At 45.5% G+C, this 63,558-nt stretch overlaps 1 protein-coding gene across 1 annotated transcript; it reads left to right on the plus strand.

Annotated features, from left to right (window-relative positions):
* The first annotated feature begins 29,392 nt into the window (after positions 1–29,392).
* Positions 29,393–58,439, plus strand: LONRF1 (LON peptidase N-terminal domain and ring finger 1). Its single transcript, XM_025179944.2, has 12 exons — positions 29,393–30,373; positions 36,670–36,788; positions 40,245–40,367; positions 41,429–41,575; positions 42,122–42,362; positions 42,450–42,546; positions 49,115–49,229; positions 49,824–49,945; positions 54,816–54,974; positions 55,101–55,263; positions 55,837–55,989; positions 57,271–58,439. Exons 1-12 carry the CDS (start codon positions 29,764–29,766, stop codon positions 57,427–57,429), a joined length of 2,208 nt encoding a protein of 735 aa, XP_025035729.2. The 5' UTR covers positions 29,393–29,763; the 3' UTR covers positions 57,430–58,439.
* The last annotated feature ends 5,119 nt before the right edge of the window (positions 58,440–63,558 follow it).

The raw sequence follows: 63,558 nt of genomic DNA on the forward strand, positions 1-63,558 counted from the left end.
GCACTACTGGAGAAACATCAAGAGGTCTTTTCCAGGGATGACCGAGACTTTGGTTACACCACCACAGTGACACACCGAATACCCACTGGAGATGCTGTCCCAATAAAACAGAGACACCGGCGGATTTCACCACAAGTGTTCCAGGAGGTAAAAAGGCACATCCTGGACCTAGTGGCTCAAGGTGTCCTTAAAGAAAGCCACAGCCCCTGGGCATCGCCTGCAGTGATTGTAATAAAAAAGGATGGTGGGGTGCGATTCTGCTGTGATTACAGGAAATTGAATGAAGTAACACACAAGGATGCTTACCCGCTACCCCGGGTGGAAGAGTCCCTGGATGCATTAGGAAGTGCCAGAGTGTTTTCAACTCTTGATTTGACTTCTGGCTATTTCCAGGTTGCAATGGAAGAACAGGACCAGGAAAAGACAGCAGTGACAACTCCGTTTGGGCTGTTTGAATGGACGCGTATGCCATTCGGCTTGTGCAATGCACCTGCTACGTTCCAGAGACTAATGGAAGGGGTTTTGGGAGATTACATCCTAGACACTTTGCTAATATACCTGGATGATGTTATTGTGTTTTCCAAAGATTTCGAGAGTCATATAGAAAAACTGGATGTAGTCTTCACACGACTGAAGGAACATGGGTTGAAGTTGAAGCCAAGCAAGTGCTGCCTCTTACGTGAGAGAGTCAAATTTTTGGGCCATGTGATTTCGAAGGATGGAATCCAGGTAGACGAGGAGAAGACCAGGGCTCTGGAAAACTGGCCAGTCCCGAAGAATGCCAAACAAGTGCGACAAGCTCTGGGTTTCATGAGCTATTATAGACGATTTGTTCCAAAGTTTGCACACATTGCTGCGCCACTATATGGATTGGTGGGCCAACCAACTGAAAGGAAGAAAAGGGATCAATGCTTTGTATGGGATGATGCCTGTCAGGCAGCTTTTGATGAACTAAGACACCGGCTGATGACACCACCTGTGCTTGCATATCCTGACTTTAGCCTGCCATTTATGGTGACAACAGATGGAAGCCTACATGGCCTGGGTGCAGTGCTCAGCCAGAAACAGGAGGGGGTTGAGCGTGTGATCACATATGCAAGCCGAGGGCTGAGGAGGTCAGAAAGAAATGACAAAAACTACAGTGCTTTTAAGCTAGAATTGCTGGCCTTGAAGTGGGCTATTACTGAAAAATGTAAGGATTATCTAATGTACTCTAAATTCACTGTAATCTCAGACCACAATCCTCTCTGATACCTGTCCACTGCTAATTTAGGTGCGATTGAACACCGGTGGGTGGCCCAACTTGCTGAGTTCACTTTTGAAGTACAGTATAAACCTGGAAGACAGAATATCAGTGCTGACACCCTATCTAGATTGCCTTTGGAAGAGGAATTAGAAGAGGGTGAAGACCTTGAAAAGGACTTTCTGGTCATTCCTGCAGACGTTGTGCGGGCCTGTTTGTGGCTAGAGGTTCCGAAGCAAGAGGGTGAAGTGATGGTAAAAGAGGTATCACAAAACCTGGTAGAAGGTGAGGATGCAATAATCTCAGGGTATTCATGGGAAGAAATTCGCACCCTGCAAAAAGAAGGGGACCTTGGGCCAGTCTTAGAGGCAGTCATGAACCGGATGAGGCCAGACCGGAGCTTTGGGGCCAAATACCCTCAGTCTAAGAAGCTGACCAGACAGTGGGAGCGACTTAGGTTGCACCGTGGAGTGCTGTTCCGTGTAATCTGTCATCCTCATGATGGCGAAGAAGTGTGGCAGTTAGTGGTGCCAGTGTCACTTCGCCGACAAGTTTATGAAGCCAGGCATGACCATGGAGGGCATTTTGGAGACAGAAGCACTCTTGAGGCGATGAGGAAGAACTATTACTGGCCTACAATGGCTAGTGATGTAACAGCATGGATCCGTCAGTGCAAGCGGTGTGCCCTAGCCAAGGATGTGTTTCCACCCACTCGGGCCCCTTTGACCTGCACTAACGTGACTGCCCCAATGGAGGTCTTAGCAATGGACTACACTCGGCTAGAGAAATCTTCCGAGGGGTTTGAGAACGTACTGGTTCTCACAGATATGTTTACCCGATTCACTGTTGCAGTTCCAACTAGAAACCAGACAGCTCAGACAACGGCTGAAGCCCTCCTAAAACACTGGTTTATGTATTATGGTTGTCCAGCACGGTTACACTCAGACCAGGGGAGGAATTTCGAGTCAGGGGTGATATCAGCATTGTGTAAACTGTATGGCATAGCCAAAAGCCGAACAACACCCTATCACCCACAAGGAAATGCTCAGTGCGAGAGGTTTAACCGGACAATGCATGACATGCTCAGAACACTCCCGCCTGAAAAGAAACGAGCCTGGCAGGAGCATCTCCCTGAGCTGGTGATGGCCTATAATAGTCACATCCATTCATCGACAGGTTATTCTCCTTTTTACCTCATGTTTGCTAGAGATCCCAGGTTGCCATTGGATATTCTAAACAGAGAGGGCCCTGAGGAAGATGATGTGACCAATCTGGATGATTGGGTCAAAAGTCACCATGACAGGCTGAAGAGAGCCTGTGAAGTTGCTCTCAGTACGTCTAAACAGGCAGCCCTAAGCAGGAAGAGGACTTATGATCGCAAGTCCAGGGGGGCTCTCATCAGGCCTGGTGATCGTGTACTAGTTCGTAATCATAGACACCGGGGGCGTAATAAAATACAGGACAAATGAGAGTCGAGTCCTCACATTGTAGTTGCTCACAACAATCCTGACCTGCCAGTTTACACCATTCGACCTGAACGGGGAGGGCATGAGAGAACAGTTCATAGAGATCAGCTAAAACATTGCACCTTTAGTTCAGTCAGGAATCCTAGGAGGTGTAGATCAGGACGGCCTGAAGAGACTGAAAGGAGTTGGGGAATGGTTTTAGTCCCACAAACTGAATACCAAAGGGTGTGTCTAGACTACATGCCTCCTTCGACGGAGGCATGTAGATTAGCCAGATCGGAAGAGGGAAATGAAGCCGCGATTAAAATAATCGCGGCTTCATTTAAATTTAAATGGCTGCCCCGATCTGCCGATCAGCTGTTTGTCGGCAGATCGGGAGAGTCTGGACGCGATGCCCCGACAAAGAAGCCTTTCTTCATCGACACAGGTAAGCCTCGTGAAACCAGGTTTACCTGTGTCGATGAAGAAAGGCTTCTTTGTCGGGGCATCGCGTCCAGACTCTCCCGATCTGCCGACAAACAGCTGATCGGCAGATCGGGGCAGCCATTTAAATTTAAATGAAGCCGCGATTATTTTAATCGCGGCTTCATTTCCCTCTTCCGATCTGGCTAATCTACATGCCTCCGTCGAAGGAGGCATGTAGTCTAGACACACCCAAAGGGAGCAGAGGGTAGCAACCCCTGACCACAACGAGGATGACCAGATCCCTCAGGCTGACCCAGTATTACCTGAAGACAGGGAAATAGAAAATATGGGTAATGAACCACCTGTTGTAAGAAGGTCCCAGAGAACTAATAAGGGTGTATTGCCTGTTAAACTTAGAGATGATTATGTTATTGGTCCTATGTAATGGCTTAATGAGTGTCTGCATGTCCAGTAGAAATAAGATGTTAAATATGTGAAATGTTTTTGTTAATTGTTAATGTTCTTTATATGGTGTGAATTTTGTGGCTGTGGTAGAATTCTAGCAAGGGGGAATGTAAGGGGACTGTTACCCCTTACTAAAACTCTGTGGGAGTTTTTTGGTTTACCAGCTTCAGAAGGGGAAGGGTTCATGAGACTGACAGACCCCAGAGACAATGGAAAGCAGTCAACACTCCAGCTCAGCCTGACTGACAGGTTGTAAGTGGGGATTGTTCTGGCTCTGTCTCTGAACAAACAAGCTGTGTGCAGAAGAGGTCCTGCAAAGACAGAGAGCTGAGAGAGGAGTACAAGAAGAAGTCCTGCAGCGACAGAACCAGACACAGACAGGCCAAGCAGTGCAGACCCTGTGTTGAGCAGCAGACTGGCAGTGCTCAGAAAGCCAAAAGGAACAGAGAAGCAACACAAGGAGCTGGAACTGGCCAAGCAGCACAGCCTGCAGCTGGATGTGGTGAGCTACTGGGACCTGCAAAGTGTGGGGAAAGGCTCTGGACTGGGAGAGGGGTCTGGCCACTTAGAGACTGAGGCTGTGTGGTCACTGCCAGTGCAAGCGTGTCCAGCCTGCAGCCTCTTGCAGCACATCCAGGGCTTCTAAGGAAGAGACTGTGAACTGTCCTTACACTCTGCAGACTGCTGTGTTGATGTCCCTGTGCTACAGAGCAGGGCTGTGTGTTCTCATTTAACCATTCTCATTGTTTCTTATTCTATTCTCTTTAATCAGTTGATGTTTAATAAATTGTATTTGCTTTGAACCTTATGAAGTGATCACTGGGCCAAGAAGGCCTGCAGTGTAAAGAGAGCACCTCGGAGTGGGGACACCCTAACTCCTGCCCCTAGTGACTACAAGGTCAGGGATTAAGCCCCAGGAAACCTGGGCCCAGCCTTGTTGGGGTTTCAAGGGCTCTGCTACTCAGGAGAGTGGAGGGGGAGCCCTCAGGATCAGGGAGCCGTGGGGTAAAGGAAGTGGGAGCGGGGACTCAGATCCTTTCGCTGGTTCATTTCACCGGGGTGTATAGAAGCCAGGAAAGTTCCCCACAAGAGCGGGACCATTCCCCCGCTTACATAAATGTCTATCAGGGATGGTCTAGACAGTATTTGGTCCTGCCATGAGGGCAGGGGACTAGACTCAATGACCCCTCGAGGTCCCTTCCAGTCCTAGTATTCTATGATTCTATTATTTTAAAAAAGTTAAAATAATAGGAACAAGTTCTGCTCTCTGATTTCACTTAAGTTGCTCCAGATTTATGCTGGCCTAGTTGAGAGAAGAATTTGTCCCACAAATTCTAGAAATACTTGGCTATACCCCAAACACAATACTTATGTAAAACTGCATAATCACCTGACACTTTGTAGCTGATTTTCCAAGAATGCTAATCCACTTTTCCTGAAACTATCCCTTTACTGAGCAAATAACTGCAGGCTATTTTTTATGTGTCTGTTTCAGAGCTAGCCAAATATGCTGTCATGGAGTAGACAAGAGAATATTAGTTATACCCTCAAACATGAGAGATAAGGACAGAACTCATACAGCAAAACAGGCTGACTTGTCAAATAAGAGACACATAACATCACCATTTCTCACTGGGGAGTGCAGTCATACTGAAATAAAGGTGTGCCTACCCGTTAAAAAAAAGCCTTTCTATAGGAACAGTGAAGCTTCGTCTCTTTTTTTTTTCCCTACCAAACTGAGGATTCGTCATTCTAGCAAGGAATGTTTGTGGATGGTGCAAAACAATTATTAGGCAGACCCGAGGAAGAGCAGAGCACAGCTTGATACCAGGTTAGAGCTAGAAATAACTTAAACTTGATATCCCCTGTAGCTGTATATTTTCCAGTTCTTTTGCTGTAGACTATTGATATTAAGTTTTGTAAGATGTCTAAATATATTAGACTATTCGTTGTTTTTATTTTAAAGGTTTTTTAAATATATTAAGTAGCAGTTCCAAGTTGTAGTGTATATTAGTGAATCAGATCCTCATCCCATTGGAGTCAGTGCCATAGACTTCAAGGGGACCAGAATTTGACCCAGCATTATGGTAAGTATTTATGACTTAGAGCTGCAATATGAGGGTTGTTTTTTTCTCTTAACAGTTTTTGTGCTTGTGATCCTTAAGGGTCTTATTCACATAGTACTGTCCCTATAACAACAACACAATTAAAAGGCACTGCTGGGCACAGGAGGAGGCAAAGGACACAAGGAGCCTTCCTCTGTGCCATTGTCTATTTGCTTGGGACAGTGGCAGTCCCAGTGCTTTCATCTTGAATAGACTGATCCAAGCCTCTCCACAGGACCATTGCCAGCTCCTCTCCCCATGCTAGCCAGCTGTGCTGGATCTACACCAAGGTTATCAGGGAAGACTCCCACTGTTGCTCTGTCATCCATGCAATTCCACTAGTGTTAGCAACAACAAGTGCCCTAGTCTTCCAGAGTAGATTTAGACAAGAAGGTGGTAAAAACACAGTGACCATATATAATATAGCACTCACTGCTGCTTGCACTTGTGGCATTGCTATGCTTGGAGCCAGAACTGTCATTAGGTATATGCAGAATACACATCTGTATAGGGCACAACTAAATTTAGGGCACTGCTGTTCTCCAAATTTAGTAGTGCCCTATGCTGCATCTACCTAGCGCTGGCCACGGGCAGTAATGGATCCAACAGCCCCAATCCCCACACCTTGCCTCCTGGCCCTGGTAGCCCCAATCCCCCTGACCAATTACCCCCAAGTTCTGCCTTCTGGTCCAGTCCACCTCCTAACCTGCATCTCTGGCATGTTGCATCGATGGCCCTTATACCGACTCCGCTGCCGGCCTCCCTGCTCAGTTTCTTGCCCTCCACAGCTCCTGCCCCCACAGGTCTTAGCACAGCCCCACTCCTGCAAAGCTGCCACCCCTCCGCCCAGCAGAGGATGGGAGATGCTGGTGCTTGGGCTATGTGGGGCACCAGAATTCATAAGGACAGCCCTGCTTGGGGCTTTCCCTAAACACTGTAGTGTAAACCAGGTAGGAGGATGGCTTTACAGAGGAAATTGTCAGCACTTATCCTACCTTTGTTTCAGCAGCAGTGCAGTTAATGGAATCAGAGATGTAGGCAGGACAGGACAAGACACAGGCATTTCTATCATCATCTTATCTAACTGTTCTGCAGTTGAGGCTGAACCAGCAGTAGTACTGCAGGGATGGGAGATTTAGGGTAAGTGTCACTGAAGGCCACTTCAGATAACACCTAAGTATTGCCAAGTACTGAGTTATCACAAGCACTTTCATTTGCCTACAAGTATGCATCAAACATGCCCAGTGCTTGCAAATGACTCAGTCCCCTACTGAAAAAAAGACATTGGAGGCATTGTACTTGCTTCCCTTTTTTATTGTTGTTCATTATTTAACTGTATGAATTGACCTGCAACACTTTTGAATGTTAAATCTTCTGGGGTATTGCTTTTGATTATAATTGCACTTACTTCTTAAAACTCATGTTCAGTCAAAATGGACACACAGTTATAGAATAATTCCATGCCACCTCCACTTACTCGAATAATCATACAAATCCTAACTTTATGGCCGAAAACTAAATCAAAGTCTAATCAGTAAAACATGCAGTCATTAAAGCTGCATGGCTGATCTGGTAATTTGACCTAATTTGAAAGGCTGACAGCATATTAATTTTTGATCCATCCTGGATCAGGAAGTACAGATTCTTAGACTGCATATTCTCCTCTTCTGTGAGGATAGATCCTGAAGGGAAGCAATTAGCAAATTGCTTAAAAGCTTAGGCTACCACCTGATAAAGGCCAGTATTAGGCCATCAACTGTCTTCATCCATGTGTGCAGTAGATTAGAAAATCCTTCTGATAGAAGCTTCCCAACAGAGAATGCATTTTCAGCAAAATCAGAATTTTCCATAGGGAAAATCTTGGCTTTTGTCACAAAAATTCAGTCAGGAAACTAAGTGAAATATTTTGTTTTGGGCATGTACAACCCAAATCAGAGTATTTTTGTTGAATTAACCCAATGCATTTTGTTTCTAAGAAGTTTAATAAAATATTAAACTGTATTTCCCTATCCTTACATTGGCTTATGGGAGCTATGTGTTCAAGCCTCCATTCCCTTCTAAGGCCAACAACCCCCATAATACACAACAGATGTCCCTGTGACCAAGCTGTGAGGTGGCTTATGGGAATTACATGATTCTAGGTCAGTGGTATGCTACCTGAAACCTGTGGGCTGATATGGCTCATCAAGGTAATCTGATTGAGGGCCATGGGACATTTTGCTGATTGTGACTGCCTGCAGGCACTGCCCCTCACAGTTCCCAATAGTCATAGTTCTCTGTTCCCAGCCAATGGGAGCTGTGGGAATCATCACCTGCAGACAAAGAGGCCACAGAGATATGTGGTAATATTACTATGTAGGTAATATTAGTATTAAAATTCCACTTAGAATGGAGAACTAACACATGCATTACATATAATTTATTGGGCTGTATGTAGCCATCTTAACTGAATGATAAATCATAAACCATGAAAGAGGATTATGCAATCCATAATCCAATTTGAGCATTTTCCATGCATCTTCACCAGATCTTTCTAGGAGCTTGAATTATTAAGTTAAACATTTAACAGCTTTTATAGTTAATTCTTTTTGTTTCCCTTTTTATATTGTACTTGGTATTAAAAGCCTAATTAGTTTAAGAAAACCAAATGTAATTATCAGTTGATTAATTTGGGAACAAGGTAGCTGATGCTTTTTAAGAAGATGTTTTCTTTGCTCTGACATGAAGCCGACGAATGTTGTGTGTTATATAACCTGATTGCTGGTCATGTGAGAAGAGATGGTGACTTCTGTTCATAAGAAATGTCAGAGAAGATTGTTTAAAGATAATACGATGTATTTTAAAACCAAACCTCAATAGTTTAAGCATAAACGTGTTGTATGGCTCATTCCAAGTCAAAGTCACATGTACACCAATATAGTTATACTTTAGTTACTGTGAATTAATGTATATAACCCGCACTCGAATATAACCTGCACTTGTGTATAACCTGCACTCGTGTATAACCCGCGGCTTTTCCTGATTGTGTAGAAAAAGTCTTAGTTAGCCTGCGGACAAGTATAACCTGTGGGTTCTATATGCTAATTCATGGTGATTGCACATACCAGCTGCCAGCGGGGGAATGGAGAGCATAGCGCAGGCACGCTGGCCGGCCTGAAGGAGGGGAGCCGCACTTGCCCCCAGACCCCATGCAGCCACTTGTGAGTAAAAATAGACGTGTATACCCCACGGGGTGGGGAGGGGGGCAGGGTTTGTAAAAACTTGTATAACTAATGAGTTATATACGCTAATTTATGGTACTTCAACAGTATATTTAACAAAGATTGAACTGAATAAATAATGTTCAAATATTTGTGAGAGGCAAGCAATTTGAGTACTCTTTTTTTCCACACACTGTTTTGAAATTGTGTAGAAAAGAGGATTTGGAGCTGATATAAAGTGTGCTAGCATGGACCCAAGAAAAATACTTACAAAAAAAAGTAACATGTCAAATTAGATTTTCAAATATTCAGTAACTATAGACAAGGAAAAATGCATACTCCCAAGGACCGGATAAAAGTTACGGGATCCTCTTTGAAATATGTATAAATGAATAAGAAAAACTTACAGCTGGATCCTGCCAATCCTTAATCAGCCACCCAAGTAATCTTTACCTGTGCAGATGAATTGACTTAGTGGGTTAATAAAGGCTAATTCAGTGAAGTGAAGTTTTCTGGACTGGACTCTAACACTTTAGAAACAGAAAGAAGAGTACAAGAGTTTTCTCCCCATTTGTTCCCTTATGAAACAAAGTTTGGATATTCGATTGTTTTTCCTGTGTTTCAGTACAAAAATCAAACTGTCTAAAATGAACCTTGTAATACTGAAAAAAAAAGCTAATGTTGCACCAGAGGTGGGGAAGACAGGAGGAGGAGGAAGGGCAAGTCACATCCAAGACAGTCATAGAATCATAGAATCCTAGGGCTAGAAGAGACCTCAGGAAGTCATTGACGCCAGTCCAGTCCTGTAACAGGTAGCTCACCCCTCAAAGGCTGGCAGATCTGGAGCTATTCCACCCTGTTAGATATTTTCCATATACAGGGCAGCAGCAAGCTATAGGGAAGGGGATGGAATCAGTGCATTTTTTGTTAAAAAAAAAAAAAAAAAAAAAGTGCCGGTACTCCAGGGGAAAAGTTGTTGAGCTCTGACTGAAGGTGCCGATATTGCATCTGGAGGTGCTGGTACTGCATACCGGGCAGTACCGTAAAAAAAAAAAAACACTGGATGAAACTGAAAGAAATAAAATTTTCTCAAATGAAAACCCTGATAGTTGCAAAAATTGGGCCCAAAGCCCAGTAAATTCCTAGTGGAGACCCTGATTAAGTTTGGGCCTGGAAGCCAAAGTCAGAAGGCTGCATTCCAGCTAGGAAAAGTTGTGAGGACTGGCTAAAAGAATAGTCTAGGACACAACATGAGTTCTGGAGGCAAGAGAAAACACCAGAGCTACGTAAGAACTTTCTGTGGTATGGATTTTATATTGGGATCCTGGGCATTAAAACCAGTTTCTGTCATTAAACCAGTCCTGGGAACAGATGGTGTTAACTGAAAAGCCTTTGTGTAGCTATCAAATGGCACTGAAGTAGGAGAGAAACAGAGGCAGAGTGTGACAGAGTGTCCTGAGGATTCAAGGAATTGCTCTGTAAATGGGCATTTGGGCTTTGCCAAGCTTTTTATAGTGTTGTTGCTCTTGTGGTGGAATAAATCGTGCATTCTTTACATTTTGCATTGCAAAAGTAAGACAAAAAGTTTATCCACCTTATCTGGCAATTGTTGTTTTAAACTGGCTCAATACATATGAAGTTACATAAGCAATAACATGCAATGGAAAGTAATTGTGTTCCAGTAAAAGAATGTATTTTCCCATAAACAATGTTATTTTGAAAACTACATTATATAGCAGTGTCACTGTAGCAAGTGTTGTAGCAATGCTGCAATTAAAACTTCCATCTTTGATGCAATTAAAACATTCACCTGTTTATCTAGTCCATAAAACAACTGTTCCATGTTTAGATCTAGATCTTTCCCTACTCAGAAAGAGCAAGTCTATTAGACTGAAGACTCTGAGGTTCACTTTGCAAGAGCTATTTATAGATGAACTTGCTGTGATCAGGATTTGACTCTCTCTGCTATTCAGGACAAGACCCAAGTTTGCACAGTGGTAAATACAATAGGACTCAATCCTCACATAAATTCTAGGTACTACCACACCATAAATATTCATATTATTAATTAATCAGATGTAGTGATTCTCTTTTGCAATAATATCAGTATATTAAGTAACCTGGGGTTCAGTTTCCTTGTGAAGGACATTGATTGCATGGAGTTAATAAATCTGCAGGTTTTGGATTACAGTTATAAAACTCAACCTTAGTGATGATGTTTGTACTACAGTAAAATTGCACTGTGCTATGACAGGGCCTAGAGCAACCTCTGCTCTATAAATCCATCCCATGAACACAAAATGATAAAGAGCAGACAGAAGAGATGACTTATTTAATGCCTGTAGAGAAGCTGCCAGCCCATTTTTTCCTCCTCCACCCTCTAAATCTCTAACTGTAGACCTCCAGAGCATCACAAAACAAGATATGGTGACAATATCATGATTCAAATATCTACATTAGATTTTACTTTAGCATGGCAAATACAAACCCACCAACTTGGAGCAACAAATTCTGTTTTAGGGCTAAGAGAGCCATTCTGCCCCATGCTACCCAAAATGTGACTGAAATCCTTGAGAGTGTCCCAGTCTTCTTAATGGAAATTACAGTATCTTACTATATATTTTAGAAATGTGCATTTGTCTGTCTGATGTACATCCCTCTGTGAGTCATCTGTTCAAGAATTCCTACTAAACTATCAGACCTAGGACCATCAAATTAGGTATGCAACTTCTTCTCATAATTTAAAGCAAGGTCAGGGTTTGGTTGTGTTGGATAAAGGGATGTGTGTGGAATTCAATTGTTTCTCATACAATGGAAAGAGAGGTGTTTGGCAAGAGGGAGTTATACTGCAGAATGAACACAGGGGGCACCAAGTGGCCAGAGATGGGGTCCAGGACAGCCATAACCCCATTGGGCCAATAGGAGGCAGAGGCAGAGGCACAGAAAGGCTCAGCTATCTACTATATATTTTAGAGAGTTTGTCTGCATGTCTGATGCACCCTTCTCCCAGCTATGCCTGCTGGAGCTGCAACAGCCATAGTCAGGCACTTCTCACCTGGCCCCACGCTGCTGCAGAGAAAGAGGGCTGGGGCTGTCCTCTGCCCCTGGGGCAGCCTGCATACTGAACCCCTCATACCCAGCTCCACCCCAGAGCAATGATTGAAATGAAGGAAAACAACTGTTCTTGCGCAAGAGGCCAGTGTAGACAGGCAACATGAATTTCTTGTGCAAGAAAGCCCTATGGTGAAAATGGCTTTTTAAAAACGCACATGCCAGTGTAGACGCTCTCTTCTGGAAGAGTTTTTGCATAAGATCATGCCAGTGTAGACATAGCCATCGAGAAAAGTGACAGAATCACCAGGCAGATGAAAGAGGCTGGCTGGGGGTGCGCCCCATACCCCTGTTCAGGAATGCTCCAATCCCCTACCTCTCCTCCCCCTTCCCCCAGCACCTTTTTCCATAGGCACAGGAACACTGCTGGCTGTTCCCCTTTGTCACGTAGGGAGGGGACAGTGCACAGTTTGCTTCATTCTTCACTCTGGCTGGGAAGCACAGAGGGCAGACAAACCTGGACCTGCCCCAGCCAGGGTACATGCTGTACTCACCCCTGGCTGTGCCTGCTGGAGCTGCAGTAGCCATAAAGAGGCATTTTTCCCCTGGCCAGAAGCCGCTGTGGGGAGAAAGGACTGGGGTAGTTAGCTCTCCCCGAGGCAACCTGCATACGGAACCCCTCATTCCCAGCCCCACCCCAGAGTAATGATTTAAATGAACAAAAATTAATTGAGTTAAGGACTACACCAGGTAAATCTTCTAATATGCTCTGCTTCACCTGAATGAGTTATTAAAAACTATTGTCCCAAATGGAAGCAAAAATTCAAGGTATGACATAAAACAACAAAAGCAAAACAGCATGATGTTAAGACTGAGTCTGTGTCTACACTGCAGAGAAAAGTTGGAAAAAGATATGGAAATTGCAAACTGCAATTTGCATATCTTTTTCTGCTCCCCCCCCCCCCCCCCAAAAGAGATTTTTCTGAAATTTGGCCCATCTACACAGGCCCAAATTTTGGAAAAAAACTCCTCTTTCAGAACATCCCTTATTCCTCTCACAAGGAGTGAGAGGAATACAGGGATGCCAAAAGAACACATCCGCTTTTTCAGAAACTGTTCCGAAAAAGCAGATGTGTTCCTTGGACTTGGCAGAACTTTTCTGGGATACCTCTTTTATCCCGGAAAAGCTCTGCAGTCTAGACAAAGCCTGACAGTTACTTCTGAATTCATTCCTTGAGCTTAGCTCTCATCAGAATGTTATAGTAACATACCTGTACATAGTGCAGTACTTCCTTGCTTTCATCTCTTTGCATAATGATCTTCACCTTAATTCTCTATAGATTTGTATGAGTTATATTTAGGATGTAAATATATTTATATAAGGAAATTAGAATAAAAACCAGTCACTCCATGTCTGTACTAATTGATTATAAATGCCTTTGATTGCATTATGCAACACACTGCCTCACAGAAAAACAATTTACTTTTACATAAGTCACTGAAAACTTTCAGTAAAACAAGTTTCTATTTAATATTTCTATATTCTGTGTCCCATAAATCTAGTGTTTTGTTACCATCGGCTGTCATTTAATACAGAGTGAATACCTTATAGAACAGTGGTCCCCAACCTTTATGGGCTCCCGGGCGCCTGGGGGCGGGGCCAACCACACGCCGGGCGCCTGGGGGCACGCCAGGGCCGGGGCCACCCTAGCCCCTTGTGCTGTGGGCCCGGGGCTGGCGCCGCCGCCTGAGCTGCGCGCCTGGGGCCGGCACCGGCGCTGCGCGCCCGCATGTGCTCCGGGGCTCGGGCCACCCGAGCGCCACGCACCAGGCGCCAGTGAGTGTCGCGCGCCTGGGGCCGGCGCCTCCCGTGCGCCGCGCGCCGGGGCCAGCCCGGGTTGTCGGCGGGCGCATACAAATGCCCCGGCGGGCGCCATGGCACCCGCAGGCACCGCGTTGGGGACCACTGTTATAGAAGTTGTGAATATTATGCAGATAGAGTAATTGAGTAGAGTAAGAATGCTTGAAATTTCTACTGATATGTACAGCATGTTTAAACTGTACTCTGTTTAAACTGTAAATACTCTTGCTAGTATTTCCTATTTCCCCCCAAAAATTAGGATTTATTAATTATTCTTGCTATCATAGCACCTATCAGTGACCGTCATAGAGCAAGAACTCATTGCTAGCTGCTGCACAAGTACAGAACAAACATAGTCTCTATTCCAAAGAGTTCACAATCCAAGGCTATGTCTACACTGGCGTGATCTTGCACCAGAGCTATGCAAATGAGGCTAAGCGTGGAATATTGCTGAGCCTCATTTGCATATCTAATGAGCCGCCATTTTGTGGAAGAGGCTCTTGCGCAAGAAGGAGCTGTCTACACTGCCCCTTCTTGCACAAGAAAAACGCTCTTGCGCAATGCTGTTACACTGATTATTTTCAGGAATAACGGCATTTCACAAGAGCCTCTTCCGCAAAAATGGCGGCTCATTAGATATGCAAATAAGGCTCAGCGATATTCCACGCTTAGCCTCATTTGCATAGCTCTGGCACAAGATCGCGCCACTGTAGACATAGCTCAAGTGTAAGACATGAGACAACAATTGGAGACAGACTGACAAGGAAATACAAGAAAATAATATTGGTCAACATCATAGCCTGTGATTTCAGCATGTTAGCAGCCTAACTTGTCAAGTATTTTTGTAGTCATCACAACAAAGGAGAGTTTTGAAAGAAGATAATGAGTTTGCTTTGCTAATGTTTATGAGGAGCTTCTCCCAGGCCTGAAAGATGACGTGGGGGATACTATGAAGACTGTTAGAAATTGTACCTAGTGGGCTATGGAAGCTGGCATGATGGCCGATCTGAAGGTGGGAATTGACCTTTTGATACTAATGAGAGATGAAAGAAAAGACTGAGGAGGATCCAGAATACTTTAAGTACATAGGAAAAACATTCACAATTTAAACAAATTATCTTCAAATACCATTCATTATTCACACTTGTATCTGATCTTTTAAAAAGTGACATTGATAACTATTCATTTATATTGGAATATAAAAATAAAAAAGGAGGGTGTCCCTGCTACCTCTGGGTATGTCTACACTACAAAGTTAATTCGAACTAACGGACGTTAGTTCGAATTAACTTTGATAGGCACTACACTAGCGCTCCGCTAGTTCGAACTTAATTCGAACTAGCAGAGCGCTTAGTTCGAACTAGGTAAACCTCATTCTACGAGGACTAAGCCTAGTTCAAACTTACTAGTTCGAATTAAGGGGAGTGTAGCCCCTTAATTCGAACTAGTGGGAGGCTAGCCCTCCCCAGCTTTCCCTGGTGGCCACTCTGGTCAACACCAGGGAAACTCTATTGCCCCCCTCCCGGCCCCGGATGCCTTAAAGGGGCATGGGCTGGCTACGATGCCCGTGCCAGATGCAAGCCTGCCAGCACCCAGCTAGCAGACCCTGCACCTGGCACGGCTCGAGCCAGCCACCTGATGCCCCCCAGCCCTCCCCCTCTTCCCGGGACCAGGCTGGCGGCTCCCGGGAGCTTGCCCGGGACCGCAAGAGGCAGGCACCCGCCTGGTCTAGTGCGGACATCGTGGACCTCGTCCACAACCTCCACACTAGGCACAGGAAAGTGGCCGTCTAGGGCAGGAGAGCTGCCAGCCTGGCCACCCAGGAGCAGGTGTGCATGAAAATCAAGGTGGTCCACTGAGACCCCCGACCCTGAGCCCTGAGCTTACAATGGCCGTACTGGATCAGACCAAAGGTCCATCTAGCCCAGTAGCCTGTCTGCCAACAGCGGCCAACCCTAGGGACCCTGGAGGGGATGGACCGAAGACAGTGACCAAGCCATTTGTCTCGTGCCATCCCTCTCCAGCCTTCCACAAACTTTGGGCAGGGACACCACTCCTACCCCCTGGCTAATACCACTCCGTGGACCCAACCTCCATGACTTTATCTCACTTCTCTTTAAACTCTGTTCTAGTTCTAGCCTTCACAGCCTCCTGCAGCAAGGAGTTCCACAGGTTGACTCTTTGCTTTGTGAAGAACAACTTTCTGTTACTAGTTTGAAGCCTGCTAACCATTCATTTCATTTGGTGTCCTCTAGTCCTTCTATTATGGGAACTAATGAAGAACTTTTCTTGATGCACCCTCTCCACCCCAGTCATGCTTTTATAGACCTCTATCATATCCCCCCTCCGTCTCCTCTTTTCTAAACTGAAAAGTCTCAGTCTCTTTAGCCTCTCTTCATATGGGACCTCTTCCAAACCTCTGATCATTTTAGTTGCCCTCCCCTCTCCCACCCTCTCTCTTCCCCTCTCCTACCTCCTTTTCCCAGTCTCCCCGAGTTTTGTTCAATAAAGAGAGATTCTATATTGACCACAGGTTTTCTTTATTTTGTACATCAAGAAGGGGGGCTAGGGAAGGGTAAGTGGAAGGAGGTGAGGAAGGAATGGGGTACGCGCCCCCGATGGGGAGGACTGGGCTGGCTCTGCGGGCTTCTGGGGGTGGAAGCTCTCCTGCAGCCCCCCAATTACCCCCTCTCCCCAGATGGCAGCCTGCGGCAAGTGCAGCCGGTCTGATGGCCGAGTGCTGTGATGTGCCCAGTGTGGGCACTCAGGGCACTCCAAGCCAGGACTGCTTTGCAAGCGGGGCACCCCTGAGAACTGTCTGTCCGGGGTGGGGGTTGGGTCCCTTTAAGCACAGCCCTCGGCTAGTCCTCATCTGATGCCCTGCCGGCACTGCTTCCAGCCATCCTTAAGCCCAGTTCAGGGTCCACTTAATGTGGACATGCTAGTTCGAATTAGCAAAACGCTAATTCGAACTAGTTTTTAGTTCTAGATGCGTTAGTTCGAATTAGCTTAGTTCAAATTAACTAATTTGAACTAAGTTAGTTTGAATTAGCGCTGTAGTGTAGACATACCCTAAAAGTATGTCTACACAGCAAAGTTATTTTGAAATAACTTTCCTAGCGACTACAAAGCCAAACCACTATTTTGAAATTAATTCGAAATAGCGGAGCGCTTATTTCGAATTTGGTAAACCTCATTCCACGAGGAATAACACCAAATTCGAAATAGCTAAATTGAAATAAGCACTGTGTAGATGCTTATTTCGAAGTAGGGGACCTCCAGCCCTTCCAAGGTGCCCTGGTGGCCACTCTTAGCACAACCAGGAAAATTCTTCTGCTCCCCCCCCAACCCCGAGCCCTTAAAGGGGTAGACTCTGGCCACAGTGCCTGTGCCAGCTACAATCCTGGCAGCACAGAGCCAGCAGTCCGTGTACCTGGCCCAGCATGAGCCAGCAACCCAGTGGCACCCAGCCCTCCACTGCTCCCCAGGAGCAGGCTGGCAGCAAAAGGCAGGCACCTTCCTGGTCTCGTGCGGAGATTGTGGACCTCATTGAGGTTTGGGGGAGGCCTCCAATGTCCACGATCTCTGCACTAGACGCAGGAATGTGGCAGTCTACAGGAGGATGGGTGACAACCTGGCCACCAAAGGCCACATGCGCACCCAGGAGCAGGTGTGCATGAAAATAAAAGAGCTGCAGCAGGCCTATGCCAGGGCCTCAGGGGGCAGCTCCCAACTAGGGGCTCATCCGGACCCCTGCCCCTATTATGATGCCCTGGACCACATCCTGGGGGTCAGACCCTGGGGCAGAGAGCCCTGCCCATGACACGGAGGAGGAGGAGGAGGAGGACAGCCGGGAGCCACAGGAGCCTGGAGGAAGCATACCCTGCACCCAGGACCCCCGAGCCATCCCAGCAAGCCTGTCGCCGGTGTCACCCGAGGCCGGGGAGGCCTCGAAATATGAGTGACATCACTGTCCCCTTATGCAGGGGGAGGGAGGAGAGGGAGACCAGGGACCATGCATGTGGGCCTTGCTGACCACGGAGTACGCAGCAACCTGTGCATGTGCCCTGCCACCCTGGGCATGTGGCCCTGGCTGGCTGCCACACAGAGACCCTGGCCTGTTACCCACACGCATGTATGTATGAAGGCATGCTCCTGACCCCGGGGAGGAACACTGCACGATGCCCTCCCTCCATGAGCCCCCTCTATGCAGAGGCAGGGCACATCTCCTTTCCCCCCAACCCCCACACTAGATACAGCACAGAGGCATAGGTGCAGACCTGGGCCAGCTCACACTCCTGGGGATAGCTGGACATGCCGAACATTGCCTGTGTGCAAGCACATCGGCTCTGATGGTGCGGAGACCTGCCCTCCTCACCGTGCAGAGGCAGGCTGGGCTTCACCCACTGCGTCCCCAGTGAAAACTGACCACTTCTCTTGTTTCTCTACAGCCGCAGCAGCTGCGAGTGCAGGGCGCACCACCCTGCCCAGGACAGCCTCCTGCACCCGGGCCAGCAGGCTGACCCGTATCCAGGAGGAGTACCCGCGGCAGCACTGGGGATCCTGCGAGGCCAACACTGCACCCTCGACCACTGGGTGCATGAAGACCTGCAGCTGTGGTGGGAGAGCTGGCAGGAGCTGCTTGCCCAGGGCAGTGCCATCTCTGACCACCTGCAGACCCTGGTGCAGAGATTGCTGCCTCCTGCCACTCCAGCCCCAGCTGCCGCCCCAGCTCCATTCCTCCTCCCACTCCTGCTTCCCCTCCCGCTTCTTCCTCCACCCGCTCTCTACCCGCCCCACCCTCCATAGCCGCTTTCCCCCGGGGATGCCAAGGCCCCCGCACCCGCAGTGCTGGAGACAGGTGGACCAGCAAGACCCTCAACCCTGAATTTCTCCTCCCCCTTCCTCCCTTCCAGCTCCCTCCTCCCAGGTTTACCCCTCCCCTCTCTCACCCTCTCGCCTCCCCTCTCCCGCCCTCATTCCCTCCCTACCCCACCCCAGTTTTCTTCAATAAACATAGTTTGTTTTCGTCAACACATGTGTCTCTATTTAATGGGAAGGGGGGTTAGGGAGGGGTCAGTGAAAGGACGTGAGGGTGAAATGAGGCACAAGGTCCCAGTGAGGCACATCCGGGAAACTTTAGTCCTCCTCAGGTGGAAGCTTTCCTGCAGGGCCTCCCAGATACCAACATCCCGCCGATGGGCCCCCGGCTAGCAGCCATGTGGGGCTGCGCATACAGGCCAGCCAAGTGGTCGGCCTCTGCCATTCAGCCCGGCAGGAAAGCCTCCCCCTTCCTCTCGCACAAATTATGCAGCACACAACATGCTGCCACCATATGTGGAATATTCCACTCGGATGGGTCCAGGCGGGTGAGGAGGCATCTAAAAATGGGCTTTCAACCAGCTGAACGCCCCCTTCACCATGATGTGGGCCCTGCCGAGCTTGGCATTAAAGGCCTGTTGGGAGGGGTTGAGGTGTCCCATGTAGGGCTTCATCAGCTAGAGTTGTAGGGGATAGGCCACATCCCCCACCAGGCACACAGGCACGTCCACATTCCTGAACATGATGGGGTGGTCGGGGAAGAAAGTCCCGATGTGCAGCCTTTGGCACACGAAGGAGTTGCGGTAAACCTGTGTGTCGTGTGCTTTGCTGGACCAGCCCACATTGATGTCCACAAACTGGCCCCTGTGGTCAGACACAGCCTGCAGCATGACCGAGAAGTACCCCTTCCGGTTGATGTAGAGGGAGGCCTGGTGGTCTGGGGCACGGATGGGGATGTGCGTCCCGTCAATTTCCCCCACACACACACAGTTGGGGAAACCCAGGGCGCCAAACCACTCGATTACTGCATCCACATCAGTGAGGTGGATGATTCTGTGGAGCAGCACTCTGTTGATGGCCTTGACCACCTGCAGAGGAACACACAAAACCACCGAGAGTCACTGGGGTGCCAGGGTGGCTGAGAGTGCTCCTTCCCTGCCACTGCCCTGCACCCCCACTCCCAGGAGCAACCTCCCCTGCAATCCTGGCCACCGTGGGCAGCCCATAGTGCGGGTAGGACAGACCAGACCCTTCCGTTGAGGGGACTTGCACCACTTCTCCCCCTTTTCCTTGGGGCAGTCCATCCCCTCCTCACACCCCCAATCCTGACACAGTGGCTGGAGATTGCCATACCTGCATGAGCACTGCTCTGACAGTGGATCTCCCCACACCAAACTGGTTTGCTACAGATTGGTAGCTTCCAGAGAGCGATGGCCACACAGTTGTGGACAGGAATGGCAGGTCTCATGTGCATGTCCCGTCACTGCAGAGCAGGGGCGAGCCACTCACAGAACTTGAGGAAGGTTCCTTCTTCATCCTGAAGTTCTGGGTCCACTGTTGGTCTCCTCAGTGCTCCAGGATGATGTGGTCCCACCAGTCGCTGCTGGTGTCCAGACGCCAGATGCAGCGGGGCATGCAAGCATCCGGGAGCTGCAGCTGCTCTCCTTGTCCCTCAGGAGGGTCCAGAGGATGGCGTGGGGGTTGGGCAGCCTGCAGAAAGCGCAGCCAGGCTTGCAGCAACACATCCAAAATGAGTACCAGAGTGCCCAAGTCAGAGCAACCAAAGCAGACAGAGATAAAAATGCTTTGCTGTCCCTCAGCGAGGTAGGCAAGCAAGCAGGGAAAGCTGAGAACTGGCTGTCCAGGGGGGTCCCTTTAAGCACAAGCCTCAGATAGCCTCAGGCAGCAGCCACACAAAGACCTGATGCCCTGCTGGAACTGGTTTCAGCTGACCTTAAATGTGATTCAGCATCCAATCAGTTTTGGATACACTATTTCAAAATATCAAAACGCTATTTTGAAATGCATTTTGTATGTAGATGCGTTATTTCGAAATAACTTATTTAAAATTAACTATTTTGAAATAAGATATTTTGAAATAAAGCTGTAGTGTAGACATACACTAATGCACTGCTTTGTGGAGAACTACCAATATGCACAATAAGAGCACGTCTATACTTACCGCAATAGCAACGCTCCAGAGGTCAAGCTTCTAGTGTTCGATTTAGTGGGTCTGGTATAGACCCATAAATCTAATGCTGAGGGCAGACCTCACCAGCATCTGGTACTCTTCCTTTTGCGAGGAGTAAGGGAAGCCACCTGGAATGTTTGCTTCCATTGGCCTCCCACTGTGTGGATGCTGCCAAGACATTTTGCATAGCTGAAGTTGCGTACCTTAAGCCGACCTCCTGGACTAGTATTGCAGGCCTATGATTGCAGCTGGGCTAGATCTCTTGAGCAGACATTATGGAGCAACCTGGGAGAAGAGAAATTCAGGCTTGCCTTTTCCTGCACATTCCAACTAGTTGAATGGTGTGCTGGCTCAAACAGACCGATAGTAGATTCCTGAGAGAAGGCATGAAAAGTGTGATAATGGCAAATTGGGCTAGGACATGCTGCATATTCTGTGATAATGAGAAGTATAAATTAAACTCATCGGAATTTTAGGGTGCCTTCAAACAGAAACTCCCAATTCATCTGAATTTCCCAGAAGTGAGAGAGGAATTTCTCACTTTAATGTTCTCTCTGAATGGCAATGATCTTATTGTTGTTCTCAAATGGAGAGAAAAGGTGGCTGAAGTAATATCCTGTATTGGACCCACTTCTGTTGGTGAGAAAGATAAGCTTTCAAGTTTACAAAGAGATCTTCAGATGGTGTAAACTAAGTTCAGATTGTGGTTCCTACTAAAAGACTCTTAATTTAAAGGAAGATAGGTGTTGGGTTGAGAAGAAAAACGTTGAGTGTGGTGGAACACATAAATCTAGCCTGAGCGATGTCCAGACCAATGGATGGTCATGTATAAGTTATTTTAGTTAATGTGTTTCAATTGTGCTCCTCTGCTGAATCTTTGTGATTGAACTCATGTTAATTAAGACATTTGACTTTACAGGTGAAAGGATACAAAGAATTAATTAAAAAGAAAGCCTTCTCTAAATCTTCCCTAAAATAGTTCATAACATATGACATATGCAGAATAATGATGAGATATAAAGCTTAACAGCATTCATTCAGAATGCTGTGTAATTCATGGTGCCAGGTGTGAGTAATGTGACTGTCTAAATCAGTGCTAATAAAATCCCTGTACATGTGTATATACATGTGCACCTGAACAGTTGGTAGACTTCCCTTTTATTGCTCCTGTCTTACAGGAGTGGTATCTAGCCTAGGAAACAGGTATGTCCCAGTCCTTTGCCTGTTACCTAATCACATCCTGAAAGTGACAAAGACCAGAAATTAATTCACTGTTTAAATATATTGCAGGAGAAGAAAGATAAGAACAATGCAAACTGGAAAGCCAAGTGACTCTTATCCAATCGTGTCCAAAGCATAAACTCCTATTTAGGTCAACATGTTGTTGATTGAATTTGGAGACTATGGACTTTATTATGCCATCTGCTGTATTGCGTACAAATGACAGAACAGTCAAGTTGCTCTTTGCAAGAAGTGGGGGAGGGGAGACTATGCAACTTTTATTGTATAGATTGGCCTGGGCTGTGCCTCAAGCCCAGTCTAAAAAGCAGCTTATGCCGCATAATGCAAGTAATTTAAACAATGAAGAGGAGGTGGCAAAAGAGAGGAAGCATGACTAGACACTAAGCCCTAATTCCTTGTTAATCAGCACATCAGAAGGAACAAGCTAAAGCTGCTCCAACATGCCCAAATATGTCTCTTCCTCTGCTCTGGGCAGTTGGAAAATGGAGAAAACAGCATTGGGTTGAATCATATTTCTGTCTAACAGTTTCTGATGTGATTGTTGCCATAGTAGATAGGTGCTATATATAAACTGGAATAGAAATCTTGTGACTAAGAGGGCCCAATTAAAGCACATTTATTCAGTTCAGAAAACTTCTCTCTTACCTAGACTAAGTTTTGAAGAAGCTACTTTTCACTCCACTACCCTTCACACAATACCACATTTGGGAAATTGGACTGTCAATACCCTCTGAAAGAGATGTAGAATTGGGCATGCTCATTGATGGCAGAGCAACTCGCCACATGTCCCAGTCTCCTGTAGAGTTTGAAAAATTAATAAATGTCATACAGGCAGTCCCCGACTTACGAACGGGGCTTTTCTCGCCCCGGAGCTCACGGGCGGCGGGTCGCCACCCGTGTCCTCCAGGGCGAGAAAAGCTTCTCCCGGTCTCCCTGGTCTGCTGGGGGGGTCCAGCAAAGTCGCTGGACCCCCCCAGCAGACCAGGGACACCCGAGCAAAGCCGCCTCCTGGGCGGCTTTGCTCGTTTGCCCGGGAGCAAAGCCGCCCAGGGGCGTTTGCTTGGGGGCAAAGGAGCAAAGCCACACAGGCGGCGGGTCCCTCCGCCTGTGCGGCTTTGCTCGGGTCTCCCTGGTCTGCTGGGGGGGGAGGAGGCGCAGCTAGTGCCCCCCCCTCTCCCCCCGCAGCAGACCAGACTTTTGTTGCGGGACGCCTCGGGTAGAGCAGCTGGGGTGCTGCCGGGTTGGTTCTTTGGGAACCTACCGGGCAGCGCCCCAGCTGTTCTATCCCAGGCTCCAGATTCAGCAGCTGTTGAAACTGATCAGGCTGATTCCAGGAAGCTGGGGGCAGAGCAACTCTGCCTCCGGCTTCCTGTAGTCAGCCCCTGGTCAGGTTCAGTGGCAGCAGCTGAATCTGGAGCCAGTTCCGACTTACATACAAATTCAACTTAAGAACAAACCTATAGTCCCTATCTTGTACGTAACCCAGGGACTGCCTGTACTTTCAAGTAGGAATAAGGGATCTTCCGGAAAAGGGCTTATTTTCCGCAAGATCCTGTCTAGACTGGCGCTTTTCTCCGCAAAACTCCGAGCCGGAAAAAAGCGACAGCCATGTTCATGCAAATGCCACGGGGGATATTTAAATCCCCCACGGCATTTGCAATTCCGACTGGTCTCATTAGCATCCCTTTTCCGGAAAGGGGTGCCAATGTAGAAACAGCCCACCAGTACAGTGCAACCTACAAGCTTTATTAGATCAGAAGAACAATTTCTGATTCTTAACCAGAAAGTCTCTCAAACTGTTCTGCTGTTCTCTGTTGTACATTGCCTTAGAACAGGTTCAATAGGAGCTCTGCACATTCACCTTCCTCCTTGTAGTTTTCTTTTATATCGTATTTATCACATCACTGGCCTATGTTTTGCAACTGTAGTTCCCTTTTTTACTGTTTGTCAGAAACATTCAGCAAATAAACAGGGATCAGTTCTTGTTTTAGATCCAAGAACTTTGGTCGATAAGATTCCCTCAAACCCTGAGTCTGAAATAGATTTCAGATACTCCCCATTTTTCCCATTGCTGGAAATCTACCACAGTAAATAGCTGTAATAATGGTTTCTGCCCCTGAGAGCAGCACAACTCGCTCATTGAAAACCAATTCCCTACAAACAATTTATCTGTTCAATACTATTATGGTTACCACTTTTACAAGATTATAATACATTTTGTACAAAATGTGTCTTGTGAGTTATTATTTGAAAACTCAATTTGCTGAACACTACTTTCCTGTTAAAAATGTATGCATCAACACTGTATAAGAAATTATTAGATTCTATGTATCATTGTTTTAATACGCTCCAAGGTTCAGACAAGCAGCTCCTAACCAATTTTTCAGAGACGAAGGCTCACTGGCACTCCAACCAGATGTTAAAGAGCAAACATCTACTTAGGAAGCCATTTTTCAGCAGAAAATTACATCTAATTTCAGATGTATCAGCGGCAACAGCGCAGGTGGCAGGTGGGAGCCCGTCTGCAAGGGAAACAGCTGATACAGAGACAGCAAAGAGGTGGGGGGGATGCGTGTAGTTGAAAAGATTAATCGATAAGCCTAGGCGTATCGGTTAATTGTGTATTTGACTACACATTGACATCCCTAGTAAGCAATTGTGAACAACAAAAGTTGTCAATCAAGTGCAAGTTTAGACATAGCTAAGTTATTTATAAATAGCTAACTAGTAACTCTCAATCTTGTGTGGCTGAGACTAGGAGCAAGCTATATGCCAGTGTGTAAGCAGAACATGGAGTGGTGGTTGTTCACTAGCAAAGTGGTGTATCAGGTATCCCAGAGTAGAGAATTAAGGGGACACAGCTGTTCAATACTCCTCATTGTACCCCGGGGAAAGTCACAGCCATGTTTTTAAAAGGGAATTTTCACAGACTAAATTTGTATAACACCTTACCTAGAATCAACTACCATGGCTAACAGCCATATTGGAATCCAAGACAATTATTAGATCATTCACTGTTTCAGAAATAGTGAATGAACAGTGAATTTGTTGCTCAAATTTTAGAGCTCCAATCTTCAGACCCAATTTTCCCGGGTACATTTGGCTCAGTCAATCTCCACTTAAGACTAATTAGACATTTCAGTTTGGGATTGTCTATTCTATAGCCCTTTTAGCATGTCTGATCTAATAACTTATATACTGTATTTAAGATTGTGTCAGCTATCCTTATATACATCATATATCCTATTATATAATCTATAGCCAAACTCCAATTACTGTTATTTAACTTCCCAGTTCTAAACTTAGCATCTGATCCTTGTATCTCCACAACCTTTGCCCCATCAGTGTGGTGATCCCCATTTTCCTATATTGTGGCAGAAACTTTTGCTAGATACCTTCAACTGTCTTTGTCTGCCTTAAATGTATAACAATCTGTTTTTGTGGCTGCTCTTACCATAGTACCAATAATGCAAAACCACCAATTGCTCTTTTTTTTACAAACCAAATGTATGTGTTTGAATTGTTCAGTGAGATCATGAACTAGATCAGAATCCACTCTATCATACATATTAGACACAGAACTGTACTTTCAGATATAATGCTGATCAGATTACATCTTCCACAGTACTGGTTGCTCCCTCTTTTGGTGAACTTCTGCAAAGTTCTATGGAAAATTCCAGTCTCTGGTCTCCTTTTGCTGATCTTGATCTGCAAGTCCAACTCCCAGCATGTATTAGGATGTAAACAAGTCAACTATACAATTAACCGATAAACCTAAGCTTATCAGTTAATCTAGTTGACTACTTACATTTCTCCCCTTGTGGCCTCTATTTGAGAGGCCACAAAGGGCGGGGGGAAGGGAGCTGGGGGGAGCTGGTGCTAGGGGGAGCCAGCTTAAAAGCAGTTTCTCTCCACCTGGCTGCAGGGGAGGCTTCCGCAACGCAATCTGTGCCCACAGGGGCCCCCAGTTCCCTCCACTGGGACCCCCAGCAGAGGGAGGCAGCAGTGAGAGGTAGCCCTGCCCCCAGGGACTATAGATACAAAACTGGTCAAGATAGTTATGTCCACAGCAGACTGCAAAGAACTTAAAAATGACCTCACAAAACTGGGTGACGGGGAAACAAAATGGCAGATGAAATTCAATGTTAATAAATGCAGAGTAATGCACATTGGAAAAAATAATCCCAACTACACACATTGTGGCAGAGCTCCAGTCATACCACTGAGTCCCACACTTCCTTGTGGATTTTTATTATGCCTCAGAGGCTCACAGTGACACCCCCCCCCCACTACTTCGTCTATTCCAGAGGCAAAGGTCCCCACTTAACAAGCCATCTTCATCACAGGCAAGTCACTAGCTTGGGAGTAAACCCTTCCATGATCCTAGAGTCTCCTTCCCCCCCGTGGCAGCCTACCAGGCATGGGAAGGATTGGGGGCACCCAGTCCAGCCGTTACTCCAGGTTCCAGCCCAGGGTCCTCAGTGGCAGCCACTACTGTGGCTTTTGCATTTATTCTACAAAATAGTAGCCTCCCCCTGGGCCATTTCCCTCGCCACTCCCACAAAACCTTCTCCTTGGCACTTTGGTAAAAACCTCTCTCAGTGCTTCTTCATGCTGCACTTCCTCCCCTCTGGTCTATTACTCTTCTCCTCCCTCCCCACCCCCCCATACCTGAGGGGCAAACCTTTTATAGTCGACCAGCAGGCCTTAACTGGCTGCAAGTCTCCGATTGGCCTGCTTCTGCAGGACAACTCTGAAGGATTCTCAGGTGCCTGACTGTCTTGGTTACTGAGCAAAAGTCTTTGGCAGCCTATCCAGGAAACAGGAACCCACTCATCCAACTCCTGGGCTGTTGGAATAAGGAATAAGGGACCTTTCGGAAAAGGCTTTATTTTCCGAAAGATCCCCGTCTAGACTGGCACTTTTTTCCGGCAAAGCCCCGCGCCGGAAAAAAGTGGCAGCCATGTTTATACAAATGAAGCGGGGATATTTAAATCCCCCGCTTCATTTGCAATTCCGACTTGTCTCATCTGCATCCCTTTTCCAGAAAAGGGGTGCAGTGGTAGACACAGCCCTGGTGTACCTACTGTCCACCAAACTCCTGCAGCCCACTGCCTTTGATCTGCCACGATATAAAATGATAGGGTCTAAATTATGTTACTACTGAAATGAAAGATTCTGGAGTCATCATGGATAGTTCTCTGAAAACATCCACTCAATGTGCAGTTGCAGTCAAAAAACATATAGACTGTTGGGAATCATTAAGAAAGGGACAGAAAATATCTTATTGCCTCTTTATAAATCCACAGTGCACACACATTTTGATTAGTGTGTGCAGATGTGGTCACCTTATCTCAAAAAAGGTATATTGGATTTGGAAAATATTCAGAAATGGTAACAAAAATGTTTAGGGGTATGGAATGATTTCTGATAAGAGAATAATTAGACTGGGACTTTCCAGTTTGAAAAAGAGACAACTAAGGGGGATATGGTAGAGGTCTATAAAAGCATGACTGATGTGGAGAAAACAAATAAGAAACAGTTATTCGTTCCCTCCTATAACAAGAATTAGGGGGTCACCCAATGAAATAAGTAGCAGGTTTAAAACAAACAAAAGGAAGTATTTCTTCACAGGGTGCACAGTCAGCAAGAGGATGTTATGAAGGCGAAGACGATAAAAGAATTTAAAAAAGAACTAGATACATTCATGAAGGATAGGTCCATCAATGGCTATCAGCCAGGATAAGCAGGGATGGTGGCCCTAGCCTCTGTTTGTCAGGGATTCAGAGATAGGGCATGGATTACTTAGTGACTACCTGGTCTGTTCTTTCCTTGTGGGGCACCTGATATTGGCCACTGGCAAAAGACAAGATACAGGGGTTTGTTCTGATCCAGTATCGTCTTTCTTATGCTGTCATAGGCTTCTGATTGGGTTTCTTGTTTTTCTCTGGGTTCTTCTCTGTCCTCCCTTCCCCACTGTTCTCCCCACCATCTACGTAAACACTGCTCCAAATCTCCTGGACACACCTTTCATCTGAGATGGGGCTGATGCTTACAGGTATGTTCACTTTAATGTGTGACCCTTTAATATTATTGGCTATGACTAGACTGCCCCCTCTTGTGCAAGAGAATATGCAAATGAGGCAAAGTGGTGAAAATTGCCATGCCTCATTTGCATACTTAAGCTGCCATTTTTGCGTAAGGGACGTTTGCGTAAAAAGGAGCCATCTACACAGCTCGTTTTTGCGCAAAATCTCCCTCTTGCGCAAGAGCAGTTCTTTCTGAAAAAAAGCAGCAGAACAGCTCTTGCGCAAAAGCCCCTAGTGCAAAAAATGGTGGCTCATTAAGTAAGCAAATGAGGCATGGCAATGCTCAACTCTTTGCCTCATTTGAATATTCTCTTGTGTAAGAGGGGGGTAGTCTAGACATAGCCATTAGGGTTTTAACTCACCCCTTTAAATTCCACCCAACTCCTAATAGGTCAGGGCCTAGTGTACAATCCTGGTTCAAGAGGGATGCTCTTTGGCTTTACAACATCATAAGCAGTCTCTACCTCTAAGAACAGGCACTGAGTTATATGGGCCTGTGATGCACCAGGTCCAGAAATACTCTTTGCTCAGTCCAGGCTTCACCAAAGTTCACTACCTGCTGTTTCCTGCCACCCCATGTGTGTGCCCTGGCCCAGACTGCCGTTCCCAGCTGACTTAAAAATCCTTGGAGGGCCCCACCATCCCTACAGCCGAGCTTGAGCCCCACAGCTGCCGGCATATGGCTTCCCGTGCGCGCTGCAGCACAGGGAGAGGGTGTCTGCAGGGCGGGTGCTTCTCCAAGGCATTCTTGACGCCACCAAAATTTCTGCCCCGCTGTCCCCACCATGCTGTAAGTTGCAATGCCCCCTGCACCACCCAGGGGCAGTCCGGCACTTCCAAACACCTGCGCAGGCTCAAAGAAGCATCTGGAGCCAGAGGCCCGCCGGCGTGGGCACCGCTGTGAAAAAAGAAGTGCACGTGTTTGGCGGCGGGGGTGTGAGCGAAGGGGGAAGGTACTGTCCTATAGGTCCCCCTATAGGGGACGCTGTAGCGCAGAGGATCAGGCATTCGCAGCACAACAGGGCCGAGTCTTCGCTGCCTGTGACAGCCTCTTGTACACGGGGTCCCGCCCAGCCCCGCAGAGAGGCTGCCTCGCAGCTCCCACTACAGCGGGGCTCTAACCTCCCCAGGGCGGGAGCTTCACATGCGCAGTCTCCTCCTACTGCCTCAGGCCCCGCCCACTTCCCGGGCGGGCTCCGCCCTGGGCGCCTGCACGCCTCCAGGCCCCGCCCTCTCCTCGCGGAGCTCTGGCACGCGGGGAGCGTCGAACTGTGTTTTGTAATCTCCTCCGCCCCTTCCCCCACGCCGTGCCTCTCAGCCAATGGAGAGTGCCCGTTGTGGTCAGCTGACGCAGCTTTTTATGTAAGCCAGCGGCGGGGATTCACCCGCCGGTCTGCGCCGAGGTTTGAAAGGGGGTAACGGTCTAACGACCCCTCCGTCAGGCTGTCGCGCTAGGGCGCGCTCGTTCCCCGGTCCCGTGCCCCTCCCCCTGCCGCCAGTGCCAGCACAGGGCCGTGCGCAGAGCCGAGCCCAGCCTGGCGAGGAGCCGGAGCGGCGCGGCGAGCGCCACACCCCCTTGTGGGATCCGGGCGGCTCGCGGGGCAGGGTGGGGGCTCGCAGCAGGATGGCGTCGTCGGTGGCTGTGAGCTCGGAGGGGTCCCCGGAGTCGGGGGGCAGCGGGCGGCCCCGCGGGGAGCCCGAAGGGGAGCAGGAGCGGCTGCTGCGGCGCGGGGAGCTGCTGGCCCTGGGCAATCATCTGAAGGAAGCGCTGGAGACTTATTCGGCGGCGCTGCGGCTCGGGCCGCCTGCGGGACCCCACCGCCTCGAGACCCTCGTGGACTGCCTGGTGCTGAACTACCGCTTCCGACAGGGGCTGGGCGGGAGCCGCGGTCAGGGGACTCCGGGGGAGGGCGGCGGCGGCTCGGCCGCGGGGCCGCTGACTTGCTGCGGCTGCCGGGGCTTCCTGGGCGAGCCGGTGACCGCCCGGTGTGGGCACAGCTACTGCCGCCTCTGCCTCCGGAGGGAGCTACGCTCCCGCTGCCGCCTGTGCCGGGACCTGTTGCTGCCCGCCGGGCCGCCCCAGCTCCGGACCAGCGTCGTGCTCAGTCAGTTGGCGGAGAAGTGGTTCCCGGCCGAGTGTGAGAGGGCAAGGACCGGCAGCCGGCTGGGGGAGCTGTTGAGCCAGGGGCGCTTTCGAGAGAGCCTAAGCGCCGTCAGCCAGGCCCTGCAAGCAGGTAACGGACTGGGGTTAGGGGAGCTCAGCTCTGTAGCCCAGGGGGCGCTTCGGTTGGGTGACACGACAGGCAGAGTCTTGGCTCCTCGGCTGTGTCGCAAGGAGCTGGCTTTTCTTGTCAGTCCTCTGACGCTTCGTCTTCTCCCTGCCCCCCTTCTCCCAGTCCCCTGTCTAGCCCGCCAGGAATCAGTCGGGTACGAGTCGAAGCTGGGAATGAAGTAAGCTGCTGAAATCACGAGGGGAAACTGGCGCAGGGTTCGGCCCTTTGAAACAAGCCTGACGCATGCTAGAGCTCCAGAGATGACTTTTGCTAATGTTGCTAACTCCCCAGAGGAATGAGTAGGGAGAGAACCAGAAACGTGGGGCTTTCTGAGGAGTGGGTGGTGAACATGTGAGGGTTATGTGTGGAGTGGGGCACACTTGCTACAGCTCTACTCCACACTATTTTCCCAGCATAGCTGTGCCCTCCCTCTAACATAGACGTTGTTGGAAGGAGATGGTCTCTCAGAACCATGCCAGCTGTATTTGCTTTCGTTACAAAGAAAGGCCTTTTTTCTTAGCCTCTCAAGTGTGTCACTAAGACAGTTCCCAGCAGGCAAGGCCTAGTTGCATAAGCAGATGGGATATGGAGGGGGACAGGTTGTGTAATGCTAGTGACATCACAGATGGGTGTGGTAGAAGTTTTATAATACTGTACACTGTTGGGAGAGAAGGCAGGGGGAAATGAATGGGTGTGCTTGGATTATTATTGATCATTGACAACATGCTTGGGATTGCACAGATTCCTGTCTAATCAGTGAGGTTGGTGTAGGTCATCTAGGTATTTAGACGTTATAAAGGTGGGCAAGATAAAACATTTATTCAGAATAATGCTACATTTCCTCTAATGGTGCCTTAACCAAATTCATTCTTCCATTCTGAAATTAAGTGCTGGTCTCTTTATTTTCGCTATGGTTGATCAGAAATTTAGTCTTGTGTGTTTAGCAATGATACCTTTATTAACACTAAATTTTTAATATTTTGGCAGTGTATATGTGGAATTGCCAGCTGCAGGAGGGTGGGAGTTTAGATATCAAGCTAAACAGATTCATTTGATATCGTTGTCTCTCTGCATCTAACATTTCTCCCCAGTATAGATCAGAAATTTTAGAATAAGCTGTTGTCAGAATCAGATCTTAAACGGGAGTGTTGCAGACTATTTCAAACATCTTTTGGAAGCATAATATATGTGGTTGTAAACTGTTTCACTTATAACAGTGTCCTAAATTAGTTTTTAGTACTGTTGTAGCATCCTGTGTAAGTGGAGCCAAAGAAGCATGGAGTGTCCAGAGGGATTTATTTTCTAAATAGAGACTTCTTAAGAATTAAAATAGTTCATTTTAATGATCTAGTAATGACCTAGAATTTAGCATTGCTAGGGAATCCAACAAATAAAGCATAATCTAAATGGGTTTCGGATTATAAATGGGTCACTATACTTATAAATGTTTTATATGGAAGACTGCACCACTGTGGTTTAGGGTTTTTGAAATAGAAGAAAGAAATTTATTTTTCTGGTTAAACATTAAGAACATAAGGGTACCCCCCCCCCCCCCCCCGTCCTTCATGGCTCTGCTTATGGCTTTGATTGTCATAGTACAAGTTGAACCTTTCTAGTTTGGCACCCTTGGGAATTTGCTGGTCAGTAGTTACTAGCGGGATTACCAACACTTCCACTGCTTACTGGACTCTTCGAAGAAATTTGGGGTAAATTAGAGCTAAATAACAGCACAGAACAGTGAGAACCCGGACTGGTGACAAAGAAATTTTATGGGATTATGGGAAACTTGGCCACACCCATAAGTGGACATTGAGACAATGGATTTTGATAGACCAGAGAGTGCTGGACTAGTGAACTTCAACCTGTACTTAGTTTACATTTAGGTTGGGGTCTAACCAATGGCTGATAAAATCTGAAAATACAGCTTTCAATCTTAAACTTTCTTTTTTTTTAACACAGATTATTCAAGCAACTATTACACTGTACACTTGCATACTCAGACTGAGTCTTCATACATTGTCTGCAGGGCCGGCCTTAAGCCGATTTGGCCGAATCAGGCCCCACGCCTAAGGAGGCCCCGCACCTGGAAGTCTGCTCATCTCCCCCTTGCCTGCGCATGCTGCCGGCGTTTGCAGGTGGGCGGGGAGATGCCTGGGTGTGACATGACGTCACGGCCTGGGATTTTAAAACTGTTAGTAGCAGGCGGTGCGTGGCGCCGTGAGGCCTAGCTTCCGATTCCTCTCCCTTGGGGCCCCCTTCCCCGCCTGGAACCCAGTGCCCTTCCGATCCGGCTGCAACCCCTTGAAGGGCTCGTGCCGCACATGTGAGCTGTCGGCGGCAGGAAGAGCGGCTCCGACCACAGCTTCCCCTGCTCCACCTTTGTGGCAGCTGCAGGGAGACGGCGCCTCTGAAGTCAGTGCAGGGAGCTTCCAGAACTACCCCTCACCGCACTCCTGAGTCCTTCTCAGCCCTGCCAACCCTGGGATAGTCGCCACCAGCAGATGTGGGTTTTGGAGGATCTCTGGGCTCCCAGGCCCCTCCTGGAGCTGGGACAGAACCAGGAGTCCTGCCTCTTGAGTTCTCCCTCCCTCCCCCAAGCTTGGCCCTCACCTAAAAGGCCCCTTTTCTCCCCCCCCCCCCAACCTTGTTAAATGCGTCACAAGGCATCTGTTGTGCCAAGCCTAACATTGTCACATTGAAGTGGTGAATAGGATGGTTCCCAGGTGTTGTTTGGAGGTACTAAGCATCCCCCTACCCCCACCTCATGTGTCCCCAACTCCAAATCATGTGGCCCTGGCAGGAGAGGCTGAGGGACTGGGGCTTGTTCAATCTGCAGAAGAGAAAGGGGGGGGGGGGGGAGGAAGTTGAGAGCAGCTTTCAGCTCCCTGCAAGGGGGGGGAGGGTACAAAGAGGTTGGTGAGAGGCTGTTCTCAGTGGGAGCAGGTGGCAGAATGAGGAGCAACGCTGCAGTGGGAGGAGGTGTGGGTTGGAAATTAGGACAGACTCTTTCTCTAGGCCAGTGGGGAAGCCCTGGCCTGGGTTCCCTGGGGGGGGGGGGGGGGAGGAAGAATCTCCATCCCTAGAGGTGTTTCAGTCCCAGCCTGGCTGGGATGTGGGGGTGGGGGATCCTGCTTTGCATAGAGGATGGACTCCTGAGGGCTCTGCTTACCATGGGGTTCTGGGGCTCTTCTCTGTCTGTGAGCTTCACAGGGGAACAGGAAAGAGCAAACTATGGGGGCAGCCTGGTGGGGTAACAGGATGCACGAAGTGGGGGCACCACTGCACAGAATGATGAGTGCAAGAAGAGGGGAGTGACCACTGGCAAGGAGATGGAGGTGCAGGGCACAGGGTCCTACCAGCAGTGGGGTGCAGGAGTGAGTCCAGTCCCCTGATGGGCAGCAGGAAGGCTCTGAGGTGGCTGTGGGACCTCTGCTTTGGAGTCCGCTCTCCCATGGTTGGCAGGGCTAGCCTCAATGTTTACGTGAAGGGTTTGTCTCACCGGGGTTTCACCTGCAGCCTGTCTAGCTCCTCACACCCTGGGAGGTGTCTGTGCTGGCCACAGCTTCCTGCCCAGTGGGCTGTAGCCGGGCTGTGAAGTGGGGCAGGAGCAAAGTGGAAAGCAGAAGGTAGGGGAAAGGAGAATGTAAGGGGAGAGGGTGGGAGAGGAAGGGGCTTGTGCGGAGGGGGAGGGGAAAGAAAGGGGAAGGCACCAAGAGACAGTGTAGGAGAGACAAATGCCAGGGGGCCAAGTGCAGACAATGAGGAAAAGGGCAGGAGGGGAGGTGTCAGTGGGAGGGGGACAGGGTGCTGCTAGGAGAGAGGAAGGGCATTGGGAGCTAGAGGGGGGAGGGGAAGGTGCTGGGAGAAGGCTTGAAAGAAGGGGTGGGCATGAGAAAGGCGGGGATGGAGTAAGGCATGTCTGAGGGTACAGGGCATGAGGGGAACTAGGGCAGAGGTGGTGAAGGGGATAGGCATCAGGGAAAAAAAGGGCAAAGGGGGCAGGGGCAGTGAGGGAAGGGGGAAGGCACCAGGATGGTGCAGGGCTAAGGAAAGGTGCAGGTGCCAAGGGATTCTGGGGGTGAAGCAGAAGGACACAGACCTGCAGGGGAGGGACCAGCACCAGAGGAGAGACGCAGGGCAGGTGTGTAGAGGGAGGTGTTAGAAGAAGCGTAGCTCACATGGTCAGAGTGGGACTCCTGGAGGAATGGGCACGTGGGGGAGAGAAGGGCTGGTGGAGGGGGACAGGTTGCAGGAGGGCTGAGGGCAGTGAGAAGGGCAGGAGTCAGGACAGCAGAGGAGTGTGAGGAGTTGGGCAGCAGGCACCAGGGGAGATGATGAAGCAAGGAGAGGAGACATGGCAGTAGAGAGAAAAGGTAAAGGTTTATAAAATATTTATTAACTTGGTATGCTGCCCTAAACCTTGTCTGGGCCTGATTTGTGATTCTCAGTCCAGCGGTGATAGTTAACACCAGACCGAATTTGGCTTCTGTGGGGGGATAGGCTTTGATTAATTGCTTAGGCCCCACAGTAATTGCTTACCTAAGTCCCCTTTTTTTTGCACTCAACAAAAAATCTGGGTAGAGTTCAAATTGGGCCCCACACTTCCTAAAGCCGGCCCTGACTGTCTGTTTCATTGTATAGTCCTAAAATGACCAGTGTTCCAAAAGTTGCTACTCCATGTGGTAGTTCTAATGTGGTGGAAGCATTTAACGCAGCTGTATACATATGTAAAGGATGTCCTACAACTTTAGGAACCTTTACATCCATTGATCTGAGAGCATGCACTTACAAAACATTGCTGTGAAGTACCAAAGGCAAATGCATGATTGTTAGTAGGAGTGTTAAAATGTGTGTAATTAAGTAACCATGTAACTGCTGAAAACTTCAGCATGGTTACATGATTACAGGTGGAACGGTAATCAGCTCCCTTGGAACTGGTGCATGTGGAGAGCTGTTTTTTAAGCCAGATTCCTGCATGTACCAGCTCCTACCTGCTGTTCAGTACAGGGTGGCAGGCAGCTCTCCAAAAGCCAGTGCACACAGGGAGCTGACTTTTAAGTAGGCTCCCTGTGTATTCCAGGAGCCTGTATTAACAGTGAATGTTAACCAATGAGTCCAGGCTCATCAGTTAATGGTGTACACAGTTACACTTTCACATCGCTACTTAGTATGTATTCCGAGCTCTTGGCTAGGCAAGGTTTTTCTTTCCTCCAGTAACATAGAGGAATTCTCACAAAGACTCAGAGTTTGAAGGGGGAAATATTAGCTTACTCTTTTTAAAAATAACACACCTAAACCAAGGGAATTTAAAGAAGCTTTTCTCCTTTTCAGCACACCTTAGTTCCACTTTACCCAGACATACAGTCGAAAATCTGATTGACATAAATCTGTTGCCATGAAATTGAACTTAATGTCGTAAACTCCGTTTTAGTCAGGCTAAAAGAAAAGATAAGTTTTAAAGGAACAAACCCTTACTCAAGATAACTGCTTTAAATAATTTTCTCTCATTATTTGGGAAGTGAATTAATTATAAGCATAGAAGTTTGCTTCCAGTATAAAAATAACTCTTTACAAATATAGGGTTGCTGCTTGCTTATTTTTTGGTGTTTGAACAAAATACATGTACTCTTGTTGTACAATATAGTTGTGCTCTCACTTCTGTAGTTTGTAATAGAATAGTGGTTTGATATTTGTAATTTTGGTGTTGCATGAATACATTTTTAGTTTTTATAAAGGCATACGCTTAACCTAAAGATGGAGCCAAAACTGATTGAGAGCATTTTTTTTTAAGTATTGCAATGCTGGGACACATGTGCAAGAACAGCTTGCAGTTTTGTAAGTACAGCCACTCCGATTTGCAAATAGGACGTATGCCTGCATATCCATTCTGCATAGCTAGTGGCTGATAACATGTTTATGGGCCACGTCATCTCAAATGGTCCCTTGAAATATGTAACTATTTATGCTAAACAATCTATTTCTCTTTAGATTTAGCTGTGACATTCTGGGTGTGTTGACCAAAGCTGAAGATGTGTGTAAGCTCAAATTCTCCCTTGCCAATAGAATTTGGACCAATAATATACATACCTTGCCCACCTTGTCTTTCTAATATCTGGGGCCCAACATGGGACAGGACAAAATTGCAGTTTTGACTAAAAAATAAGTGTGCTTGTAAGTTTTATCATCTTATAGGAATGTGTAATTTTTAAATAGATCAAAATGTGTGTATATTTAATTAAAAATAATCTTGTTTTCAGATCCTAGCAACTTGATGTTGAGAATTTACAGAGCTGAATCATATGCTGGTCTCCACGAGTTTAAAACAGCCATAGAAGAGCTAAATGTTATCATCTCTAAAATGCCAAATTGGCCAGAGGTAAGATTTGCAGGCTGAGGATTTTTAAAAAATCGAACTTGTCTACAGTATAATTAATGCTAAATTATGATGTTCAAATGGCATCAGAATAACTTTGCTGACCCAGTTATTCTTTATTTAAACTTTCAAATTAGTATTGCCTACATGCTCGATCTAAAAAAATACTCTTAAATTGGGGAGTTAAGAGTTGTGCAAAATACTGCATTTCTGCATCCTTGTTTTATATCTTTATCAATTTTTATTTTAAACTTTTCAGAGTGGAGGGTTCTTGCCCTTTTTCGTCAGTGAAATGTCTTGATGCTATGCAAATATTTTTTTAAAGTTGTATTTTTTGTTCTTGTATGACACAGACCAGTCTTCTCCCGCACACCCCCCCCCCCCCCCCAAAAAAAATGATCCCAGTGCACCAATGGCTCACAAGAAAGTTCTAGGTGGGTTGCCACATCCTGGGCTGTTTTAACTCGACACTAGGCCCTGACCTAGGCAAACTTAAATTTCTTCTGGTCTGGGGTGAAAGAGGAGTTTTTTGGGGCAAGAGGGTGTTGGAAAACAAGACCGTTTCTCACCAACCCCACAGCGATGGCTTTCATCCATCCATAGATAGGCATGGCTCCTTGCTTGGGCATTGTGACTTGGTGCCTCGGTGCCACTTAAAGTTTTGTGGCCACTCCACTGTCCATAGAGAGATGGCCAGGCCAAATCTTAGTGGTGCTGCAAACCCATGCACATGGCTGCCATATTGCTCACTTGTATTGGCCAAGCTACTCTTTTGTCATGGACAATAGCTGCTGCAACTGTTGTGAGATAAGGAGCAATCTCATCTCCAGCTCCCCTTTACCTCTGCACCAGGCTGGAGCTAGGGTTCCATTGATGCACAAGTTGTACTATATGTAATGGCGGGTCACAAAAAGATGTAGGGTCTACTTAGTAAAACGTACAGTGACTCCTAGACAAGATTGAAGACATTTGCTTTAAAACTAGAGAGAATCCTTTTACCGTCTTGTTACTATTAAATAGACAACTTTATTTATGGTATTAGGTTTGAAACTAGCTAGCTGTTACAGGCTAGGTTTTGACATGCCTTCTAGTTTGGCAAAGCCTAACTAAGCTGCCTGAAACTTCAGACTTCTGATCTATGCCATCTTATTAGAAAAACTTGGATGTGGCATTTGGGAGATAACAGTAAAAAGTCGAGGCAGGGGTGGGGGTGGGTGTGTGTGTGTGTGTGTGTGTGTGTGTGTGTTACACTTCTGATTCTAAAACAGCTTTTTCTAAGTTTGGATTTGTTTAAAATTAGTCTTGGCATATTTAACTGTGGTGAGGAGAAAGAAGGGGCGCTAGCAAGACAAAATACGTGTGTTGGAAGGCTTTGGAAAGGACAGGGTCCTTGCTTTTTTAGCTTTCCTTGGACTTCTGACAGAGCAGTTTGCTTTAACTTGACAAGGCTTTTCAAAAATATCCATGGTGGAGCAAAAAGGAGGGGATGCCATTAACTGGAAATCTAATGTTCAAAAGCTATTTAAATGTTCGGTAGTTCCTTCTGCTGACCCTGAGCCCCCCGCTAGCAGTTGTGGTGGTTTTGTATGCTCCAATAGCCTGTAGTATGCAACAGGAGCGAGAGAGAGAGAAACATTTTAAAAAGACTTGCAAAGAGGAAATTCTATACAGAAGAAATAATAAAACTGACTACACAAAATGAAATCAATACACAGCATAAATAAGCTATTCTTTGTAGCAAAAGTACTGTTTTCTTTTTCATTATTTTTGTTGGTGGCAATGTGTGTTCAAGATTGCATGTCTTTCAGTTGCTAAACGGAGAACACTTTCAGTAGCTGGGAGGGCAGGGCAATTTGTCTTGTGAATTAAATTAAAATATTTCTTGTCTTAAAGTAATCATGTAACTATCACCATTGTATGTAAGCTGAAGGCATTGCTGGTCTTTCATGAAGATTTTCATGGAGTGAAAGATATTTGATTCTCAAATATGTTCCATGATCCCTGATTTAAATGTAACTTTAATTGTGAATTTCCAGGCTTTGCTTTTAAAAAAAAAATCCTTTTAAGAGAAAAAACTTGAAAAGGTAAATATTTACCAATTTTAACTCCAGTTTAACTAGTTCATTGCATAGTACTTGTGGATGACTCTGGATGTGGTGCAGGTAGCTATAAGGCAGGGTCTTTCTGGAAAAATGTGCTGCTTGTATATGCTGCACATAACTTTAACATGGAAATTTGAATAAAAATTGAATTTTATATTTAAAAATGTCTCTTTAGAGTTTTAGACTTAGTGTAAAAATTAGGGATGTGAACAGTTATCTGATTACTAGGTTAACTGGACCCAAATGGGTAATACCTACTGGTTCTGGTTAACTGGTAATATGGGAAAGGGAGGACTGTGTCTGGAGCAGCTCGCCACCTGCTGAAGGTTGGGGACTGTCTCCAGTGGCCCAAGCGCAGTCCTCCCTTCCCCCAGCAGGGGTTGCTCTGGCAAAGGATAGGCACTAGAGCCATCTCCAGCTCCAGGATGGGACTAGGGGTGGGAGCTCTAAGGGATGCTACAGCCAGGTTGGAGTGGTCCCCAGCCTGGGATCCCGCTTTAGTCAGTTAACCAATTAAACAGTAAGTGGCCTTAACGTTTAATCAGTTAACTGATTAACCGGGATTTTTACATCCTTAGTGAAAATATAATCACTTTTTCACTATTTTAATGAGGAAAAATGTTATATGGTAAATAATTCTTGGAGTAGTCCTGTAAGGGAAGGTGTATTCATTTTTCATAATACCTACAGAGAAACTCAGCTTGTGAACAAAGCATCTCAAAAATTGAGCTTGCTCTATAGCTTACTCCAACAAAGTCTGAGGACCTTTTTAGTCTTCATTCCTAAAAAGGTGGACATGTAAGAGAATCCTTCTCTGCTCCAAGAAATCTGCCCCAGATGAGTAGAGGCAGAGATTTTCTTAGGAGGAAACTTTCATCAAACAGCCATTGTAGGGAAACTCTCAGCCATTAGTTGTGGAATTATGGCAGTTACTCTGCAAGTAAAGATGCACTGAATTTCCTTTTTATAAACTTGGTTTTGGCCTAAAATTATTATAAAATATCATATTGGCTGTAATATTGTTAGAAAAAGTTGTGATGAATTGGACAAATTTTTTCAGAAGTTCCAAAGGTGTATTAAGTCACGTTCATTTCATAGTAATGAACAATCTCTGTTCTTTAGTTGTAACTCTGAGGTGCTGTTTTAGCTGCATAGAGGAAGGAGACTAGAGAGCATAGTATGTTCCTCCTTTCTGTGGACCTTCTAAGCTTTGCAGAAAAGGCATATTCTCTTCCCTATCGTGTCTCTCAATTCTTTCCTGCACGTAAAAAGGAAAACAAATGCAATATCCTAGTATGTCCAAACATTATTATAGTTTCTTTAATGAAATTATCAAATGTTGCTTCTATATTTTCAGATTTACTTCAGAAAAGCAAAAGTGCTGCATGACGCTGGGTTTGTAGGTGATGCTTTACAACTGTTACTACAATGCTTATCCCTTGATGAGGATTTTGTTCCAGCAAAGTTAGAAGTAGAAAAGGTAACTTGATAGTTTGTGGCCCACTTTACATTAGAATGTCAGTCTTTAATGTATTTAGGCTCATGACCTCTGCAACTATAAAATGTTCAACTAAAGTGTAAACAAAAAACAGGACTATGTAGCACTTTAAAGACTAACAAGATGGTTTATTAGGTGTTTCAGCTAGACCAGACTAACACGGCTACATATCTATTACAACTAAAGTTTGGATGATTTTATTTTCAGGAATTTAATTTTCTGTGCAGAGTACAGAGTCATAGTGTCCTTGGATAAAATAAGTGTGCACCAAAATACTCCACACACATCCTTTTTTTTTTTAAAGATGAAGTTGAGTTACGGCAAAATATGTGTAATTAATCCGTTTAGAATAATAGTTGGTATGGTTTTCAAGTAAAACAGATGTTGCTCAATTTTACAGAAATCGGATTTTCATACTTTCCAGAAAATGTCAAATTGAGTACAAAAATCAAATGTTTTAAGTTTTTCATTCTATGGACACAAATATATCTGCATTGTCAACTTTGCACAATGCAAATTAATATATTTTCAGAACTTCATATTGTTTAATTACAAGCTCATATTTAGGTGTGTGAGAACCTCACTTTCTGTAAGATGGGAATTTAAGAGATTAATTTATGTATAGAAATAAGGATATCCAGTATCAGAGGGGTAGCCGTGTTAGTCTGAATCTGCAAAAGCGGTGAGGAGTCCTGTGGCACTTTATAGACTAACAGAAGTGTTGGATCATAAGCTTTCGTGGGCAAAGACCTACTTCGTCAGATGCATGTCAAACACTTCTGTTAGTTTATAGGGTGCCATAGGACTCCTCGCCGCTTTTGCAAAAATAAGTTCGTAATTATTTAATTAGGAGCAGAATTGTACTGCACTGAATTTGTGCGACAGCTGATAATATGGTAGTGAGTAAACGGAAGGGTATATTTTAAAATTAAGAAATTTAGATATAAAGTAAGCTGCTTCGTGGTGGTCATGTAGTTATATTCACTGAAGTCATAGTTTAATCTTTTCCTCCTAATCGTAATGTTAAGATGTTTATCTTATAGACATTGTGTGATTTGCTGTCACCAGAAAATGTGAGAGAGAGTTTGAAGGAATCTGCTTGGACTTCGCCTCATATACGAAATAAATCTTTTATGCTTGGTTCTGAGATGGAAGAGTCTGACTGTAATTTACAGCTTTGTCCAGAGCAGGTAAGTAATGAAAATCATGTAATATTATATGTATTTTTTTCTCTTGGTTAGTAGATTAGGTCAGGGCATCAGAACTTAAGCTCTTTATCTAACTTTTTTATTAAGCTCCTTTCCTATTGCATGTATATGCTGTAACATCTTTCTGCCTGCAAGCTGTAGAATTTTCTGTTCGATTTAATGAATCAGCTGGAAAATATTGTAATTTTTGACAATTGATAAAACACAGGCTAGTGCACTTATCATTCGTTTCATTAGTTTTTATTAACTCCAAAATAAAAAGGTATCATTATACATTTTTCCAAATAATTCAAAATTTCTTTTCCAAAATTATTTTCCTCTTTGAAGCAAATGAGGATTTTAATCCCTTTTTTAATTTCAGCAGGAGCTTTCTTGACCTACCAAATTCCATAAGTTAACTATTGAGTCTGGCTGTGCAGTGAAGTTTATCATCTGAATTTGGCTTCTACTTATTCATGTTCAGTTGTCATAAATGATTAGTTAAAATTTGAAAATAAATACTGTTAACCATTCATTTTATTTCTGTAGGATTTAGGAGTGCCAGAGATAACAGTGGCGTCTGTCAGAGGAAACCTAAATCGTGTACAATCGGCCCATGCTCTTAACTCAGCAGAAAAGCTTACTAAAGGAGATGGATTAAAAAGGGTTTCTTCTGAACCTCTGCTTTCTGGACAAGAAAAAGGTGCTCTCCTAAAAAGGAAGCTTTCCCTTTCAGAACAGGATTCCACAATGTGCGAAGATGGAAGAAGCAAACACAAAAAACAAGGAGGTAAATAGCTGCTTAATGTTCAGATTAGACATACTTATTTTGATTTGTGTTATGTCTTCACACAGCATGTGTTCTTGTTTCTCTTAGAAACTACAAAAATGGACACTGCATTTTCTCTGGTTTGTGGAACAGTACCACAGCACTTAATTGATGTTGCGGATTTTGAGTGCTCTTTGTGTATGAGGTAATGTATTTGCCCACATCTTTGATGCATCTATTTTTTTAATGTAAGAACTAAAGCAAATTGGTTTATTTGTATTAGAGATCTATTTCATTTGAGAGTAGTGGTCTGCAATGAGCATAAAGTCACGCTAGACGAGCATGATGATCCCTTCTTGCCTTAGTCTGAGTTTGTGAGTGTGTCTGCACTACAATGTAAGACCAGAGTTAGTAGAACTTGAATTAGCAGACTCTCTGCAGTTGTTAATCTAGACAGGAGCGGCCTGAGGCTGGCTGCAGCAGCTGGTGCCCCTGCCTGAACGGCTGTCAATGGCCATGATATCATCGGGCGCCCGGGCCAGCGGCACCCTAGGCAGCTGCCTAGCTCGCCTAGGCTCATGGGCTGCCTCTGAATCTAGTTTGTGTGCATCTATGCTCATTTGTAACCCCAGGTAGGAATTGTTGAACCCAGGGTCCCAAACTGGGGCTTCAGCATCTTCACTAGTATCAGAGGTTAGTTGTATCCGTAGAAACAGAGGGATGCTGTGGCATATTAAAAATTCATAGATTTATTTGGACATGAGCTTTTGTGGGCAAAAACCAATGAGGTTTTTTTGTCTACAAAAGCTCATGCCCAAATAATGTAGTGAAGACACTTAATATATTTTGTGAGTGATTCCAACCACCCATATCCCAGCCTTCCTAGAGCTCTACCAAAATATGATTACTCTAGTCCTGTGACACTTGGATGAAGGCTTATGATTCACAAGTGTCTCTCTAATGTGTCTTTTTGCAGCCCATGATATTAGGCACAAATTTTAAAATCAGTGTTTTATGTTCGAAGCTTGGGTTTATGTTGCAGCATAGACACTTGAGTAGGTAGACTACTTGGGCCCTTGCTGTTACCCTTAGAGTTTCAGACTTGTGGTTATGTCTACACAGCAATGAAAACTTGGCTCAAATCTAACTCCCCCCTCCACACACACACACACATCAGTTCTGCTAAACTAGGACTCTCTGCAGGGCCAGAGAGTCCAAGCCCCCTTCTATCTCCATGTGTGGAATTAATTTTGCTTTTTATGTTGATATACCGTTGATGGTGTGGCACACAAAGTTCATTACACATGTGGGGTTGACAGGGATGGAAGGAGGCTCAGAGCTGGGGCGGAGAAGGTGAGAGCTCTGTTTAGGAGCGTGGGCTCTGGGGTGGGATTAGGGATGAGAGGTTTAGGGTGCTGAAGGAGGCTTAGGGATGGGACACTGTTGTCAGGGAGGTGTGGGCTCTGGGGCTGAGGAGTTTGGGGTACAGAGGCTGTTAGGAGAGAGGACAACCTCCTCTCCCCCCCCCCTCCCCCCCGGCACTCTTTTTGCCACAGCTGCTCTGGCCGGGGAGTGGTGTTACTCCATGGTGGCGGCAGGTCTGCCTGGGGGGGTGCCCTTGTAGGTCCAGGGCGTGGGTAGAGGCATCCATCTCTCCTCCTGTAGCTTTGAGTGCCTGCACAGTACTTAATAGGCAACTGCACAGCCACACATCTTGAAGGGAACGTAGGTGCAAGCCCATGTTAAGTTTGGACCTTGGATTGCTTTTCTGTGTGCATGTGTCCTTGGCTTGAATTGGATCTCTGAAGTCTTGCAAATACACCCCAAAGTTCTTTGAGGCAAATTTTCTTTTTCTCTCTGTACTGATAATCTGTGGTGCAGTCTGCAAATGGAAGCCACGTCTCCTTTCTGTAGTAGCTCAGGTCACTGTTAACCCATTGTCTGCTGAACACTGATCTGCAAGTACACTTTCAAACCAAAGTTTTTAATGGAGAGTGGTCAGAAGAAGCTTTTTTGCGAAGAGTTGCTTCCTGGTCATAAGAGCAGAGTCAGACTTTCAGTGCACATTGCCTTCTTTTGTGTACACAGCCCAGATGGTTCCAGGAGCAAGGGCCAGAGAACAGGGACTATGCAGGTGCCCTTCAGGAAAAAGGAGTTACAGAACTCCTGGCTCTACATGGCTAGGGAAAGATCGTCCCCAACACCCCAGTTGCTTCCACTCTCTGGAGCATAGCTGCTTGGTTCCTGCTCTTGTCTCTGTCCATGGTGGGGGGGAGGGGAGAGGGAGGAATGCTGGAGCACACTATACTGTAAGCCCTCGGGAATCACTTAATCTCTCTGCAGTTGGGTTGGTGTGGGTGTGTTTTCCTCTTACACTTGTATTTTATAATAGAGATTAAAAAAACAGCCAAACAAAAACACCTTTGAGAACCCACTTTAAAAATTAAAAATTGCAGAGCTTCATTTTAACACTTGGACAGCCTGGAACTGATGACCAAATTATCCTGTGAGCAGGTGCACATGGGCATTTCCCTACCATTATGACTCTCCCTCGAGGTGGAGAACCATGGTAGATGAGTATAAATTTTTCTCAGATAGACACCAAAGGAGCTAACTATGCAGTTATGCCTGCATTCTATCAAGAACACCTTCACAGTTAGGGTACGTCTAGACTATAGGGTTTTGTCGACAGATACTGTCGACAAAGAGCATCTAGACTACATTCAGTTCTGTCGACAAAGCAAGCTGCTTTGTTGACAAAACCCTGTAGTCTAGACACAACCCTAGATGCAATAACACCTTCTGTCGACAGAACTCTGTCGACAGAAGGCGTTATGCCTCGTAAAATGAGGTTTACCAGGGTCGACAAAACTGCTGAGTTCTGTCGACGTTATGTCGACAGAACTCAGCGGTAGTGTAGACGCAGGTATAGTTTTGTCGACAAGTCCACTTTTATCGACAAAACTCTGTAGTCTAGACACACCCTTTGAGTGGGCATTAGTGTTAAAATGCAGTGGAGACAGTCAGCTGACTCAAATCCTGTTAACCCTTGATTGGCATTGCTTTATAGAAATATTCTTAGTACAGTAATTTTCACAGTACAGGTGACCAGATGAATAGTGGGGGTGCTAAACCCATATTCCTGCCTGTCCTGGCACTGCAGACCATGCTGTGTCTTGGAAGTGGTCCGCAGCAGTTCTGGCTCCTAGGTGGAGGCAAGTAGCCAACTCTCAAGATGATAAAATCAAATCGAGCCAGTCATAGGTGTGCGCAGCACATTTCATTAGGGTGTGCTCTCAAAGAATTTTTTTAAAATGTACTCTTTGACACACCTCTGGGGGTAATATTTTTGGGGCAATTTGGACACAGGAATAAAAGGTGTCATGTGACACCCCTCCTCCCCAAGGACTTTTCCCACCATCCTTTTACCAACAGGGATTAGTTTGGCCCTCACCAACCTCTACTCCTCCCATGCAACTATCCTGCAATTCCTTTAACCCAATATATGTGACATTAACTCAGGGGGTGGAGAGGTTTGGGGAAGTGTCCCCTCTAAGAGTTTCGTCCCATGAGCACAATAAATTTTGTGTTGTGCACCAGTACTGAGTTTGTGGCTTGTTTAATGTGCCACTGTGGCACCCAAGTTATTAATAAGTATCTTATAAACCTCTACCCTTTCCCTCTGCTGCCATGTCTCCTCCCCTTGCTCCATCAGCTCCCCTGGTGCCTGCTGCCTCCCTACCCCCAACCCCTCACCCACTTCTGCTGTCCTGACTCCTGCCCTTCTCACTGCCCTCAGCTTTCCTGAGACCTGCCCCCCTCCACCAGCCCCTCTCTCCCCCTGTGCCCCTTCCTCCAATAGCCCCACGCTGATCATGTGACCATCCCCTCTCCTAACACCTCCCACTACACACCTGGCCTGCCTCTCTCCACTGGTGCTGGTCCCTCCCCTGCAGGTGTCTGCCCTTCTACTTCACCCCCAGAATCCCCTGCACCTTCTCTTACCCCTGCACTCTCCTGGTGCCTCCCCCTTCCCTTACTGCCCCTGCCCCCTTTGCCCTCTTTTTTCCTTGATGACCACTCCCTCACTACCTCTGCCCCCCCGTTCCCCTCTGCCCTCACACATGCCTTGCTCCATTTCTGCCTTCCTCATGCCCACCCTTTCTTTCAAGCCTTCTCCAGGCACCTCCCCTTCTCCCCTCTAGCCCTCTGAAGCCCTTCCCCTCTCCTCTCCTAGCATCATCCTGTCCCCCCCCTCACTGACACTTCCCCTCCTGCCCTTTTCCTCATTGTCTCTACTTGGCCCCCTGGCATTTGTGTGTCTCCACCACTCTGTCCCTTGGTGCCTTCTCCTTTCCTCTCCTGACCTGCCCCCCTCCCCTCAGCACAAGCCCCTTCCTCTCCGACCCTTCCCCCTATTTTTCCCTCATCCTCCAGCAGCTGCCAGCTGGTCTGTAACAGAGTTCTAGGGTTGCCCTGACTGTCACACTTCTGGTGCTCCCCCTAATCTGTGTGTCTTAAATTTTTTAGCCCCTTTTTGGGCCACAAACCCCCACCCGCAGTCTCTGGTTCCCAAAGTTCCGACAGTCTCCCCATTACTTGGTGCCTGCACTGGGTCTGACTCATAGGGTTGCCAGGTGTCCAGTTTTCTACAGAACAGTCTGGTTTTGGAGCCCTCTGTCGGGTAAAAAGAAAAAAAAAATCCAGAGAATACCCGACACATGCAATGTCTGGTATTTCCTGGTTTTCCGGCTGGGTAGCAGGCTGAAGCCTGGCGGTGGCAGGGGGAATGACTGGAAGGTGGGGCGCAATTGGTACTGGGAGCCTCTAGTGGGGGGGTGCGAAGTAGAGCTGGCGGGGGGTCAGGAGTCGCAGGAAGTGGGGGGGGGGCGGTCGAGGAACACGGGGTTGGCAGGGAAGAAGAGGGGAGCTGTGAGGACGGTGGGATGGGAAGTAGCTCTGGGGGGGCGGGGGTGAGCTGCACTGCTCCTGACCTCCCTCCTCCCCGGACAAGCCTCGCTGTCCCCAACGCCTCCCTCCCTAGGCCAGCCTCATTGCCCCGACCCAGCCATGCTGCCCCTGGGCCAGCTGCATTGCCCCCCGACGCCGGGCCGAGCCTAGCCGCACTGCTCCCGGGCCCAGAGCGGCCCCCTTCCCACCCCGAGCGTAACCGCACTGCTTCCGGCCCCTGCCCGGAGGCGGGCACACCTCCCCCCTGCCTTCCCGCCCGGGGTTTAAACTTACCTCACTTGCTGGGGAGGCGGGGTGACGATTCTGCTCTCTGCTGCCTGTTTCCGTGGGGTCCTAAGACCCGCCGGTTTTAGCCACGCACGCGTAGCAAACCCTGAGCAGCGTCTGTTCCCCAGGCGCCAGAGCGGCCCTTTGAAACACTAGTGCGTGCCTGGGCACACCCATGTGCACGCCAATGAAGCCAGTCCCATTTCAAAACAAGTAAAAAATGAGCTCCATCCATTTTTGCTTAGCAATGCCTGGAAACAAACCAGGAAGCAACCAGTGGGAGTGCAGAGTTAGAGATTGGGACGGGGCAGCCTGTAGAGCTGGACCTGCTGCTGGCTACTTCCAGGTTGCAGTGTGGTCCGCAATTCCAGAGCAATCCCACTGCGTCACTGACTAGGAGCTACCCAAGAATCCCCTATCCCAGCCATGAGCCCCTAAACCCCCTGCCCTTCTGCATTGTAAACACCGCATCCCCAGTCCTATTCCAGAGTCCCTACCTACATACTGAATGCCTGTACCCTCTCTTCCGCCTCCCCTTCCCCCCCGCAGCTTGTACTATAAACCCCCTCCTCTCTGGCCCCACACTCCCAAGCAAACCCTTCAACATTCCCCTCTCACACACTTAAACCCCTCATCCCTGTGGCCCCACCCTGGAGCCTGCACTCTAGTTGGAAGATATAATTATGATGGGTCATGGGCATCAACAATTTTCTTCAATTGGGTCAGGAGGGGAAAAAAAATATGAAAACCACTACCTTAGTGGATAGGTAAGGATGTATTTGTATTTAATTTTATATGTGAGTTAAAACTGGTGTACTAGCCTTAAATCTCAATTAGAGGACTTTGCCGCCTGCTCGCCACACTTACCAACCCCCCTCTCTTTGGTTGCTTTCATGGCCAGAGAGCCTGATAATGTCATTCTGAAAGCTAGATTATACTTTTTGTATCTAGAAATCGTTTTGTTGGATAAATTGACAAATACTGCTTTGCACTTGTACCTAAATGTAGCCTTTGGTTTAAGGTATTGGTTGCGATTCTCAAAATAGTATAGGGGTTTACTCATGTCCTTGAAAATCTCACCTCATCTTTTAGTTGATTATTTTGTGGTTCCTGAAAAACCTTTCGGTCTTTGTTGTGTGTCCTATAAATACATAATATGTTCTAAAGTATTAAAAATCAGAAGTAATTATAATGGATGCTTATGATGGTTGAATCATAACCATTGTAATATCACATTAAGTTAATATTTTAAGGAAGCTCTCCCTGCATTTGTGTACTTATTTATATAAATATTCTTAGACATTAAATAGTTGTACTTAGAAATATGATCATTATGACTATGAAGCACAGAATAGTTGAACTGGGCAGTGTTGAGAATGGGAAAACGTTCAAAACAATTTTAGCATAAATCTTGTATTGATTTTCATTTAAATAACTGTTTTCTTATAGGGTAGTTAGACTTCTTTAGAATGGATTTAAAACGTTACAATTACCGATTATCAATTGTTGACTAATTTTTTTTAACATTGTTCTAGGTTATTTTTTGAGCCAGTGACAACTCCTTGTGGTCACACCTTCTGCAAGAATTGTTTAGAACGCTGTTTAGATCATGCACCACAGTGTCCCCTATGTAAAGAGAGCTTAAAAGAGGTAAATCTTCAGAATATTTATTAATTGGTGGGTTGAAGCAATGCTAGACACCATCATGTAAAAAACAGATTACTTGAATCCACGCAGATGCTTTCTGATCCAAAAAACACTTGAGTATTGATAGGGCCACATGTATTCCATATTTTGGTGGCCACATAATTTACCCATGCTGCAGAATTAAAGCTGTACCAACTTTTATACCTAGTGAATAGCAGTTCTTTTGCCTTCTTTTGTAATTTTTGCTATCACCTTTTCCCCTGTATTGCTTCTCTCTGGAAATTGACTAGGCAGAGGAAATAGCGGCACTGTCTAGATACGAGTCCTGTCAAATGCACTAAATAACCTGTAACTTCTTTCATTTATAGTAATTTTAGAGTTTACAACTAATAGTAGCTAAGACTTCATGAATATCTCAAGTTTGCTTTGTCTTTAATACTGTTTTGTTATGACAGATTTTATAGTTCCTTATCCAGTTGAAGTAATTTTAATAAAAAATACCTTTGAATTTTGTGTTAATGTTATATGAGAATGTTGCCAACAGTTGAGACATGTTTTATGGTAAATATATATCTGTATATTTTTATTTTTTTTTAGTATTTGGCAGTTAGGAAATATAGTGTCACAATACTACTTGAAGAATTAGTGGTGAAATATCTAGCTGATGAATTATCGGAGAGGAAAAGAATTCATGATGAAGAAACTGCTGAACTCTCAGAGTAAGTCTACCATTTTGGCCTTTTTTTAATGACAAAAAAATGTTGAAAGCAAGACTACTGGCTTTTTTGCAAAGCAGCATTGTCAGTGTCCCCTATGGGTGCTGTACTTGAGTTTTGCTTTGGTCAGATTTTTGGCAATGCTCATTCACTCTGCATGTGTGCCACAGTTACTCTCATGCACTGTACTGAGGAGATACATAGCTGCAACATATAGACCAACCTCAGTCCCTTTTAGACTGAATCTGCCTGAAACCGAGAAATTCACTTGTGCTCTCCTGCAGGAACTACAATGAATAAAACTACAGATTGAACTTCTCTGGTCTGACATCTGTGGTCTGGCCTGATTTTACTTACCTGGTTGTTCAGGTACCATGAGTGTGACCAAGTTTTCTGTGGTCCCATAAAGTTTAAGCCACCAGTTCTGGCTCTCAGTTTTCTGTGCTGTTTAGCTCTAATTTACCCCTAACTGTCTCCTACAGCCCCAGTAAGCAGGGGAAGTTGGTGGTAATGCTAGTAGACAATATTGACCTCCTGTGGTTCAGAAAATTCTCTGGTTCAACACCAGTCATGTCCTGAGGGTGGTGGACTAGAGAAGTTCAACCTGTAGTTTCTTTATTTTACTCTTTTATTATTTGTAGTTAGTGTGTACCTTGTTAGTTTTTTGGAATCCTTTTTTAATTTTGTTTTGGTCACAAATTTGTGCCTCATTCCTGTCCCTTGAGCTGTACTAGGGATGTAATAGAATAGTCAATTAACTGATACACAAAAGCTTAGAGGATAATGCTATAGATTACACGCATTCTTCTCTCTCGTCCCCCCCCGGTCAGTAATTTTTTTTAACAGGCTGGCCAGCTGCCCAGCTCTGTCTTGGTTTGCCCTGGATCCTGGACCTACCCCCGTTGCAGTTCTGCATTTAAAGTGTATTAGGAGGTAGGTGGGCAGGCAGCTTGAGTCCCCTGCTGGCCCCATGCTTCCCACTTTTGAAATATACGAGTGTGCCACAGGCTCTTGCACATTTCAAAAGCAAAGCCTGCAAGGAACAAGGGGCCAGCGGAGGACTGCTTGGGTCCCCTGCTGGCCCCGTGCTCTGTACAGTGCTTTTGCCTTTGAAATGTAGGAAGAGCTGGCTCTTGCTACGTTTCAGAGGTGGAGGTGCCTTTATTGACTAATCAGATAGCCAATGGAATCTGAATTGACTATTTGATTAGTTGATAAATCTAAATTTACCGTCCCTATTTAGTATAGGTGGACTTCCCAAAAGTCCATTTTACACATCAGCGTTCTGGAATTCAAAGCTGTAAATTATTTCTGCCAGCACTTTCTCTGATTCAAGGTCAGTCTGTGGGTGGTGTGTGAACTGGTGGCTGGAGGAGGTTAGCTTCCCTAGTTCCACCCTTTCCATGCCCCTTCTTGCTAGAGCCTAGAGCTTGCCCTCTGCAGCCACTAGCCCCTGCCACAGGCTAGCCTCCCTGCTCCTGGGAGGCTATTTGCTTCTATTGTGGAGACCGCTAAAAGAGTGCCAGTATTCATTCAAAGACTTTCTAAGTTGGCTTCTGACTGGATCCTGTCATGCTATAAAGCTTTTAATATGCCCACCTGCCAGATATCCGTCTACATCTGTTGTTCTATTGATGGATGTAGATTCGGAAGAGTGCTTCATGGGCTTTGGTCTATACCAATTCAGGACACTATGCCATACATGATGCTGCTTGAGTAGATGCTGTCATTGCCTCTGCAGTTTTACTGTTAGATTTAGATTGAGTTCTGCAGTTCCCGTCCCCTTCAAAGGAAGCCACCTCAAATGGAACATCCAAAGCGATGTTGCTCGAAAGAAAGAAAAGTTACTTATTTAGTAAATGGACTATTTCAGGATGTCCCCTCGTGGTTGTTCCTTTACTCTCTCCTTCCACCTTGCTTTAGAGCGTTGTCTCCTTAAGCTTTTGCAGTGGAGAAGAACTGCTCTCTACAGGCGAAGAGAGTAGGTAGGGAACATGTGGAATGAAGGAGCACTGTTGCCAAAAATCTCAGACTGATGGAGGGTGAACATGTGAAATGAAACACCTATATGGGGATATAGTTTGAAAAACATATTTAATATTTGTCAGGAAAAGTGTTAACTTAGTAAATATTAATTTTCTGCTTCTAACTAGTATGGCATGATACTAAAACCAAAATCAAACAATTTTTGGAAGGGTCTCTTAGGTGACCTTAAGATTGATCATGTTAAATGTTGCCAGACTCGTCTTTCTCCATTCTGTTTGTTTACATACTTCCTGTTCAGCTTCAGCTTTGCTGATGTTACTCGTAAATACCCTCTTGTGAAGCTTGAGGAAAAACATAATTCTGAATTTCACTCAGAATTACATGATAGATAAAACTGAACAAAATTAAGTGGGGAAAATGACTACTTTCACTAATCTTTCAGTTGTAATATTAGGGGTTACTTTTATTTAAGTATAAAACATTTAAAGTGTGACTTTCAAGTTGTTCCTTTAATGTTTAGAACCATCTGTCTGTCTGGCTCTGGTTGGAGGCTGAGGCTGGCCGGGGATAGGTAGTCAACATACTAGTTGCTTTCCCTCCCATCCCACTGCCTCTATCAGCAAGAGGGGAGAAGAGGAGCGGGTACTTCAGAGAAGCAGCACTGCTTGAAGTCTGTGGCTGTACGCTGGCCTGCAGGTGGCATTGCTGCTTTGAAACGCCACGGGGAGCCCAGCGTCAGGTTCCTGCTGACTTTTCAAAGTGGCAGTGCCATGTGGAGCCTGGGATCAGCTGGGGACTCCCCTGCTGACCCTGGGCTCCATGCAGCGCTGCTGCTTGAAATGTTGCAGGCAGCTCAGTGTCGGGCTGCATGTGGAACCCAGCATCAGCTAAAGTCTCCAGCTGATGCTGGGTTCCACGCAGCGCTTTCACCTTTGAAGTGTAGCAACAGCCCTAGGACTGTTGCTATACTTCAAAGGTAGAATCGCCCTATTGACTAACTTAATATTTGATGGAGTGGAGTAGGGGATAGGGCAGTTGCCTGGGGAGTGCAGAATGGTGGGTTCAAGTCCTGCCCACAGTGGGAGCAGCTGGACAGCTGCCCCAGGGATGGAGCAGCAGAGGAAAGGCAGCCCCACCCCAGCACCAAACACAGCTGGCATGTACAGCAATAGCTCCATGTGCTACCCCTCATCCACAAGTCCTAACCCCACAGACTCCACTGGCCACAGTTCTCCATTATTGATCAATGGGAGCTGCAGGAGTGGCGTCTGCTGGCAAGGACAGTGTGTGGAGAATTCCTGCTCTGACCTTCTCAGGGGGTGCAGGAACATGCCAGCCACCTTAGTCAATATTTAATATCCTTACTCAGTGGTCCTGACAGCTAGGGTGAGGGGAGAGCTGTGGCCGGCCTGGCCTGGCCTTGAGAGTTTCAGGGGTGGGAAGCTGGAGCCAAGGGGGGGGGGGGGGGGCAGGTTGGTGAGTATAGCAAGCTGGGGGGCACTGCTCCCTTGTTTGTTTTTTAAATATCCTTCCACTTATATCAGGAAGGGGGGTTAGGGAGGGGTAATATAGGATACACGTATTTTCATGAACACAAATTCTTTATTTAACAAAACGGGGGGGAGGGGAGGGGAAGAGAGAGATTGAAACTCTGGTAAGACTGGGGAAAGGAGGTGGGAGAGGGGAGGGGGAAACCTGGGAGGAGGGAGCTGGAAGGGGGAAGCAAGGGGAAGAACGGGGAGGGGAAGCTCAGGGTTGGGGGGATCTGGCTGGACCAACTTGATTTTCATGCGAACCTGCTCCTGGTTTTGCATGTGGCCTTTGGTGGCCAGGCTGGCAGCTAGCCTGCCATAGATGGCTGTTCTCCCCCATCTAGTGCGCAGATCATGGAAGTTGGGGGAATCCTCCCCCACTTCCTTTCCCCAGCCTGAATAAGGTCCACGATCTCTGCCCTGGACCAGGAAGGTGCCTGTCTTCTCTGGGCCCTGGCAGGCTCCTGGGAGCTGGAAGACTGGGGAATGGTGAAGGGGTGGGTGCCACTGGGTTACTGGCTCATGTTTTGGGGTCACTGGGTTGGGGCAGTGACTGCTGGCTCTGGGCTGGCAAGCTTGGAGCTGGCACAGGCACTATGGCCAGAGTCTACCCCTTTTAAGAGTTCTGGGAAGTAGGGAAGCAAGAGGAGTGCTCTTGGTTGAGGCCAGAGTGGCCACCAGGGCACCCTGGGAAGGGCTGGAGGCCCCCTATTTCGAAATAAGTGTCTACACAGCACTTATTTCGAAATAGCTGTTTCGAAATTGGTGTTATTCCTCGTTGAATTAGGTTTACCAATTTCAAAATAGCGGGTGGCTTGCATAGATGCTAGGACAGCTGTTATTTTGAAATAACTTTGATGTGTAGACATACCCTGAGTTGACTCATGTAGTAGCAAGCAGTTATGTAGTACCCAAGCAAATTTTAAATTGTATTGCACTCCTTTTTTTGGGTCCATCTCTGGAAGTAATTCAGTGATGAATTGCAGTATCTGCAGCTAGAGAAACTATCCCGTAATTTAGGAAAAACTTTCATAGATTGGTGCATGTCACAGAATAAGTGTTCTTGCAATGATATATTGAAAATGTTTGTGGCTATACATATTTGATCAGAATAAAATTACTGTCTATAATAGATTTTTGTGATGTTCTCTTCAATGTTTAAAGAGCAATAAACATTCACCCTGCCAGGAATTTATGACTTCAGGTATAATGAAAATCAAGTGACACTTTTTATTTTTTTTAATTGCCTTTGCCAAAATATATGTATTTCAGCAATTTTGCTGTTAATCATGGCATATAGTCTTGTGGTTAGATTTTTTAAATGTGTATTTAATTTGTTTTGTATTTGTCCTTAGCTTGACCAAGAATGTTCCAATGTTTGTTTGCACTATGGCATACCCCACTGTGCCTTGCCCTCTTCATGTGTTTGAGCCAAGATACCGACTGATGATTCGCAGAAGTATGGAAACTGGGACTAAACAATTTGGGATGTGTATCAGTGATCTTCAAAACAAGTAAGCATACAATTCTGATGCTTTGATGCAGCTAAGAGTTCTACACTAATGTTATCCTGATTTTTCTGCCTCCTCCCCGTTGTGGAAATGTGAACTTAGCATTGCTGACACTGCTTCTGGTTCTAGTTTTGCAGATTATGGTTGTATGCTGCATATTAGGAATATTCATTTCCTACCTGATGGCCGGTCTGTTGTTGACACGGTTGGTGGAAAGAGATTTAGAGTTTTACAGAGAGGGATGAAAGATGGCTATTGTACTGCAGACATTCAATATTTGGAAGATATTAAGGTATCTATAACTCTCTCTGAGCACTAACCCTTAGTTTTATACCATTTGTTCATAAAGATTCAGCTTCAAATGGTTGGGGTGTCAGAGCAATTGCTGGGAGACCGGGTTCTCTCATACTGAAGAAAAATAGAAATAAATGGCTAATGTTGTTTCTAGCTGTGTTGAGATAGAATTGTGCTTTTCCCAAAATCAATACTAAAAGAGAATTCTATCAACTTGCATGCTATAAAAATTACTTTTAATGGCTTCATAGCCAATAACTAATTTTTCTAATTAAATAAGGTGTAATGACATTTTTTGGACAGCTACAATCTATTCATCATAACTATAAAACACGCCAAAGTATTGATTGTCATGAGAAATTCTTGATTTGAAGTGAGGAATACCTGTACCACAAGATTTTTTTTTTTCTTCTCCTTTCCACCATCACCCCTCAAGGCTTGGATGAATGCCAAGGCTTACTGATTGTTAATAGTTGAAATGGAATGTGTTAAACTGTTTATCAGTGTGTGTGTGTGTGTGTGTGTGTGTAGGTGTGTGTAGGTGTAGGCTTACTCTAGTGTTCTATCATAGGTTGCAGATGAAGAAGAGCTGAAGAAACTGAGAGGGCTACATGATTTGGTATACAATCAGGCCTGTAGCTGGTTCCAAAGCTTGAGAAACAAATTTCGCAGCCAGATCCTTCAGCACTTTGGGCCAATGCCAGAGAGAGAGGAAAATCTACAGGTGAGCTAAGATTTCTAGCACCAGTTGCTCATTCATTACTTTAAAAAACTTTTCCTTTAAAAAAACAGCTTCATTTAGCCAAGTATGTTAAATTATCTTTTTTATTTGTAAGTTTCTTCTATGCTGCATTTATATTGATAGTATTTCCTTCTGAAGACAAGAACACACAATCTGCATTAATTCTTCAAACACTGATGGCTATATCTTGTGCATTAGTACTCATACTTTTCAGCCAAAACTTCTGCAAGACTAATTTTGACTACTTGATATACAATAAGTTTTCAGCTAGAAGTAAATAATACTGTATGTGCTGCACACACGAAGGGGGCAGTGCCCCTGCTCACTATGCTTGCCAAACTCCTGTCCCTTGGGGTACACAGCCCTGGCTGCTGGGGAGGGCCGGGGCCCTCCCCTTCTCTTCTGCCCCTTCCCCCGCTGGGGCCACAGCTAGCACTGGCCTCTCATGGCCCCCCTTGTAGTCCCTCGGCCCCCTCTGGCTGCTGGAGGAGGGCCGGGGCTGACACAGAGGGTGGTGGCAGCTGCTCTTCGCTATACTCTGGGACCCCGACACTTCGGGACCCTGCGGGGAACTGCTGCCATCACCGGCCTGGAGCACTAGCCTCAACTCCCACCCCCAAGATTACAGTGCCAGCTAGGGATGTTAAGGACTAGTCCACTATCCGATAAGCTTATCAGATAGTCAACTAGTCGATTCCTTCACACACACACCCCGCCCCCGGTACCCCTATCAGAGGCAGCAAGGGTGGGGGGAAGACTGGGTGCTTCAAAGAGACAGCCGCCGCACAGCTCAGTCAGGAATCAGCTGTGTGGCATTTCTGCGGAACCTTGGATCAGCTGGGGAGTCCCTAGCTGACCCTGGATTCCGGGAAAATGCCGTGTGGAACCAGAGTCAACTGGGGAGTCCCCAGCTGATCCTGGGTTGTGCTGAAATGCATGTGGAGCCTGGGATCAACTGGGGAGTCCCCAGCTTAGCTTTGCTTTTTATTAGCCAAATTTTGTCCACTGTTAGCTAGGCCTCAGGCCTCAAACCAGGCCTTTGCTACATGGGCTTTTGTTTCAGGCCCTGTTCTTACGGGGGCATGGAGAGTACTTATTTATGTTAAACCCCAATGTTTTATGCCATTGTTGTGTTCTGCATCTGAGATTGAATTAGTTCCACAGTGTAAAACACAAAACACACATGTAAAGGACAAAAAAGCATATTATTCATTTTGGGTTAAATTGTTATTTTTTTAATAATCCATTTCATTTTAATTTTAGGCACCACCTAATGGGCCAGCTTGGTGTTGGTGGCTTCTAGCTGTCCTCCCGGTAGACCCCAAGTATCAGCTCTCAGTTCTCTCAATGATGTCTTTGAAAGAACGCCTAATCAAAATCCAACATATACTCACATATTTTTCTAGAGACCAATCCAAGTGACTAACTGCCTGGATCTTCCTGAAGAGTTACTTTGTTCTGGTTGTAATCTCAGCTGGAGTTTTTGCTGCCTTTGCACATCTTGTGCTGATTTGAAAAGTGCGATGAAACTGCTTCCCTTTTCTCCTGAGTTCCCCACCAACTTCCAGAATTATCTGGTTCTTCTAATGGGCACCGTCTACAACTAGGATAGGCCACTAAAGTTGCGCATGCAAATACCAATCCAGGCACAGAATCAGTGGAAAAAATCTACACAATTTGCACTATGTATGAGAGCGTGTGTCATGCTAAGGCTTTAGAATTTATCACCACTGACTTTTAAAGCTGTGAGAAATGCAAGGCTTAAGGCTGACAGTCCAAGTTTACAGCATTAAGGATGCATTTTGTTGCGAATAAGAACTTGCCTCAGATACAACTGTCCTTTTGCTATTTGCACAAATATTTGAAATACTGAATGTTGCTATTGTAAAACTGTCTTGAGTATGGCACAGATTCTTAATTATCTTATTTGAATCATAGAACAAGTGATGTATTATATGATGAAATTAGAGAGTTTTAAGGAACAATTGCAAAAAAAGATGAATATGGTACTTCTGTCAAAGATAATTAAACTGTGAATATGGCTTATATACCTATAACTGCATGTTTTAAAGGGAAAATTGAAAACAAATTTAGTACCAGTTAAAATTTTATTGGGCTTTTCTGACTGGTGGTTCTTCTGGGCACTTCAGTAGTTTATAGAGCTTCTAACAAAAAAAGCTTTAGTATAATGTACTAAGAACTGTGCATTGAGACTTTTTTTGAAGAGACAAGCTTAGACTGATTTTTAAAATGTTTATTCATTTTTGGTGCCTCTATGCCTTATTCATGTTACTGGTAGAGCCCACTTTTGTAATTATCTGTTTGTTGCATATTTGTGTCTGACATGTTAGCTTTCTTGTATGTAAATAATTTGTAAAATATTTCTTACAAATCTTGCTTTTGCTAATATATTGAATTTTCAAGAAAAGCTACGTTTGCACTACGTTTGCAATATTTTGTAACAACTAAATGTTAGTTTTATAAAAATGTTTTCGTACATTTCCGTTTGAGGGCATCTAACACAAAGCAAGAAGCATGTTAACCTAGATCAGGGTTGCAAGCACATCTTGGACATGATTGTGGTATGCACATTGATTTCCTGTCATCAGTTCCTATTCTTAGAGGGGTTGCTGTGTTTGTCAGTGACTTAAAAAAAAAAAAAAAAAAATGTGGTCCTCTAGTTAGTCTCTAAGGGTGTGTCTAAACTACAGGGTTTTGTTGACAAAAGTGGACTTTTGTCGACAAAACTAAACCTACCGCTGAATTCTGTCGACATAATGTCTGTCAACAGAAAGCATTATTGCATCTAAACTGTCCTTTGCGTATACACTGCCATGTCAACAAAGCAGCTTGCTTTGTCGACAGAACTGAATGTAGTCTAGATGCTCTTTGTCGACAGATACTGTCGACAAAAGCCTGTAGTCTTGTGCTACAGGTCCACTCGTTTAAGGTGGGGTTTTTTTTTTTTTTTTAAGTTCCCGTTCTGTTAGTCAAATTATTCTGGTAAGACCTCACTGGTTCCTAGACTGTCTTGTTTTCTCAGTCCCTCCTTATTTTAAATTGTCACCATATTTAATGTTGGACATTCTTAAGAATTAAAGAAGTTGAGTTTTACATTTTAAGATTTCCCTTGCTCTGACATCTACCCTTAGGCTTCTTCAGATGTTAGAGGCACATAAAATTCATGTGACTTGCGTATTCCCAGAGCCTTGTCAATACAACTTGATGATCTTTAATTTTTATCTGTTGAAAATGCCACTTTTTAAATTAAGTAATACGGGAAGGGAATTTTTTTTTTTTAGTTAATTTCTTAATACTCTGCTTTAAAGGCTTTAGTCAGACTAGGTTCTCCCTTCCTTATTGCTCATGTCACCTCCACTTAACCTCTTGTTACCGCTGTTGCTCATGATACCATCTACATGTTTTGTTAGTCTTTAAGGGGCTACTAGACTTTGTTTTTCCTGTTAGACTAACTCGGCTACCTCTCTGAAGCTTATGACAATATCTTAGCAACTCTGATTTTATAGCCACTAGTCTTCCTTAGTAATTTTTTTTTAATAGGGAAGATAGATATATCTCGTAGAACTGGAAGGGACCTTGAGAGGTCATCGAGGCTAGTCCCCTGCCCTCACAGCAGGACCAAGTACCATCCCTGTGTGTTAAGTGGCAAATATTCTTCATGTGAAGTTAGTACTTGACCAACTGCAAGGTTTCATCATATTAGTCCTATCCAAACTAGTTGGAACCTTAGAGAAGCATTTTTAGGGCTTTTGTTTAGTTCATCTACCCCACACACACCCTCTTCCACTCTGAGATAAAGTAGAGATGAGAGAGAATGAGGTTTGAGCCAGCAGTTTCGAAAGTGAGTACTTTCTAGCGGGCTGAAGAACTGGCTAATCACACACTTTCTGCTGCTTTTATAGCTTCCAGGCTATTCATTTCAAATGGGAACCTTGGAGGCCTATCAGAATTGAAAAATGAGGAGCAAACCTAACTGCCTGGCTTAAAGGTCACTGAGAGGAAACAGGATCTGTCTCCTGGTTTTGGAGCTGCTATCCATCTGTAGGAGAAAAAGGTGATTGATTAAAGGGAGAAAATTAATAGTATCAATATGCCCCTAAAACAGAAAAACACTGTGCATTAGAGTTCATTACTTTCCTAATATTACTATTCCACATAAGCAATAACTATCATTGTCACAGGGACATGATATGGAAGGCAGTTATTAGTCTAAGAATGGTGGTCCATACAATTAGTGAAAAATGAGTTTCCCCTACATATGAAACTGCTCTTTTATGTCTCCTAATACTTTTTTCTGTGCAGTTTTAAATGCCTTCAGGAATAGGATGGTCTTTGTGTATCTTGGACAAGGTACTTGTATATAGTGGACTGCAAAACATATTGATCAGAACTTTTGTTATTTACCTTAAACAGTCTTTTTGTTGTTGCTAGCTATTCCTTTTACAGTAGACTTCTGATAATCTGGAACTTTTGTGACCTAGGTGTTGCTGGATTATCAAATGCCGGAGTACCAGGAGGTAATATAAACTGGTTATACTGTATACAATATATACTATATAAAGTGTTTTTAACCTTTTATTGTACATACTGTATACAGTATACTGTAATGTTTTAGGTTTTTAACCCTTCTTTACCCTTTTCACTCGGTTCAGCTGCTGGCACCTTGTGACTCATTTTTTGGCCAAAGCTCACTTGCTAGGCTCTTTGCCATTTTGATGCCAGACTATTGGGAGTGCTGTACAATCGGATGCTGGACTATTGGAGTTTTACTGTACCAAGCTGAATTCCTCCTTTTTATATTCATACTGACAAGGGTGTACAATGTTGTAAATATTGAACAATTTTATGAATATTATAGGTGACAAGTCATTGAGGGGATGTTACTTTCTATTGAGTTACTAGAATTTCATGTTACCTTATTGACCTAGCTTATAGTGAAGATAGTGTTTAAATTTATTATCTTAGTAGGAGCTGTGAATGAAAGATACAACTACTTCCCTGATAGGAACACTCAAACACACACTTGAAAAGAGGCAAGCTGTTCCCTTATTATTCCCCAACCAGCTGCAGCCTTTGTTTTGCCAAAACTGGGTCTTACTAGACCAAAAGAAAACTAAACAATTAAATGACATGATTCTCTTAGGAAGAGATGAGTTGTCAGTGATCGCTGTCAGGGAAACAAGCAGAAATGAGGTTTTGTTAGGTGGCAGATTTAAGCAAAATGCAGGACAATGTAGCACTTTAAAGACTAACAAGATGGTTTATTAGATGAGCTTTCGTGGGCCAGACCCACTTCCTCAGATCAAATAGTGGAAGAAAATAGTCACAACCATATATACCAAAGGATACATGGTATATATCTTTGGTGTATATTTATGGTTGTGACTATTTTCTTCCACTATTTGATCTGAGGAAGTGGGGCTGGCCCATGAAAGCTCATCATCTAATAAACCATCTTGTTAGTCTTTAAAGTGCTACATTGTCCTGCATTTTGCTTCAGCTACCCCAGACTAACAAGGCTACATTTCTATCACTATTCTACATGGCAGATTTAAAGCATTGTCAGTTACAGCACTGTTTATAGTAAAACAGTGAACCTGCTTGTGTATCCACACTATCAGCTGCCAAAAGAGTAATGTGACCACACTTGAAACAATAGCATTCAGTGATGTGTTGTGGGCAGCTATCCTACAGAGCGTTTCTTACATGAGGCTTTGGGAAGATTGGGGGATGGATGTGAGACAGCTTGGGTCTAGTCCCAATGCCCCCTGGTACCTCCCAGGAGCCTCTGTGTTTGTCTTCATTTAGTGCCATTTTTCAACAGCTTTTGTGCTACATATGCTGTGGGAAGAGATCTTAAACTGTTGAAGAAAATGCTGATTGGTCTCATTAATACATCATGAAAGGGAAGAGTTACTCCTTAAGCTGCAAAGTGCTGAGTCAGATTGTAAGCTTAAGACTCCTCAAATATGACAAGGTTTCTTATGGCATTCACAGAGCTGCTGACCACAATGAAGTAATGGTTTTAGGCTTGGGAAACAAGCCCTGAGTGGTAGGGATCACATCCTCTTGCAAGCTTGGGATGACACAGCAGCTACATAACTTTTGGATGAGAAGCCACTTTTGTGACAGTGTAAGGAACTTGCTTCCATCCTATAATTCAAATATATGACAATGAGCACTATTCTTCCAGGTGAGAAACATTTGGCAATTGCACTGTGGAGGCTGGCTACTCCAGATGGCTTCTAATTGATTGCCATTCTGTTTGGAGGGGGAAGGTAGATGGTTGAACTGAACTCATGTTGATGGAAGTTTGTAGAGCCATCAATAGCATCCTGCTCTGAAAGGCTGTGACTTGGCTATATGCATTTAATTGATAGCTTTGCACAGATATTTCCTGAACTGTGGAAGATGACATACATATTCCTATTTTTGCACTAGACTATCTAGCCTCCAAGTAGTGCATTTGCCATGGATCTCCAAGTGCTCATGGATTACCCTAGGCATGTTACTGACATTAACACTGGCAGCTCTGGAAAGGTGCATGATGCGCACATCTTTCAGAACCCTGACCTATTCAGGAAGCTGCACACAGTCTTTCATCCTCAACCAGAAGACAAGCTATCAAGGACATGCTAGTTCAAGACTTCTGAAAGGAGCTATTTACAATCAATTTTCTAGGTGAAGACAGAATGGTCCAAATAATCAGAAAATCAAACCAGTGGTGCCTAAAGGGATGCATAGTTCCACGGTATGCCCATCTGACAGGCAAAAGATTGTTTCCAATAATGGTGATAATCCAGTAACAAATATAATGGCAATAATCCAGTTTTTCAAAGGCTTCAGAAGTGCCAGTACAAAAATAAGTATGTGCTCAAGTGCAAAACTTACAAGCCACCTTACATGTTTTCTAACAGTTGATTGTTACACCCCCTTGCTCCTGATGGCTCTGGAAAAAATCTGTGATTATCACGTCACCTTCTTTGTGCTCTCTGAAGATGTACCTGTGCTAAGCTTTTGGAATGTGTTCAAACATACACCTAGCAGTACTCTTGCCAAGTTCAAATGCCAGAAAGTGAACTTATAAGTGTGTGCATAATACATGGCCTGACTCCCTATCTTTGTTTCAGGTCTTATCTCATGCCATATGGCATGGTCAATGCTCTCTATTACTGTATCTTAATGGATGATCACTATCACCACAAGCCTTTGGAATACCAAACATTTCCTGTCAATTCTATGTAACAAACCACTTCTTAAACTGACTATGTCTACGTTGTGCTCTCTTGTGCAAGAACATGGAAATGAGGCATTATGATGAAAATCCCCTCATTTGCATACTTAATGAGCCACTATTTTTGCACAAGGGGCTTTTGCACAAAAATGGCAGCTTAAGTATGCAAATGAGGTACAGCAATATTCATCACCTCATTTGCATATGTTGTGCAAGAAAGCACAATGTAGACCTAGCCTATGGGAGCAGATGTTCAAATTCCAGCAGGATTAACTGAGTTCTTTATTCTTGCCAAG

This window comes from Pelodiscus sinensis, chromosome 5 (genome assembly GCF_049634645.1).
Source record: "Pelodiscus sinensis isolate JC-2024 chromosome 5, ASM4963464v1, whole genome shotgun sequence".
In the NCBI taxonomy this organism is placed as follows: domain Eukaryota; kingdom Metazoa; phylum Chordata; order Testudines; family Trionychidae; genus Pelodiscus; species Pelodiscus sinensis.

What these genes read in the sequence shown, in the direction of transcription:
- LONRF1 (XM_025179944.2), top strand. Translation starts at nt 29,764, where the DNA reads ATGGCGTCGTCGGTGGCTGTGAGCTCGGAGGGGTCCCCGGAGTCGGGG. An exon ending in GAAACTGCTGAACTCTCAGA is followed by an intron (nt 49,946 to 54,815) that starts GTAAGTCTACCA and finishes ATTTGTCCTTAG; the next exon opens with CTTGACCAAGAATGTTCCAA. An exon ending in ATCAGTGATCTTCAAAACAA is followed by an intron (nt 54,975 to 55,100) that starts GTAAGCATACAA and finishes TTCTGGTTCTAG; the next exon opens with TTTTGCAGATTATGGTTGTA.